The sequence below is a fragment of the Colius striatus genome, chromosome Z (assembly GCF_028858725.1).
Source record: "Colius striatus isolate bColStr4 chromosome Z, bColStr4.1.hap1, whole genome shotgun sequence".
NCBI lineage: Eukaryota > Metazoa > Chordata > Aves > Coliiformes > Coliidae > Colius > Colius striatus.
The window spans coordinates 42,499,032-42,571,120 of NC_084790.1; the positions used below are offsets into that span (position 1 = coordinate 42,499,032).

The 72,089-nt window shown below is 41.1% G+C and overlaps 1 protein-coding gene across 1 annotated transcript; it reads left to right on the forward strand.

Moving 5' to 3' along the window:
- The first annotated feature begins 10,858 nt into the window (after positions 1–10,858).
- SNX18 (sorting nexin 18) lies at positions 10,859–32,785 on the forward strand. Its single transcript, XM_062019273.1, has 2 exons — positions 10,859–12,662; positions 30,335–32,785. The coding sequence occupies exons 1-2, from the start codon at positions 11,096–11,098 to the stop codon at positions 30,586–30,588; spliced, it is 1,821 nt and encodes a 606-aa protein (XP_061875257.1). The 5' UTR covers positions 10,859–11,095; the 3' UTR covers positions 30,589–32,785.
- The last annotated feature ends 39,304 nt before the right edge of the window (positions 32,786–72,089 follow it).

The following is a 72,089-nucleotide window of genomic DNA, read 5'->3' on the forward strand; positions in this document are numbered from 1 at the left end:
ATAAACTGAGTGGTGAAATTGCGAATCTGGTGAAAAAATCTTAAAAAAGGAATTAAAAAAATTTTGGAGATTAACTGTCTGTTGCTGTCTGTGGATAGAACAAAAGAGCTTTATTCAAAATTGCTAAATGAAGAATCAAACATTTTAACTTGGACAGAAGGAGAAGAAAATCTATTCCAGGAATTAAAGCAAAGTTTAATCACCACTCCTGTGTTAGCACTGCCATTCTTAGATAAATGGTTTGGTTTATTTGTCATAGTAGTGAAGGCAAACTGCCTTCAGAGTGTTAACTCAAGAATAGGACAAAAAAAAAAAAAACAAACCAAAAAAGCACAAAGCTCCAAAACAACAACCCATAGCACACTTGTCCAAACTTTTGGAGCCAGTGTCAATGAAGTGGCCAGAATGTGTACAGGTAATAGCTGCCACTGCCCTCTTAGCAAAAGAAAGAAGAAAACTAACATTCAGAGGGGTATTAGTAATAAATAAGTGAAAACCAGTTCAACTCAGAAGACTGAAAGGTGGATAACCAGTTGTGGAATATTGAAATATTAGGCAATTTTAAAAAGAAAGTAAAATAATTTAAAAAATATTAGCTTAAGCTTGACTACCAGCTCATGGCTTAATCCAACTACCTCCCTATGGAAGTGAGACATGGAATATGAGGACCTGGAACACAATTGTTTAGGTATAATAGAGTATCAATGTGACCTGAATGGAAATAAATATCTTTACATACAGGCCTTGAGAGTAATTCGAGGCAAAAGGCATAATGGCTATGCACTTTTTGAAGAAATGAATCAAGAGACAAAGGAAGCAGGGCAATTGCCAAATACCTGCTCAGCACAGACATGTGAATTATATGTTTTATACAGAGCCTTACAACTGTTAGAAGAAAAACAAGATATGCCTTTGAACTCAATAGAAAGGGAAAAATATTAGCACATGGAGAATTAATTAAACAAGTATTACAGAATTTATCACTTCCAAATGAGATTGTGGTGATCTACATGTATGGGCATCAAAAAGGAATTCTTTTAGAGCCAGAGGAAACTGACCGGCCGACGAAAAGGCCTAAGAGGCAGCATTAGGTCATGAAACTATGAGTACATATAATCTTACCCTACAGGTACCTACATCAAAATTAACTGTAGTAGTTACAAAAAAGGAAACATTAAGGGAATTGGGAGCCATTGAGACAGAGGTAACGTGGATTGTCTCAGATGGAAAAGAAATGTTAAATAAAGAAGCTATCAAGAAAATAATAGCTACTTTACATCAAGGAAGTAATTGAGGGATGCAAGAAATGTGATTTAGTTTTAATAAAATATGGATGTATAAGTATTTATACAGTGGTGAAATAAATCTGTGAATAATGTGTGATTTGTAAGAAGATAAAGAAAAAGGTCCTGAAGAAACAGCCCCCAGGAGGAAGAGAACCTGGTTTAAGGCCTTTTAAATCAAAGACTTTTTAAAAATAATTAGATACTGGGGCTGTCTTTTTTTTTTTTGTCAGGAAAAAAGGCTTTTGGCCCATACGCCACCTCTTGAGTTTACAGTCCACACCATCCAGCCTCGAGAGCATGTCCTGATCAAGTCTTGGTGTAGTGATTTTTCCCAGGCCAGGTTTTTTGGTAGTGGAGGTGCTCAAGGGGTGGCTTCTTTAAATAAAGATCTGCCAGAAGCTTCCCCTGTAGCTCATAGGGTTAGAGCCAGTCAGTTCTAAGCTGGATGCCAAACCTGACCCAGGCCTGGCTAGTTAGTGATGGAGGTAACGCCTCTGTGAATAACATATTGGAGAAGTGGAAGAAGTTGTTGTGCCGCTGCTAAACTGCAGCAGCAACAGGGAATGAGAATGTGAAAACAACTCTGCAGACACCGAGGCTGGTGGAGGAGGGGGAGGAGCGAGCTTGGGCCCTGAAAGAAGGTCTCACCTGTGAGCTGTGGTGAGGATCATGATGAAGCAGGTTATCCCCCTGCAGTCCATGGAGGCCACTGGGGAGCAGATATCCACTTGCTGCCCATGGAGGACCTCATGCTGGAATGGGTGGATGCCTGAAGGAGGCTGTAACTCCATGGGAAGCTCACCCTGGAGCAAGTTCCTGTCAGGACCCTGGGAGCCAGTGAGGAGAGAGGAGCCCATGCCAGAGCAGGTTTGCTGTCAGGACTTGTGATCCTGTGAGGGACTCAGGCTGGAGCAGTCGGTACCTGAAGGACTGTTCTCCCCATGCGTGACCTACGTTGGGGCAGGGTGTGAGGAGCTGCCCCTGTGGGAGGCCCCATGCTGGAGCAGTTCATGAGGAGCTGCAGCCCATAAGAAGGACCCACACTGGAGCAGTTTGTGAGGGACTTTCTCCCATGGGAGAGACCCCACACTGTAGCAGTGGAAAGTGTGAGGAGGCCTACCCATGAGAAGAAGCAGCAGCAAAGTCCAATTGTAATGAACTGACCGCAACTCCTATCCCCTGCGTCACTTGGTGGGAGGGAATGAGTCTTGGGAAGAGGTAGGGGTGGGGGGAGGTGGTTTTAAGATTTAGTTTTATTTCTCATCTCCCTGCTCTTATTTTTCCTTTAATAAATCAAATCTTTTTCCCCCTCAGTTCAGTCTGTTTTTCCCATGATGCCAATTGCTGAGTGATCTCTCTGTCCTTAACTCACAAACTGCTTTTTATATTTCTCTCTCTTGTCTAGTTTAGGAAGGGGAATGATTTTATGACTTGGTGGACACCTGGCTAAACCACCACACCTGGAAAGAAACTGAACTGCAACCCAAATGGTGTTACTGATCACTGAGATGGCAGTAAGAGTGGATAAAAGAGACTAGACTCATTACACCACACTCAAAGGACCAGAAGACTCTCAACTCAAGGATGGACAGTGAAATGTATATTCAGACAAAAACCCTTTATGCCTTAAATTCAAGAAAGAATAAGAACATAACAGAAAAATGAATGCTCTTAAATGTTAACTGATGTTGTGGTGGTAGCAAAAATTTTGTTTCTGATTGAATTAATGTTTAATTGTCGTATAAAATAGAATAATATACAAAACCCCCCCGCAACAGGTTTTGTGAGCATGACAGAAAAAGAGAATAATTTGGCAAAAAGGAAGGAGGTTATCATAATAGTGAATTGAAGCCTATTATGAACTTAGGAAATAAATTTAAGATCTAAGGACAAATATGCAATTAATCTATGGATAAACATGACTGAAAGGAAACTGTAATAAATTATTTAAATTGATGCTTGTTAAATATTTTAGTGGAAATTTGAGGAATAAAAAGAGGCTGAATAATAAAGATAAATATATGTGTCTCAAAGGCAACAACAACAAAGGAAAATCTTGTCCCTCTTGGGAGCACACTTGGTGGACTACCCAGTCTAATGTACGAATCAATCAGTGTCAGGTAGTTTCTATTAAAAGGACAAATCCATTTGAATAAAGGCCTGACAAGGCCTAAATGTTAACATTTAAAATATAATCTTTGAATGATTACTGTAACTAAAGCTGATTTAGTACTGAATTAAACTTATGAGTTAAAACCAAACATTACTCGACAAGATCCAGTAAGCAAGTGCAGGATAAAAATATAGAAGTCAGAAAAATGACACAAAAGGGAAAAAAATGAGACTAGTGTCTTTTCCAAAATAAAGCAAAGAAGCCTACCAAATGGCCCAAGAGTAATAAAAATAGTTAATACAAAGATTTGAAATAGACATTTAAAATTAAAACAAAATATGGAGATACAAATGCCTGAATTAATTAAACATATGGTATAGAGCCTGAGTAATTGTTATGTATATGCCTCAGAAAAAAAAACCAAAACAAAACAACCCAAAATCTATAGCACAAGTAATTCTCTTTCCATTGAGAAAGTAAGGTCCTTAAGTCAGGACCCGTAAAGAATTAAATATCCTTATACCAAGAAAGAATTGCGTGGGGAAATGAGACCTGTAAGTCTTTCACTGCTGTTTCCTCCTCTAACGCACAAGGACATCAAAGTACCTCCTGTTTTCTCTGCAGTGGCTTGTAACCACACAGCTTGTCTCTCACCAAAGGGTGAAGATGTTATCAGATATCTCAGAGATGTAGAGATGTGTACTGAGTCATCAAATGTAACTGAGGGTAAGGCAGGAAATAACTTGGCTATGAGCATCTCCAGGGCAGATCTGTGGTGGTATCATGAAGGAAGAATCTGAAGGTCTGTGCTCCCTCAGAATTGGAAAGGCACATGTGCCCTTGTTCAATTTGCTATCCCATTCACCCAGGCATTTGAAAAAGGATCACATATCGTAGAAAAAAGAACGAAAAGTATTCTGAGGGTGTCATTTGATGACAGAATCTGTATTGATTCCACTGGAGTCTCTAGAGGGCTTCCTGATGAACACAAAGCAAGAAACCAAATAACAGCAGGATTTAATATTTTTTTTAGGTTTTTTTGGGTGACAATAAACAAAAATGTGGATTGGATAAATTATATTTATTTCAGTCATCAGTGATTTATAAATAACAAAAAGGAGTAATCAAAAGGAATCACAAAACAACTAGATACCACTAGTCAAATGGCTTTAGATATTTTAAAAGGGAAGGGAGGAGTATGTGTAATGTTAGGAGACAAATATTGTACCTTTATACCAAAACCACAGCACCAAATGAAATCATAGCCAGAGCATTACAAGGACTTACAACATTAGCAGAGGAATTGGCTGAGAAATCAGAAATAGATTGCTCTTTTACAGGATGGTTGCAGTCTTGGTTTGGGAAATGGAAAAAAATGGTAATATCTGTTGTTACATCTCTGATCATAGTTGCGAGAATATTGACAGCAGTTGGATGCCATATAAGTTCATGTATTAGAGTGCTTGTACAATGATTAATAGAAACTGCATGGCCTAAACAAATGCCTTTGCAGCCACCATCTTACTGTGATAAAATGCTCCTTGTCAAGGAACACAAAGAAAATCAAGAAGAGTTATTGTTAAAAGATAATTGTGAATTAATGTTGTCTAATCTGGAAGCTTCATATGAAACAATATCTTAAATTGTGAAAAGCAACAAATGTATAAAAAAGGAAAGGGAGGATCTGGTTTTGCAGTTTGGAGCCAATGAAAACGAAGACAAAAGAATCTCAACTGATGTAATGAATTACTAATCTTGTTCTGGAATAAAATTATCCACAGAAGTTTATATGAAAATATTCCAGAATAGCTATTCTATTTTTTTCCTTGTAAATAACTGCTGAAAATTGTGAAGTACTGAAGGCTGAAGACAAGACAGAAAATTAAATAATAATTATAAAAAAGAGAAAAAAAACTCATTACAAAATCAGTTTCTTTGTACTGCTAACTAACTAGCACAGAATTAAGATAAGAATTGTGCATAGGAACTGGACATCCCCTGAGAGGATTCTAGGTGCCTCAGATAAGCTGTAAACCTTGGAATACTTAATCAATGGGGAAAGATGGGAAAGGCCTTGCAGATAGGATAGGGAATAAAAAGTGGAATGTTGTATCCATTAGGTGTGCCTGCTAGCTGGGACACCTGCTCTTGCAAGAACACTGAATAAAAGTGCTTCACTTCAGAGTCTGACCTGAGGCTTTCATGAGAAAACTTGTCTGTTTCTTACAAGGCTAGAGATACCTGCATCCAGGGAATGAATGAGTGCTGTACCATACTTTATGCAATGAGGTTATTATTGAGATAACTTTATTTTCATGGCACGTTTCACAGAATCACTGTATCATAGAATCTTAAGGGTTGGAAGGGACCTTAAAAGATCATCTAGTCCAACCCCCTGCCAGAGCAAGACCTCCTAGAGTAGGTCACACAGGAACTAGTACAGGTGGGTTTTGAATGTCTGATGAGAAGGAGATTCAACAACTCATCTGGGCAGCCTGTTCCAGTGCCTGGTCACCCTCACAATGAAGAAATTCTTCCTTGTATTTCTTTGGAACCTCTTGTGTTCCAGTTTATATCCATTGCCCCTTGTCCTATCATTGGCCACAATTGAGAAGAGCCTGGTTCCATCCTCCTGACATCCATCTTTTACTTATTTGTAAACATTAATGAGGTCACCCCTCAGTCTCCTCCAAGCTAAAGAGCCCCAGCTCCCTCAGCCTTTCATCAGAAGGGAGATGCTCCACTCCCCTAATCATCTTGGAGGCCCATAATGTATACAGTACATTGACATGTATACAGTACAATGTATACAGTACACTGACATAATGTCAACTGCACTCGGATTTTCTTACCAGTTACCCACTTAGCTCACAGTCTTCCTTTTTGTAAAATGTTTGTTAATATGGCAGGTACTGGATTGTAAGACTGAGCTTATACCTCAAGGGCTTGTGCAGCTTGAGCTAAAGTGCAGCATGCTCACGCATCCTCCTTGGCTGTATCTCATTCTTTACATTTAGGAGGTAAATTCTACTGTTAGGCATGTCAAGGGACCGGCAGTCAACAGAGGTCCATTCATCTGTAACCACAAAAGACTCTCAGCACCCTCAGAATGTCTGTCTAGCACGTACTCCCACTGACACAACATGAAAGAACTGCATACATAACAAATTTATCTTGACAGTATCCTTAGATCGTTATGAAACAGTATCTCTTCAGACAGAGAACAGAGACAGACATGCATTCCAAGCAATATTAAAAAGAGGGCTGAGAACTTCTCAGTAACAGCCATCTATGACACCAACTGGGGCTGAGAAAGCTAATACATATAACAAAGGTCAAACACAAACTTCAGCATTTCTGATCAATTATCCCCTAATATTACACTTTTTTTTTTTTTAAAAAAAAAACAAAACAATCTATACAATTTCTGTTTATGTTCCTGTTTGGAAAATATTTCATTTTCTTCTAAATGCTACTGCATCTTTTCTTAAATTCCACAGTACACTATAAAGTGTGTGATACCTGTTTTATGCCTTCAACTATGATTTTCCAAAATTTTAAAAGCTAACCATATCTAATCTTTTAGAAACTGAAAAAATACCACTAGAAAAACGTATTTGCCACATTTATATTTTTTTTTTTTTTTACTGCTTTGTTATTTCTAAGTCTTTCCCTGTTTTTAGCAGGGGAACTTCAGTGTTTAAAATAATTTCGTGCCCTCTAGTGGCAGCCCTGCCAGGCATTCTGAACTGTGACATTCCCATTATAGATAACGTAAGATGGAAGAAAAAAGATTTATTCCCCTTTTAAATGGAATTTATTATCTAACTCTACAATTAAAAAAAACCAAACTAGTTATTTCTAGTTATGACCTTACCACCATTAAAACAAAATCATCTAGAGATACAAAAGAAAGAGCACAAAAAAAAGCTAGTAACATTCTGAATAAGCATTTGCTCTTGGAAATTATACTGATGAAACTTGGCCTATTTGTAGCCATTTCTTTGCACAAAGCACTATTTAGTGTGTTTTCTACTAGGACGTTGTTCAACATCCAGACACACAGTCTTTCCAGGGTCCACAAACAGATATCATAATGAAAAGGCTAAGTGCCAACAGAGCCCCATTTTCTCTCATGGACAATCACTTTGCTTTTCATAGTAAAGCAGAAAAGTGATGCCATAGAGGAAAGTTAGCAAAATAAAGAGGTAATGATTTGGAGGTATCAATGAAAAATTGCACAGGGGTGATACATAGTTTTATTATTAGTTTCAAAGCCCCTACTGATTCACTTTTTCATAATTCAGGAATACCTAAAATCTTTACCTTTTCTCCAAAATGTTCCCCAGAACATTTTCCTGCAGAAAAATAAATCATGCTGCTTTGGACTTCTCTTTCAGCATATAGTCTTGGGGGTCTTGAGATGTCTAACTCTCAATTAAAACAACAAGATATCCCTTATATAGGCATTGGTAGCCATTTGTCTTTAGTTTGACTTTTGGCTTCACCTCCTCAAATTACAGATCCCTAGGAACTCATTAAATAATAGAAATTTTCAGAAAATTACAGGTTCTCAGACTCAATAGAAGCAGAATAATACTTTGTGTCTGAAGATTCGATTTCTGGTGAAGATGGTAGGAATTCCCAACCAAGCAAAGCATTCAGATACATGCTTTGTGCAGCTAAAGCACTGTAAGTCACCATGTGCTATTCCTATTTTGAAATCTTTGCCTCTACTAGTCTGAAAAAAGAACAAAGCTCAATCAATCTAGCTCTTCTACATGGTACTGTAGATGGCTACCAAGGGCCTAACAAACTAGCCTCTTCAAACCCGTTAAAAATCTTTTTTAGGGTAGCTTCTAATTTTGCAGATTGATTGCCTTGAAAATAACTGTTGAGTGTAAAGGTGTAAATTTTAACATCCACAAGGGAGTGCCTGCACAGACCAGTAATCAGAGTTGGCTCACTGGTGGGAAAACAATGCAAATTGTTTAGAACCTCATTATTCTCCCAAATTCTCCTCCAGTTTTGTCCACAATGGAAATAGTATAACACACTTATTCTTTTCATAATTTTGCTTTGTTGATGGCATTGGTGCCTGGAAAACCACAATCAAATGACATGTAATTTTTGTTAAAATCACAAAATCACAGAATGGTAGGGGTTGGGAGGGACCTTTAGAGATTTTAGAAAATAACTACTTCACCAGTTTACACTTAAATACTATTCTCACTAGGTCTATAAAACTTAGGTCTTCAAATTCTCCTGGTAGCAGTTTTTTCACCCACAAAACTTGATGCCTTTGCTTGTATCCATTTGAGATGCAAACACTGAGCCAGTACTTACTAGAAAACATCAGATCCAAGGCACTAAGAGGGGCAGGGGGAAGCAGGACAGCTGCCACCTCTACCACCAAGCCCAAGCAAATAAGACAGGTACCCACCTCAATGTTTTCCCTTTGTCCTGCCCTAGCCATGGCAGCCGTGGCCTGAAAGGTGGGGAAAGCAGTTTAATCAGGAGCAGTAAAATATATATAGAACAGTAAGTAGCATAGAAAAGGTAGATCAGGAGCTAATTTTTGGTGGGTTTAATATGTGATGATCCATACAGACACATACAAACTGCCCAGATTAATGTTAGGAGTAAATCTGGAAGGAATATAAAACCGCAATCACTTATCTTGATTTGCAGTAGTCAGAATTTGGGATGAAATCTAAGACCAAGGTTAAGCTGATCCACACTTACCTCCTGTTGGGGCCTTAGTCTTTTGTCTAGGTTCACCACATGGGTGAAAGGCAGCACACTGAACCATGTGTCAAGTGCCACGGCATCTCTGCATTTGCCAGAAGCAAACCACATCTGCATTGAAAGCAGGCACTTATGGTGTACCAGCTGCAGTGGCAGTGAATTGGAAAAAGATCAATGCCTTGATGGGAAAAGAATTTTGGCAGTTCAAAGAGCACTCAGAGATCTTAATGCAAGAGGTCCTCAGAGCCTGTTGGCATATGGGGTAGTCTTAACTAGACCAGGTCAGGGTGCTTCCACCAGTGCCAAGTGAGCTGACAGGGAAACACAGAAGCCTTGACACAGGGTAGTCTGAAGTCAAGCTGTTCAACTGCACCGCCCTGGGCCAGTTCCTCTCAGGAGATTGATGCTTCTTGCTGCTGCTGCTGATACTTCGAGTTGCTCTCTGTAAACATGGTGCTGCAAACACAGTGCTTGAGTTTAGAGATAGTGGCATCAGTGACACACCATGAACACATTCCCTTGGGCTGGTCATTGAGGAGCTGCTAAGCCAAGTGTGGTGAGCTAAGTGATTCTTTGAGCACTATTTTATCATCTAATTAAAACAGACTTTGGGAATTAGGCAATAAAGGAAATTGGGGCTAAAATGCCAGGCCGAGGTGAGCTGATATATTAAAAAAATTTTGAGTACACAATCCAAGTTACAATACCAGAAAAGCACTGTGAGAATATGTACACTGAAAATGGAAAAATTAGTCAGAAGACAAAAGTGTTGAAAGAGCAGTAAAAATCAACAAAAGGAAGCAGTAGGTCTTGTAGCCTTCTAGTGAATTGTCCCCAGATGAAGGCAAATTATTTTACACAAAGAGCTTTGAGAAGTCACATACACTTTGAATTACATCAGAGAAACAAGGTGTAACTGTGTAACTGGCACGGTGCTATTGGCAAGCGTGACCAAACTGGCACATCTCCTTCCTAGAACTTCTAATTGATTGTGAACAGGTAGAAATCTTGACAGAAACTTGTATCCAGGGATCCAGAGAGAGCTCAAAGATAAGTAATGACATGGGATCATGCAGTTAGACAACACACGGTGAGATGCCACAGGAGTCAGAAATGCATAAAAGATCAGGGAAGAAAAGCACGGGGATGGGGCTGAGGCTGTTCCACTGAAAACTAAAAACACCAGCGTGACCAGGTTTTCTGAGAAGACACAAGCAGAATGCACACCCTCCGAACTCAGAGGGCCTAGAGCAGCGACAGTGTCAGGTCGCCCGGCTCATCACGCGGGAGCCCTGGAAAGATCGAGCATCCGGCAGGGCGCACAGGCTTCTCGGCCCGGCCTGGGCAAGTGCTGGAACAACCCTGAGCGGGCCGGGGGACAGCCCGCTGCGTCTGAGCACACTCAGGAGATAGCAGTCAGCGGACATAGACAGGCTGGGCGTGCAGGTGTTCGCACCGGTACTGCCCGGTACGAGTCTCGGAGACGCAGACGCCGGGCTGGTGACCGCGGCGCCCTGGGCCCATGGGACCCCGGCGAGCCGCGCCGCCGGACGGACGCCAGGGGGCGGGCGGGGAGGGAAAGGGAGCGAAGGGGCGGTCCGGGCCCATCGATGGGGATGGCCGCTCTGCGCTCGGCTCCTCCGCCCTGCCTCTCGGCTCTGGATTAGCGAAACTGGCGACGTGGGACGGCCGCCGGCTCGGCCCCCGCGCCCTGCCGCGCCCGCCGGGGTGAAGCCGGGACTCGGAGCGGCCGCGTCGCGGCGAAGCAGAGAGGAGCGGAGTGGGGCCCGGGGCATCGGCCGCCAAAGCATCCTCGCCAGCGGGACGCGGAGGGAGGCAGAAAGCAGCGCGGCGCTTTCCTGCCGCAGCCCCACCGGCTCGGCGCAGTGAGAGGCGGTGGCACCGCGGCGGCGGGGAAGACCCCTCCGGGGCAGGGGGCGGCGGGGTCATGGCGCTGCGAGCGCGGGCGCTCTACGACTTCAGGTCGGAGAACCCGGGGGAAATCTCGCTGCGGGAGCACGAGGTGCTGAGCCTATGCAGCGAGCAGGACATCGAGGGCTGGCTGGAGGGCGTCAACAGCCGCGGCGACCGCGGCCTCTTCCCGGCCTCCTATGTGCAGGTGATCCGCGCCCCCGCCGCCGAGCCGCTACCGCCTGCCCGGTACGCCAACGTTCCGGCCGGCGGCTTCGAGCCGCTGCCGCCCCCCACTGCCTTCAAGCCGGCGGCACAACAGCCCCCGCCGGCGGCGGCGCCCGAGCCCTTCCCGCTGCCCTCCGCGGCAGCCGGGTACCCCTTCCCGCCGGCACCCTACGGCGGCGGCTACCAGCCTAGCCAAGGCAGCGATGACGACTGGGACGACGACTGGGACGACAGCTCCACCGTGGCCGACGAGCCGGGCGCCCTGAGCAGTTCCTACCCTGACTACGAGACAGCGGGTGGCGGGGCCTCCAGCCGCTACCGCCTGTCCACCCTCTCCGAGCTGTCCCTGGGCTCACGCGGCGGGGGCCACTCCACCAGCCACCCGCACCCACCCGGAGGCAGTGGCCCCAAGAGCTCGGCCACTGTGAGCCGCAACCTCAACCGCTTCTCCACCTTCGTCAAGTCTGGTGGGGAGGCCTTTGTGCTGGGAGAGGCGTCGGGCTTCGTCAAGGATGGGGATAAGCTGTGCGTGGTGCTGGGCCCTCGGGGCCCTGAGTGGCAAGAGAACCCCTACCCTTTCCAGTGCTCCATCGAGGACCCCACCAAGCAGACCAAGTTCAAGGGCATGAAGAGCTACATTGCCTACAAGCTGGTGCCCAGCCACACTGGCCAGCAGGTGCACCGCCGCTACAAACACTTTGACTGGCTCTATGGGCGCCTGGCTGAGAAGTTCCCTGTCATTTCTGTGCCTCACTTGCCAGAGAAGCAGGCCACCGGCCGCTTTGAGGAGGACTTCATCTCCAAACGTCGCAAAGGCCTGGCCTGGTGGATGGACCACATGTGCAGCCACCCTGTGCTGGCTCAGTGCGATGCCTTCCAGCACTTCCTCACCTGTCCCAGCACGGATGAGAAGGCCTGGAAACAAGGCAAGCGCAAAGCTGAGAAGGATGAGATGGTGGGGGCCAACTTTTTCCTGACTATCAGCGTCCCCACGGGCCCAGGGGCCAGCCTGGACTTGCAGGAGGTGGAAAGCCAGGTGGATGGCTTCAAAGCCTTCACAAAGAAGATGGATGAGAGTGCCCTGCAGCTAAATCACACAGCCAATGAGTTTGCCCGCAAACAGGTCACTGGTTTCAAGAAGGAATATCAGAAGGTGGGGCACTCCTTTAAGTGCCTCAGTCAAGCATTTGAGCTGGACCAGCAGGCCTTTTCGGCAAGCCTCAACCAAGCCATAGCCTTCACTGCAGAAGCCTACGAAGCCATCGGGGACCTCTTTGCAGATCAGCCCCGGCAGGACCTAGATCCTGTGATGGATTTGTTAGCACTATATCAGGGGCATTTGGCCAACTTTCCAGACATTATCCACGTCCAGAAAGGTAACACGCTTACATGTTTTCTGAAATGATGAGACTTTTTTGTGTCAGGGATATGTACACAGATGTAGGGACCAGGGGCTAAATTTACCCTGTGTCTGGCTGCCCGGCCTTGGGCTAATCTTTCAGTGTTTACTCAGGTAAACTGTTGATAAAAATTAAAAAAAAAAACCCACATCATTGACAATTTTTGTTCTGTACCAAAGGTCTAAATGTAGTTTTACTGGTCAGAGGTTGCTGTATTTAAGCTGTTCACCTCTGAAAAAAACCCCATCCACCTATACTGCTGATACATTAAAGATTAATGATCTTGTTTACTAACTCTGGAAATCACATGGTATGAAAACATTGATTAGTCTTTGATGTACATTAGGCATCTTAAATCTCTGATCTTGATGGTAATAAATACAAAGTAATTTGAAGATGCAAGTGCTCCTCCAGTTGACCACTTTGAGGTAGACATGACAGTGTGTGCGTTTTACGGTGTCAGACAGATGAGATGTTCAGAGCTGCTGGGGTTTCTCAGTTTGGCCATGTGTTAAACTCTCTTGGTGTCTTTGGAAGAACAGTGTTTTGCCACAGTGTTCTTGAAGTTGTTTGTCCTTTGTTATCCTTTTGGCATCTTTCTAGCTTCCGAGGTTCAGATTGTTGTTTGTATGGTGCTTTGTGATCCATCAGGGAGAAAGAAGCTCCAAAAAAGAAAGAATTGTCTGCCATGTAACTAGTGACACTTGTTCAGAAAAACAGAAGTTTGTAGCACTAGATATCTGTAGATTATTTCCTTGTTGTGAAAGTAATGATATATATTTTTCACCATTAAGAGAAGATTAGCCGATTATTTGTCCTTTCTGCTGTTTTATTCCTACTTCCAGTTTTCAGCTGGAAGACCAGGGGTGTGTGGGGATCGTAACTATAAAAGAGACCAAGAAAAGTTCATATATGCTCTTCAGAAAAGGGCATCTGTAACAGTTACCCAAGAGCTTTATTGAAAGTTATTTTAGAGATCAGTAAGTGTTTTTCTTTATCCTGGGAGGCAGACTTTGAGTTGTCACCCACTATTTTTTGTGTCCTTAAGTGGCATTCCAGGGTTTTTACATCTGGAACAGTACCTTGAGTTTGACAGTGACAGAGTTGGAGGAGTTTTTTCTACAGATGAAAAAAGCAGGCTTTGAGCAGGTATGGATTATTGCTGGGAAAATGTGAGGAAACAGAGTTGGTACAAAGTGCACAGTTTGTTGTTAATTAAGAAAGTAAGCTTTTCATTAAAAAATGCAAACTTCAAAATCAGGTTTCCATTCTGCTGTTGAATCTTGAAAATTATGAGTGGAAACTTAAACCATCTTAGTATTTTTTTGAGAGAAAAAGGAAGTGTGCAATCTAACCTTTGAGGAGTTGTTCTGCTAGCTGCTAAGGCATTGTGTTCTGGTAATAACTTTCAAGTATTTTCGATTTGGAGAGAAGCTTGGCCTTGGCAATGCCTTGTGTTTGGGAATAAAGCATTTGAAAGTGACTTGTCAGCTAATAATAGAATTGATTATCTGTAAAGTTCTGGAAAAAGATAAAGGGAAAAAAATTTACTGGATTGAAGAACCTAGTAAATTATAGATGCTGTTTAAATAATACATCTTCAAGCCTTAAGGCTATGTTATATAGAGTTTTCCACTCCATTATTTTTGGAGACAGGACTTTGATGAGAGAATTGGGAATAATAAGATATGTGCTTAATTCAACCCTGTTTCTTTTGTAGTTCTGTTTCAGTGTGCATTTACTGGTTAGGCTTACCTTGCTGGGCTGGGGAAAGGAAGTCTAAATGAGCTTTTGCTAGAGCACTGTGTGAACATGATGTATGTAGAGTTGATTTTGTGCCAGAGCGTTGCCCTGGAACTGGTTGGAGAAACACACAGCTAGCCTATGTGGAAATGTTAATGCTCCAGCACTTTGGGGCTAACACTTCAACACAGTGTTATCCCTGATACATACTTGGAATTACAAAATGGCAGGAGCTTGAGATGTTGGTCTCTTGAGTGTCCATGTTGATAGGAACAAGGTTAGAACTGGGTTTTATGTTTGTTGTTTTCATTCCTGTTACAAATGAGGTAAAGCAGAGAAAAACTGAGAGGAAGCTGTTTTTTGCTGTTTTATTACTTGTAAGACTTACTTGTAACAAGGCATAGCTTTTCAATTCCAAATTGTAAACTTCAGATAAAAATATTAACTGTTTGGAGTTCTCTTCATAAGAGCTTTCTTTTAATTCTACTCTCTGGGATAGTTGCCAGTTTTAAGAATTATGATTGTCTGTATAGACTAAACAAGTATCTGTTGGCAATAGTAGATCATCTGTGTCTCTCTTCATGTGTTTTATTTTCTAGTATACAACTTCTTTGTGCAGTAAAATAACCCCAAAGTGCCCTTAGAAGTGATAGAAACAGTGGGGTGATTGATGCATTGCTTATGTGGCCATACCTTTAAAAAGGTGAAGTTTAGTTCTCTGTGATTTTCTATGTAATGCAAATGTAATGTCCACTTGTAAAAACAAGGCCCTTTCTAGACTCCACTTCTGTGTTCCCTTAGACCTGAGAAGGGCTGAAAAATACAGGCAAATGTGCCCAAAACATGCCTGTGTCTGAGGGTACAATATTCAACTTTGTTATCCTGAACTACGGGTTTCCTCTACTGCAGATAGTTGAACATCTGCTGAATGTGACTTTGAAGAGCCTTTTGTGATATAGTCCAAGAAGTCTGCGTGACTGACAGTTTTTAGTAATTTCTGCAACTTCTGAAAAAAGAAGGACAAAGAATTTGTAAGTCAGAGACAAAAATTTCCCTCTGTTTGGGCATTGTCTTTTCTCCTAGAGTTCTGAACCAAAGCCATGTAAGCTTCACTGTGGCTTTATCTGCAAGTCAGCAGGAAAATATGTTAACTGTTGTGCTTTTAATTGCTCTGGGGTCCAGTTCTTTCTACTTTCTGTGCTGAGGACATCATTTGTGAGCTATAGTGTGCAGAAAGGGGTTGTTGTTTTTGTCACTTGTGTAAAACAAGTGAACCAATGCACTGTAGGAATAATTTCAAACTGTTTATTATCTTGTTGATACTATACATATTTTATGAAATTGCAATAATTTCAACAGGAGATATTAAAATATTCTTTTTCTTGTGCCTCCATCATTTTGAGCACTCAGTGTTGAAGGAATATTCTGTGAGGGGAGGAAGAGTTGAAGTTCCTGTTTCGAAAGAGAGAGAGAAGGGTTTGAAATTTTCTGTCTCATATGCCAATTGAGGATCAACTTGTCAGGGCCTTGTGGGAGACTTTAGTTAGTTTTGTGTGCGTTCCAGTCGAGGTCTGCAGATTCATTGGACTGAGCCCTACAGTGAAGAACATACCGAGTTGGAAATCCAACGTTTCTGTCTGAAAGTGTGTGGTTTGAAAGTTCCACAGGCTGTCAACAGAGGGTATCAGCCCCCAAGCATCTGTCCCTTACAAATGACTCCTTATTTCATAGGTTTGGTTTGGAAAACTAAATGATTAGGGGGAAACTGGCAGCTACAGGAGTAGATGGTGGCAGAGCAGTAAGATCAAGCTTCTAAGCAACCAAATACTTGTGCGAATCCAGCCTTTGCTCCCCCATAGGTAAATGCCTCTGTAAGTGCTTACATGAAAGTATTCCTATGCTTATCTGTGTGTTTTTGGAGTGGAAGTCCCAAGTAGATTAGGCAGACAAACTTCTACTCAATTTTCTTTAGCCTCTGGCGAAGCATTTGTAGAAGAGGAATATTAAGTTCAGTAGGCTCAAAACCTAAGCTATGCTTTTGCAATTTTCTTTGCGGTATTGGTGTATCTTTCGAGAAGTACTAGATGCAGTTGCTTTAATTTGAGAAGAAAGTCAGACTTCATTTGTAGTGGATAATGCCTTCTCTTGTGTGTTCTTAAGGTCTACTTGTGGAAATTCCCTAGGCATTCTTGGCAAAATAATTCCTGAATATTAATTGCTAGAGCCTCACTTAACTGAGATCTTCTGACTTCAGTAGCCTTCAATATAAGTGCTTAGTGCAGGCCCATGCAAGTTCAGATTCAGAAAACTTATGCACATGTGAAAATTTCAGATAGTGTATGCAAGTACTCTAGCTCATGCTTGTTTTGCTATCTTGTCTTCATATTTGCTTAGTGAGAGCAGAGAAGTTTGGGGTGTTGAATATGTTTCAACTCTTCCTTAAAGAATTACTATAATTGGCCTCTTATGGTTCCTGAAAGTGGAAGAAATACTATCTTGCTGTTTCATCTCTGCTTTCCAGATTTCTCATTTTCTTAGCATTATGATATTAACACTAGACAAAATTTTGGTTTTGATTTTTGCAAAAAGATTTGAGAATGTGGCGTAAATGTTCCCTAAGACATAGGCAGATTTAAGATAATTGTTATTTAAAAAATCTAAATGATGGATTTGCTTCTTGATCACTGTTTGTGAAAAGTAAAATACGGCAAATGATCTTACTTACCCAAAGCAAACTTAATTCTATACTTTGACTTTAAAGAATATGCTGGGTGTGTTTTTAGAATAGCTTACAAAATTATAGGCCAGAAAAACATTCCAGAGGGAAGTCATCAAAATTTCAAGCATCAAAGAAACCCAGACAGCATTGAAACCTTGAATTCTGGGTAACAGTTTCTGCCATTTTTGCAGATGGAAGGAGAGGTTTCTGTGTTCATGAATAAATCAGACTGGTTAAAATTCACACCTGAAATTTTATATCACATTGTAAAAGCAGTGCTTTTCCCTCTTGCTTACTTTCTAACCTCTTAAATTTGTTGTGCAGACATTTTTTTTTTTTTGCATCCCTGTTTTTCTTCTTATCCACAATTTTTTTTTCCCCCCTCTGTCCCTCAGATACATACAGTTTGAATGAGATTCAGCTCAATATTGGCTAAAAAACCATACTGGCTAAAAGTGAGTCATGTCATCCTAGCCAGAGGACACTTACAACACAGAGAAGAGATGAGTATCTACATTTCATCTGTTTAAGGACTTTAATGAGGAGGGATGAATTGCTTCAGGATGACCCAGCATTTTTGCCCTGTCAACCTGCTGTTAAGAGTGGTGATTGTAGCATTGTCTGCTTGCTGCTTCATCACTCAGTATGCCTCCCAGTATTTGACAGTAAACTGACTGAGACTTTTAGGTGGCTAAAATATTAAAGAATTTACGCAGTTAGAAACTGTGTAAAATTACAGCTTCCTTGGTGTGTCTGAAATCAAAGAACCATAAACAAGACTGAAACTGAGCAATATCCCTACTTGAAGAAGGTGAAATAGAAGGACAAAAAAAAGGTCTGTTTAAAGCTGTATGGGTCATTTTAAAGTATGATTATTTTTTTCTTTTCTACTCCCACTGCAATCTCTTCTTACCCCATAGCTTTCTAAGGGAGCAAGATTCATGCAGTCTTTTTCTTTCCAGTTACTTTTTGCAACCCATTAGCCAGACATCATACACATTTTATGACAAACATTTCATAGCAGACAAAACTCGAGTGCGTTTTTTCTAAAACTGCTAATATCAGAGGAAGAGTGTAATTGTTCCTCCTGTAGGAGACACTGCATGTGTTACTCCACCCCAGAAAGTCTCCTCAGGCACTCACTTAGTCCCAAGAGGCTGGAGAGACCCTATTTTGATCAGAATTTGCACTTACATTTGACCACAGGCAGTGCATTGTCACCTCTTGTGCTCTTACAGGTACTTGCTCACCACAGACAGTAAGGCCCTGTCTGCTGGGAAAACCTTGTGGGCAGCTAGAGAGTAGCAGGACAGTGTTGAGATGGAGAAATTAAAAATTGTACTGTAGAAAGAGAAAATAATTTTATTCAAAAGACTATGTAATATCTTTTCATTTTGAAGCTTGTGAAAAGTCTAGATAGGGACATGATTCTCTTGCAACTGAGCAAGCTCCAAGTCTTTCTAAAAGGACTTCCATCCAAACAAGCAGGACGTGAATTAGTAGACTGAAAATGGAAAGTAGCTCCCAGAGCTCTTCCAAGTCTTTGTAAGCACAGTATCAAAGTCAAAAAAACTGGCCAGGTTTGTTGATTTTTTTTTTATTTTACAAGTCACCTTTGAATCAAGGACACATTTCAGCCTTTCCAGCATCTTTCCATGACTTCATTGTTAGCCTTTGTTTGAACAGTTAAAATGCCAAGTTAATGTGTGCAGACTGTATAAACTAATCCAGCTGGTACCTTGCATATTTTAAATTGCCTGATTTAAATAGCGCAGAAGTGGAAAATTCTAATTAAAAAATTCAATTGCATTTGACTTGGCCCTCAAAACATGAGCCTTGTCAGCAGACTAGAGCAAACAAACAGTAAATGCTTTCTACACAACCTTCATTATATCTTTCATGAAGGCCATGAGAATTTAAATAAAATTTGAGAAAACCATACTCAAAAGCATGTTTTAAATTTTGGAGTCAAATCTCAGGAAGTTGTTGACAGAGTATATACGTTTAAACAATCTATTCAGTTTTTATCAGAGAGTTCAGACAGCAGGAGGAAGTGTGATGGTTTCAGATTTTTTTTCCGGTAGGTACACATCGCAAGTTGACAACTTTTGTAAACATACCTGCTCACTCCTTGCTTTCCTTCAACCTTTACAGAGAACAGCATCCAAATGCAGGTCTTTTATAGTGCCCCAATGAAGAAGGGAGGTAAGAGTTGGTGCAAGCCACATTTATACTAACTTCTCTCTATAATGGTGTATGGATGTTGATACACGTTGTTAGCTGTTTCCTCTCTGCCCACACCCCATCTTAAGAAATCTTAAGAAAATATTTAAGAAGCTATCATTTAAGATTATCACGCTTACATCCATTTTGGCCATGAGTTAGACTCATCTTCTGAAGATCTAGGACAGACATTTCTGCTCATATACTGTTAAGCAGCTTTTCTGAAAAATAATTTATATCACCCATGCACGGCATCAATTTGGATTTAGATGGTTGTCTTGAAGTCAGCATTATGAACAGGGAGTTTACAAAAGCTGTAAGAATCTGTAGCATTGTAACAGAGAAGTGCCTGTTCTTAGCATCCTAACTGGGAGAAACTAGTGTTCAGAACCTACAATGAACAAACTGCAACAGATCAACTTAAATTATGGAAAAATGGAGATTTATCTTAAGAGCCTGTCTGATGCTCTGTTTAGATGTAAGCTAGGATGAAGTACTTAAAATCACTGAAAGATTTAACCTTGTTACTTCCTCAAATCGTGATCACTTTCAAGTTGTGTCCACCCTGAAAAACATGGCTGGCTTTCTAATTGGCGAGTGTTTCTAGTGGCCAGCCTAGTTTAAGATTCAGTTCTTTCTGTTCCTGCAGTCTGCAGTGTCAGCTGAAGCTAGACCAGAGAAAAACTTGTAAAATGGTACCAGTGAGTTACGAGAAGTACAGACTACCTTAAAAACAAGCAAACCCAGCATTACCTAGTGTTTGCCTCTTGGGCTGTGGTGCCAAATGCTACGTTTGTGATAATGGACAGCTTTATACACAATTTTAAGATGAAATTGTTCATGACAGACCTCCTTTCAAATATCACTGTAGGTACTTCCAAAGTAGCAACTGCTGGTGATCACAGTTTAAACGTGCTTTAGTGGCTGAGATAAGGTTGTTTGCTTAAAACATTGTGTATAATACATCTAAATATAGGTTAAAGTCACTGCATTCAGGATTTGAATGGAAAATTTCCGTCCAGTTTTGTGGTTTTTACCTGTGGTTACCTAGCACTATGGGCTTTTTTTGTTTATGTGAGGCAGTAGGTGCTTCTTTCAATTATTTTGCCCCCATCTCCTGTTATCTTTTTCAAGGGTGAACTATGGCTTATTGCTTACATAGGAGTGTAGTGTAGCAGGGCCAGCAAAATGTCTGTAATGGAGGTGCTGCACACCGAAGCTGGTAGATTCCTCTGGGGAACTGGAACAGAAATGCTTGTTGCCAATGTGATAATTTAAATATTTTTTCAGTCGTGTGAGCACTCTGGAGCTTCTAAACTTGTACAGGTATGATCACAGTCCTTGTAGTTTTGGATAAATAAATTGGCTGTGTATGCTGTTTTTAAATGTATGTACACCAACTGGCAGATGTATGCATAATGAGTCTAATCAGGTCTTTATTTCAGGTCTAGATAAGAGGAGACTGCAGGGGGGATTTCATTAATATTTACAAATATCTAAACGATGAATATCAGTAGGTTGGGGCATCTTTTTTTTTTCTATTATATCTGATGACAGGACAAGGGGTAATGAAAAAAGCTGGAGCACAAAAAGTTCCATTTAAACATAAGGAAAAACTATTTCACTGCAAGAGTCTCCTTCTGTGGAGATTTTCAAAATCCACCTGGACATGTTCCTGCATGACCTGATCTACATGATCCAGCTTTAGTAAGGGGGTTGGACTATATGATCTCTAGACGTCTCTTCGGTTGAAGATGACTTATAGGGCTCATATAGAGGTCCCTATTATTCTATGATTCCATGATTACACAGACATTACTTAGACATGTAGAGTATCCACTAACACTGGCAGTTCCTTAAAACTGAGTGACATTTGACACTGCATTCTAACACCATTGTTAATTGGTTATATATTTATTAATTCAATGTATATGTTAAAACCACCAGATCAGATTAAACTAATCAAGTTTCCAAAATCTCTAGCAAGGACTTTATTTGTGCACTATCTCTGAATTGTCTAGATTAGAAGGTGATTTCGTTTTGAACCGAAGAGTGTGTCTCTGGGCGACAGCTTTTGATGAGCTTTGCAACAGTGTAACTGGAATAACAGTTCTGTCTGATGTTAATAATCTTACAGTCAGCCAAGCTAAACTAGAAGTTAGCATAGTACTGTAATTTATGAGCTTAGATGTATAAGACAGGATTATTTTTTTCTTTTTATGGAGCAATGGGCAACAAAATAATAAAAAATAAACCTCACTTTTAAAAGTTATTGTTGCAGTGCAGATTCTAAAAGCTGCTGAATTATTACCTTAATGGTACTTTTACCCTGTAACTTTTCTTTTACACGGTTCAGTCACTACTGGAGAAGTCTGGTTTCAATTTTAGGTAAATCTCTGTTATGCTACTTTCCATTCTACGTCTTGGCCAGAAAATGTAAAGAATTTGCAGAATCTTAATGTAGGTTTCTTTTGTGTGCTCAGAGTATTCTTAAGCAAATAATCTGTCAATCTCTGTTCTACCACACATAATTTTGCCATTTCATTTTGAATTGAGAGACGGAAATTTGGAGGCTTTTTTCATAGTAGGATTTCATGTTGTGTGTAATCTCATGTGGTGCTTCTGTGATTTCCCTTGTGTTGGAGCTAATGAACGTGTAGCCCAGGGCTGAGCTGGATCACATAACAAAGCCATTGATAAAACTAAGCCGCCATCTCAATCCCCTTCAGGCCACATGGAGCTTTTTTGTTGGGTTAGCAATTTGAGTCACTTTGTAACAACATCTTTGCTAGATCTGGTGGAATTGGCATGTTTATTGCACAGGTCATTTTATTTGCACAAGGTTTCTGAGGTACCACTACTAAGAGATTTTCTTTGTCATCTTGGATACTTCTTTGAAGATGGCAGTGTTTTCAGACCCTAGCTGTCCTTGCCCGTGAAGGAGACATCTCTTAGAGAAGCCTCCAGACTTCAACACGCAGTGCTGTTGCACTGAAGCCTGTTGACTTGGAGACTTTGCAAAAGTGGTGGTCAACAATATGGCATTCTGGTTTTGTCACAGTTAATACTGATGACAAGACCAGAACGACCAACACTCCTTGGACTTCTGTTGCATTTTTCTACATCTCTTGTCCTTTCCAGTATCATTTACAAATAGGGTCTACAAATAGAATAAGTGCAGGTTTGTGGTTGGAGGAGTTGGTGGCCAGGTGACCTATTTCTGTCCCTCTGAATGGCTGCTGCTTCTCACCTGCAGCACAACCAGTGTTCCCAGCTGTGTGCTGGCCCATGGTCCCCTCCTTTCAGGCAGTGCCAGAGACACTGTTGGACTGGCACCGAGCTCACTGCTTTGCTCTCCCTCCCCACAGCTGAATTAAAAATGTGGTTTAGAAAGTGATGTTTTTTGTAAGATATTGACTAACTTTTTTGTTGCCCATTGTTTTTTTCATTCCCTTTGCAGTTGTTTTGCAACAATTCTCAATATGGGTATTTGGTAAAAGAAAGAGCGTTGTAGTCATAACTGACATATATGTAGAATGTTATGTTTCCCTCACTAGTAAGGAAAGAAGACTATTTGTTCTGTTTTAGCATAATTTATCAATGAATTACAGAATCTTAAGCATTGGAAGGGACCTTGAAAGATCATCTAGTTCAAGCCCCCTGTCAGAGCAGGGTAACCTAGAGTAGGTCACACAGGTCTGTGACCCTGGATTTCAGGCGAGCTGATTTTGACCTCTTCAAAGATCTACTTGGACAGATCTCATGGGATGATTTTAGAAGGTAGAAGTGCCAATGAGAGCTGGTCAATCTTCAAGCACCACTTCCTCCAAACCCAGGATCAGTGTGTCCCAATACGCAAGAAAGCAGTAAAAAGGAGGTAGGAGGCGTCTCCATGGATGAGCAAGGATCTGCTGGGACAACTCAGACAGAAAGCAGCCATCTATGAGAAGTGGAAACAGGGGCTGGCTTCTTGGGAAGAGTATAGGAACATTGCCAGGGCATGCAGGGGTACAACTAGGAATTAGATTTAGCCAGGGATGTTAAGGACAGCAATAAGGCATTTTTCAAGTACATCAGCAGCAGAAGGATGGTGAGGGGGAATGTGGGCCCGCTGCTAAACGCTGAGGGTGTCCTGGTGTCTGAGGATGCAGAAAAGGCCGAAGTACTGAATGCCTTCTTTGCTTCAGTCTTTATGGCCAAGGCTGACCCTTGGGAAGCCCAGTGCAGCAAGGATAACAGGATGGCCAGGACAGCAGAGGACTTGCCCTGGGTGGAAGAGGTTAAAGACTTGTTGGCCAAGCTTAAGGCTCATAAGTCAATGGGTCCTGATGGGATGCATCCTAGAGTGCTGAGAGAGCGGCTGATGTGGTTGCTAAGCCTCTCTCCGCCATTTTTGAACAATCATGGAAGACAAGCAAGGTGCCTGAGGACTGGAGAAAGACCAATGTCACTCCAGTCTTCAAAAAGGGCAGGAAGGACGACCCAGGAAACTACAGGCCGGTCAGCCTCACCTCCATCCCTGGAAAAGTGAAGGAACAACTCATCCTGAATGTTATCACTGAACATATGAAGGATGAGATGGTTATCAGGGGGAGTCAACATGGCTTCACCAAGGGGAAATCCTGTTTGACTAACCTGATATCCTTCTATGAGTGGATGGCTAGATGAGGGGAGAGCAGTGGATGTCGTCTACCTTGACTTCAGCAAGGCTTTTGACACTGTCTCCCATAACATCCTCATCAGAAAGCTCAGGCAGTATGGCTTGGATGAGTGGACAGTGAGGTGGATCAAGAGCTGGCTGAATGACAGAGCCCAGAGGGTGGTGATCAATGGCACAGAATTGAGTTGGAGGCCTGTGGCCAGTGGAGTTCCACAGGGATGGCTTCTGGGGCCAATCTTGTTCAACATCTTCATCAACGTCCTCGATGAGGTGACAGAGTGTACCCTCAGCAAGTTGTCTGATGACAACAAATTGGGAGGACTGGCTGATTCCCCAGAGTGTGGCCAGCAGGTCAAGGGAGGTTCTTCTCCCCTCCCCTCTGCCCTGGGGAGGCCTCATCTGGAGTCCTGGGCTCCTCAGCTCAAGAGGGACAGAGAACTTCTGAAGAGAGTCCAGTGCAGGGCCACCAAAATGATCAAGGGTATTGAACATCTTCCTTATGAGGAAAGGCTGCAGGAACTGGGGCTGTTTAGTCTGGAGAAGAGGAGATTGAGGGGTGATCTTATTAACATTTATAAATATCTAAAGGGTGGGTGTCAGGAGTTTGGGACATCCCTCTTTTCTATAGTAGACAGTAACAGGACAAGGGGTAATGGGATGAAGCTGGAACACAAAAAGTTCCACCTAAACATAGGAAAAAACTATTTCACTGTGAGGGTGAGGGAGCACTGGGACAGGCTGCCCAGAGGGGTTGTGGAGTCTCCTTCCTTGGAGGTCTTCCAGACCTGCCTGGACATGTTCCTATGTGACCTGATCTAGGTGAACCTGCTTCTGCAGGGGGGTTGGACTAGATGATCTCTAAAGATCCCTTCCAACTCTACCATTCTATGATTCTATCAGGTCACACAGGTGGATTTTGAATGTCACCAGAGAAAGAGACTCAACAACCCATCTGGGCAGCCTGTCCCAGTGCTACATCATCCTCACAGTGAAGAAATTCTTCCCTGTATTTATTTGGAACCTCTTATGTTCCAATTTGTAGCCATTGCCCCTTGTCCTATCATTGGACATCACTCCTTTTCCTATTTTTTACTTGTGGGTACACACTTGGAGGAAGAGACACTTGAAGATAACCAGCTCTCTTGGGCACTTTTACCTTCTAGGATCCTATCCCTCCAAGCAGGTCTTTTAAAAGGCAAAAGTCAACTTGCCTGAAATCCAGGGTCGCAATCCTGCTTTGTGTCCTGCTTCATAGGAGAAACCTGCAAGTTTCTTTTAAGCCTTTAGCAGCATTCAGTTAGCACTGCTGTCTGTTTAACATCAGACTTTGGGCAGTGAAAAGCAGTATTCACATCTGCCTTTCTCCACCTTTAGGACAGAAATAGATGTAGCACAGTGTTTTTTTTGCAATGTCTTTGATCCAAGCCCTCTTTGCTGTTTGAAAGGTAGTCCTGATTGCTGGAACATGATCTCATGACACGAGGTCTGTTGATTGGACCAGGGGCTTTAAATGCATGTGCAAGACTTTACAGAATCTGTAGAGCTGGAGCAAATAAAACCCCAAGAATTTATTTTTATGTATTGCATCCCTCTGGGAACAGTGCATTGGCAAATATTTATCCCAGACATGTATTCAGCAAGAACATTTCCTTGAGATAATATGCATTAGGAGTTGGCTCCTTCCGTTTCTTTTCCGTAAAAATATGTGTTACCCTTTTCTAGGACTGCTAGAATTCTGCTTTTTTTTTTTTTTAATATATCTTGGTTTAAAGATTGTCCAAATCAATACTAAATGTTCACATCCTTACATTCAGAAACCAGGAAATATTTCTGCAGACGTACTTAGACTAGAGGGGATTTGCTTAGCTCGACAGCCCATGAGGGCACCTAGGAGGTGCTGGATGAGGTGCCGAATGATAGATTAGTGAAGATGGAGTTAAATGAGTTCACAGACCACAGCCTGGTGTGAGATAGGTTAGCAGTTGTAGGCCAGGAGGTATTAGACATTACAACAGGGCCTGTCACCTACTTGGGCATCTCCGAGCAAAACCCTTGCTTTCAGGCAGAAATGCATGCAAGGGGCTGCTCTCTGCTCCCCAGTTCCCTCACCCTGTCCCTCTCCTCTCACTGAGCCCTCAACGTCTGTGAATCTCTGCTCTGGGTCAGACTTTTGCTCACATAGGTTAAAATAAAAGAGCTGTAGGGTATGGAGAACCATTTGGAGAAAATTTGGGATGAAATATGGTATGTTACTGTTAGTAAAGCTCCTTGCAAAGCCATACAAACTAACAACACCTTTTTCTGAGATTTATTAAGCCCATTCTTGCAAACTTCAGCAGATGCTGAAAAAATTTTAAATGATATTTTAGAATAAATTATCATTTGCTTCTTAAAATAAAGCATGTGGGTTTTTCTTCTGTGTGGTTGGGGAAGGTTCTTTGACTGTCCTAAAATAAGCTAAAATTTTCTATTAAGTTATTTTTAAGAGTAATTTTATTTACTAATACTTCAACCCCTTGTTTAAAGGCACAAAAAGAAACTAAGCAAGTTTGTACTGAAGCATATTTATGGGTGTTTTTGTCATACGTTGCTGATGTCTGATTGTAGTCTATCAAGGTTTTAAAATAAATTCCATTATAAGACCAGTATGAACCCATACGCATTAAGACAGCAGTGTTGATGGATACACACTTGGGATTCCTTTCCCAAACTAGAAACCTTTCTTTTTTTTTTTTAATGTCAAAAAATGCATAATATGTCTAGTCTAGAGGGCTTTAGTGTTTGGTAGTGTATGAGCTTTATTTAGGTAAAATCATTTGAAAGTTATACAGGCCTCAGAACTTAGTGATGCTTTCAGCTGCTGATACTGTGAATTTCAGTATTTTTCTTCCAGTTTGGTCAGTCTAGAAATAACATCTAAAGCTGTTTCCCACATCACAACTGAGGAGTTGTTGTGTTTATTTAACCAGATCCATCTGGCTTCCATTAAGTCCCAAATTTCAGTTTTTCACAGCCGTGCATGGATTCTTGTTATGCCCACTAAAAGTAGAGAAAATTGTTTCTAAGCCTGGTTTTATTTCTTGAAAGAAGCATCCTTCTGGCAGAAGACTGCATGAAATATTTACCAGATCTTGGTCTACCTCTCAGATTCCTCACACCTTAAAGAAAAAAATACAAGTCTTCTGGCATGGTCCTACTGCTGGCACCACTGCATGTGGAAATGTTTTTCAGTGGTGTTTTTTTGGGCCGGGCTGGAGATGATGAGGTCAATCTGAAGCAGCCAATGCCAAGCTTTTAGCCACCTTGCCAGCATGCTGTGGGTGCTAGGAAGGTGTGGAGTCCTGCCACCACCTCACAGCGCCTGGGAAGCACTGCTGCCCTTCACCTTTGGACAGCATTTTAGCAGATTAGGTTCAGAGCCTGGCTTCTGCCGCTCAAATACCAATGTCCTCAGCTGTGCAGCCCACAGTCTGTGCTCACCATATTAATAACCTCTTTATGGTTGGCTCTAAAAAAGAAAAGGAAATATTTCCTGTGATCTTTCACAAGTACATCGCGCTGGAGGGGAATTTCTTATGCTAGTGACTGATAGCTCACAACAGGGCTGTAGACAGGAGATGCCACATACAGCACAGCCTAAAATCAAAGAAAGCAGAAAGATGTTTCTACAAGTAGAGAAGTACTGATCAAAATGTGAGGTATTGTCTGAGTGTTTGCAATTAAAAACATGCCCTGCAACAGTTAACAAGTTGTTAGAGGTAGAACAAATAAAAGTGTGCTTCTCAGATTTTAGGAATTGCAGATTGTATTTATCATGCAAGACACAACTCAATTTCCTTTCAAAAATGTAACCAATCCTTTTTTCCCTGAGTCTGCCAAATCATCTGATATTTTATCCTGCTTCTAATAAGACCGTACTTTGATCCTTCGTTTACCTGACTGCCAATGAGGTGTCAGAGATGGACAGGGGGATGGGTCATGCAGGGAGGCGAACTTGAGAAGTACCTGAAAGAGGTGCAGTGAGCAGTGTCTGTGCTTCTGACCTGTGCACATCAAACCCAGATGCATCCTTGTGCAAGGTCATACTCCAGATCTGAATTGCAGATGTATGTCAGGAGGGTGTGGGGAGGCAGATTCAAAATGCCTTGTTTAAAAAGGTGCAGGAAGGAAAGAAGGGAAGATAGTGTTACTGCTGATGGAGTGCACTTTTACTGCTTAATGGTGTTTACTGCATGTGGGGAGTCAGGCTGACTAGAAGACAAGCCCTGTCCTCCAGCAGATAAAAGTGAAGGTTGTCCCTCTGGAATGTATAGGCAGAGAAGTTTCTCTGTTAGCTTCCTGGCTAGTGTCACTTTGGAAAAGCATTGTGAAGAGGTCAGTGAACTGTAGTCATATGTGTGGTAAGAAGCATAATCTTAAAGGAAAGAGAGTTAAGATGTTTCAGATAGTTGAAAGAACAAGGAACTTAAGCATGATCATAAAGGATGTGAAAAATATCCTACCACTTACATCTTTTGAGAAGATGTCGTGGTTTAGGCCCATCAGGGAACAAAGGCCACGATTAGCCTCGAGTACCGAAGAGGCTGAGGATTGCTCGAGGGCAGGGAGGGCTTAATTGCCGCTTAAGGTTCAGGACAAAACAGACCAGGCTACTCGGTTTTGGGGAAGAAAACAGAAAATAATTTAATGCAAAATCAACCAAAACATAACCAAAATGAAACAACCCAGAGTAATACATCAATGGAGAGTCCAACCAGCCTTTTTAAGAACACCTTCTTGCCACCCCTCCCCTCTTCCCGGGTTCAGAGCCCTGATCCCGGTGTTTTTACCTTGCCCCCCCCTGAACGGTTCGGGGGGGCAGGCAGTGGGGGGTTCAGTCAGTCGGTTTCCGAGAGCTTCTGCCGTTTGTCCCTCCTCAGGACGGGTGAACTCCACACCAGTCCTCCCTGCAAGTCCGTGGGGTAACTCACAAGCATGGCAGACTTGCACGGGCTGCTCCGATGCCCACTTATTCCAAAGGCTGCAGCTCCTCTCTGCCTCTCGTGTGGGGCTGCTCTGCGGCGCGCAGGCTCTCCAGCACGGCCTGGGCCATGGCCATCTCCCCACACAGTCCCCCGCCCGTCCGGGCTCACCCACACGGAGCTGTTGGTGGCTCTCAGTCTTGCCACGAATCTCCATAGGTTTCAGGGGCACAGCTTGTATTCTCGCCACGGCTTGCAGAGGGGTCTCCGGTCTACTGCTTCTCGTTCCTTCCTCCCTCTCTGGCTGAAGGGCCCGCGTGGTGGCCTCCATCTTGTATCACTCTCCACCTCCCGACTCGCATTTCAAATTCCTGTCCCCTAAATAGTGATCGCAGAGGCGCCAGATTGGCCCAGCCGGGCCGGAGGTGGGTCTGAACCTAGGAGCCGGGGGAGGGTCTTCACTGCAACCCGCTCCCCCTGTTACCAAGCCAAAAGCTGCTCCTGGCTAAACCAGGACAGAAGATAAAAGTTGTATTGCTGTGATTGGTTTTAGTTACATGAATAAAATATATGCATAATACTGAAGGCAAACGAGTAGCTTTATCGGAAATTGACTCCAAGGAAATTAGCACCTTAAGACATATTTGTGTACTCTGATTTTATATGAGTCTGCCTTGGGTAGATGTGGTTTGGATGGTATTTCACTTTTGTAGTAACTGTGTGTTTTAATTAGCTTTTTGGAGGACTGTCAATTCCTTTACTCTTTTTTCTTTAGCTCTTACAAGACTGTGTTAGGTCTAGATGGCTATCTGCAACTCTGAAATAAACTTTTAGGTTCCTTAGTACTCAATTTTAAGGTATCTAGTGTAAAAGCAGAATGGTATGTTGGCAAGATTTAATGTACTCAGATCTCCTTTTGACATTTCACAGAGATTGGGATATTTCACAAAGTCCAGTTTCTTAATGAGATTCTTTTCCTGGTGTTTGTGTGTGCTTAAATTGATCTGACTAATTTTTTAGCTCTTTCACCTTTTCCCACTACTAGTGCGTTTAACAGCTATTTTCTGAAGGACACCATCTGATTTTTAAGAAGCAGTCACGCTCTACTAACTTTTGCAAGCTAGAGCCTTAAAAAAGTGCTGATTTTTTTAACAAGATTCAATGTTCTGTGAGGTTTTTTTTTTAAATATGAAAAAGCTTCTTTTTCCATTCATATATTTACAGGAGCACATAAATAAATAACACATAAATACATTTAGAATGAGCCTTATACAAATCCTTGTCCTTGTTAAAGTTTACGTTGTCCTCATGGTTCGACTGTTTTGTTTTGTTCTTTACACAGGAGCCCTTACCAAAGTAAAGGAGAGTAAGCGACATGTGGAAGAGGGGAAGATGGAGCTCCAAAAAGCTGAAGGCATTCAAGAACGCTGTAACATTATTTCTTTCGCGACCCTAGCAGAAATTAATCATTTCCACAAAATTCGTGTGAGGGACTTTAAATCACAGATGCAGCATTTCTTGCAACAGCAAATACTCTTTTTTCAAAAAGTGACGCAAAAGCTAGAAGAGGCTCTTCACAAGTATGACAGCGTTTAATCTCTCAGCTTTGATTTGTGGACTTCCCTCAGCATGAACATGACCTGGGGGGCAGAGCAAATGCTACTGCTGAAGAATTGTTGCCAGTGGTAGAAGGGTGGTACAAGGAGGATTTTGTGTTCACCTGGAACCTTGGTGTAATCTCCGATTATGTAGAAGGGAAACAGTTATAGGGCTATGTAGTAGAAACAGTACCACACGTTGTGACTAAGTTATACTGTGTATGCCTACCACTACCATTGTAACTTTTTTGAAATAATGAGTATACTATTTGCCTTATTGCTTTTTGAAAGACGGTATTTTAGTGCATACTTCGTAGACCTCAAAACCCTTTGGGTCTTTAAGGAAGCTGGCTAGATAAAAGCCTGCTTCAGATGCCTTTTTACTTTCCTAGATTTGGATTTCCTAAATTCAAACAGTTCTCTGTTTACAGACTCCTACTAGAGCAGCTATGTGATTCTGTGCCTTTAGAATCTATTTTTCCTTTTCTAGTAAGTCACATTTTTATGATTGAATGAATGAAGGGTTGATACGTATGACAGGAAATTATAATGAAACCTCAAATTAACTGGAAAAAAATCAGCTGCCATCCAGTTTGCACAGCAAGTATTGTCTTACAACAAATGTTGGCTCAAAAAGGAGTGTGTGAATCTATTCACACTTTCCCTGAAAATGGAGACTACTTGTTACATGTACTAAGGTGTTAAGCACATATACAAAAATACACCACTTAATTCCCTTTCTGAAATAAATAATACAGTGAGGGGTTGTTTGGGGTTTTTTTTAGTATACAGCATTACTGTGAGTGGAAATTTGAAGAGCTAGACTAATAAAAATTATGTATATCAAGGGGATATGATTGCAACCTATGTGGCTGCAACACTGTTTTTTTGTTGTTGTTTGAAATATTACGCTCATTGTTTAGTTGCCCATTCAGTTTAACTTCAGGCTTGCATCTACATTGCCAGTTTTCTGCATTGGAGCTCCACTGTGATTCATTAATTTACCAAGTTACAAATTTTTGGGGATGTTCAGTGACGTAAATGATCTGAAGTAAGTCTTGGCTGAGCTGACTTGGAAAACAAGTGGAATTTTTATGTTTGTAACACTCGAATTAACAATTGTCTTATTTTTTGTATAAATATTTTTGACAAGCAGGGTGCGTTTATATATATGTAAACACTATCATTTGAAGAGTTTTCTGGCTTATTTCCCTTGAATTAAGTCTGAAGTCTATGTTTCTTACCTATTGGTTTCTTTCTTATAGGTCAGTATGAAAGACGACTTTTCTTTATCCTGTCTTTTTTCTCCTAAACAAAAGTAACGAAACCTTTCTAGGAAGCAAAATGTTTACTTTTTTTGTTTTTAATTAAATTAATCAAAGGTAGCTTAAACAAATGGAAGCATGGAAAAGGAAGTCAAGCAACAGTGACATTTAAGTACAAATCATTCCTTACCTATGCAGCAGAAATGTGCGGTTCCTTTGCTTGATCATATGCATTTCTGAAGCTTAACTCCATACCTTTGTTTTAGAGAAATAAATGCAAGAATTCAGTTTCAGTCCTAAGATTCATCTCCAAATCTTTGGAGGTTGCTGTTTTGCGCAAGTGCTGTTTGGCAGTGCTTCTAATATATACTCAAAGAAGTAAATTACAGAATAATGAAGGGGAAGAAAACAGTATTTAGGAAAGAAAGGACAATCAATCAGTGAGGGAAGACTTCATTCCAGGATGTTAAAAGAGTGCTGCAAACCACGAGGTTGACCATAGAGTAGAGGACCATAGTCATAGGGCTGACTTGTTTTTTATCTTCCTCATGATGTCTTGTTCCAGATTCAAAACTTATGCACCTCTTCCCAGCAGTACTTCAGCTTCTCCAGCTTCCCATATGTCATTTAATTATGTGAGATAGTGGTGAGATATTGATAGGTTTGAGCTGAGTTCCATGGCTGACATTTGCTTAAACCAGATACTATTGTACTAAATGTCTTTGCAGTAATTGGATCAGGCTACAATGAAATTAATTCTTTGTGGACATATTAAGACCTGTTCAGAAGTTGATCTTAGTCCAGTTGAAGTATTCTAGAAGATTAGTATTAATGACATGTATATGTCCAGGAGGAAATTAAGCTATGGTGTGTATACAGACAATGTTACCAGACAGGTACAGTTTTCCCAAATAAACTGTCATAAACATTGCTTACTCATTTGTGAATTTTTGGAACAAAGGGGAAATGGGAATGTTAATTGCTTAAACTTGATGTACTAAAAAAGTTTGACTCGAATACTGGATCTGAATTGTTGCAGAGTTCAGAAAAGTTCAGATCAGCGTCCATATTAACATCTTCCGTCTTTCCTCACTCATTATAGAATGAGACTTAAATTAAAGAGCCTGAACTCCATTAATGCTTACTGCACTCACTATATAAGACCTGCAGTTCTAATTTTGTTTTGGAGTAGGTATGACATGGACCACTCATTACTGATGAACTACTGGATGGTATGGTCTCAAATCCAAATGTACTCTGCAGTAAAGTGGGTGTATATTGTGTGAGACTTTGGAAGCATCAAAGGAATTCTGACAAAATCCTTTTAAATAAATAAATGTGGAGGAAAGCAAATTCTCTCTGTACCATAATGTTAAATGCCTTTGTCTTTTTTCATTCCTGTAATTTGTTTTTGATGCACTACAATTTTTGCATTAACAAATAATAAGTATCAAATGTACTTGCTGAGGGTTAGGGAGGTTGAATTGAAAGCGGCAGGATGATTCACTATGGTATTGGTTTTTTTTTATTAAAAGCACTGAATCCAATGAAAACCATGGAATGAACCCATTAGGGGAGTGTGTCTACTTAAAATCACCAGTATGGAGTCTGAATGATGCTTCTATTAAAATTGTAGGGTTCATGTTCAGAAATTATCAACTTGCTAAAATGATTAGATATTTCGTTTCCTAGCCCTTTTGTTGCCTGTGAGGCTCAGGTATCTTTTTATGACTTTCAAAACCCCCTTTGCAGTACTGTATTACTTTGCCAGACCTTCAGTATTCCAGCTAACAACTTGCATTCTGATTCTCAGCTCCAGCCTGAATCCTTCTGGGAAACTTCAGTGAAAAGTTGTTCAGCAATTTCTCAGATGGAGATCATAAAAATAAAGAAAGTGTTGGGGTTTGGTTTTTTTTTCCCTCTTAAATTCTCTAAATAGTGTTCTTTCATACTTTGGAACAGAGACCTGAAGTTTGGCAATCTCATTTCCTTTTGAATCCTTGGATATGCATGCTGTACTGCCTATGCAAATTTGTCCAAATATTACAAAGGTAAACTAAGGTTTCTCTAGGCCTTAGTGTGCTCAAATTTGACAGATACATTTTCTGTATCTCTCCTTTGGTCTGAGCAGTCTTGGTTCTAACCCCAGTCAGCAGCAGCTAAGTGAGACTTTCTTTGTAATTGGTTCTCTCTTGAACGGGAAAGGACTGAAGGTCCAAGATCAGAAGCTGTGCAAAGTACCCGCTGATAGTTCCTGGCTCATCTGCTCATTTAGCCTGGCCATGGGAGAAGAGAAGCAGCAGCTGGCAACACAAGTGTGAAGTTGGTCCTGGCAGCAAGGTGGAGGTCAGAAGTGGTTGGGGGGTACATATGGGGACAAAGATGACAAAAGTGAGTACAGAACGCGCTGTGGCTACAAAAATCTGTACCTTCAGTCTCTGATTACACTTTGGGCTTGCAAAGTATCTGTGTTGTTTTGCTGTTGCTAAATAGCTATAACAAGCAGGCAGAAAATGGGTAACAAGTTCTGGTGGTGAAGACAGCAGCATTTTCTCTCTTTCATTAGAAATTACTTTCTTTGCTCAATGGTCAAAGGTCTGACACAGCAAAGGAAAGGTTTTAGCTCTGTTGATGAACTGTATTATTTTGGGGCTGAAGGAGATGCTGTAATGCAGGCTCTGTCAGGCGGCACTGTGGGTGTTGGTAGGGCCCTATATGTTCTAGTACCTGTTTTTTTCTTGGGTATGGAAGAGTGAATCAGCTTAGGAAGTTGCACACAACAACAACAAACTACATTAAAGAATGCTAAGATTGATTATTCAGTTTAAAAAAGACTGAGGAAATTTCAGAATTAAAGTTCCCTACATAACTAATACGTTAAGGTGCATTGTGATATGCGGTGACATGACTGTTTTTCCACCATTTTCCTGCCTGATTCAGTGCACAGTATGTACAACAATCTTCCAGTCAACTAAGGTCTTTCAGGAAAGGTATTTATATAATCCTTCCTTCATTTGCAGCATCAACTGTACTCTGCACAGTGAGAAATAAAGGTGGTGTGAAGATCAAGTAACAATTTCCCTCACCCTGCAGAATAATGATCAGAGAACTCCATTCTGTCCCTGCCTGCACTCAAGTACTTCTATGCAGTATAAGCCATACAAAATAATTTCTAAGAAGGAAATGCTCTTTATTTTGTGTAGTCTTGAGTTGAAACCCAGGACTTACTCTGCTAAAAGTGCAGGGCATTCACAGTTTTTACTGAATGTTATGGACATTCTGCTTTGCATGGAGAAAATGCTGCAAAATTCATTGTTCTCTGAAGAACAACAATAAAAAAGGAATTAACTTTTTTAAGTAGGCTACTACAAATTAGAGGACACTTGCAATCTGTCACCCCACCCCTACTGTCTTAGGGAATGTGACTATCATTTGAAATAAAGAATCAGGAGGAATGTGGTTTTTATTGACAAAATCATGATGCACATGAGGAGTATAACACAAATACACAAGAAATTAAAGAGATAGGTGAGATAGTAGAATGCTTTATTTGTGGTGGTTGTATTTCTCTCAGTACTTTTTCACTCCATCCTATTTTTTAAGATTTTTTTAAAGATTTTTTAAGATTTTCCTTCTGGGAAAATCCCCCACCCTTCCCACTTAATCACTCCTGGGTAAGGCTTGTAGGAGACATTCAGTGCCTCCTCCAACCCTGAGATGCACTTGTCGTCTGCTGGGCTGTCTTTCAGAAAGATACCATCGCCATTGCCTCCACCCTAGCACTTCTTTATGGGATGAAAGGGAAGAGCCACAAGTGCTAGTTTCAGTTTCTCAGGCAGTTATTGGTTTAGCTGCAAACACACACGCAATGTTGCAAAACATCATTTGCAAAATAAGTGTCAAGGTCCTCCAGTGCCATCCTGGCAGGGTTCTGCCACATTTGATAGCTTTCGTTTTGTTTTGCTCAGAGAAATATTGCACACAAGAACACTATCCTAATTGTTAAATTGAAAAAATTGAGAACCATGCTACTGATTCAATTGCTGTCTCAATTGTGTTACAGTTTTTATCTGTCATGAGTGGAATTCATACAATCATAACAAAAATGGAAAGATTTTTTTCAGTGCTTACTTACTGTTGAGAATGTAAGTGAACACGTTGTTTATATCGTTGTTCAGACTCTGTGAAGCAAGCTGTGTCAGAGGGACAGCCAGTGCTGTCCAAGTGTTGTACAGCTGGGGGTTGGGCCCATGTGTAGCTACAGTGTAGAAACTGTGTCAGTCCACAAGATTCGTGCAAGCAAGACTGAACATGCTAACGAAGGATTACTAGACAGCAAGGAAAGTTTGTCTACTCAAGGTCAGTTACCTTTTTCAGCAGTCTTTACTTTCAAAAGTTTAGCCTATGCATTTTCTCCTTTCCTTTCCTTTCCTTTCCTTTCCTTTCCTTTCCTTTCCTTTCCTTTCCTTTCCTTTCCTTTCCTTTCCTTTCCTTTCCTTTCCTTTCCTTTCCTTTCCTTTCCTTTCCTTTCCTTTCCTTTCCTTTCCTTTCCTTTCCTTTCCTTTCCTTTCCTTTCCTTCCCCTTCCCCTTCCCCTTCCCCTTCCCCTTCCCCTTCCCCTTCCCCTTCTCCTTCTCCTCCTTTTTTTTCCCCTTCCCACTGTCTCCTTGGAATATACTTGTGAATAAGTTACTCTCAGTCAGGTTGACCTGTTCCATAAGCAACATCTGCTAACAAGCTCTATGCCAAAAGGCAACTGGATATCTGCTTTAATTAAGGTAAACAATGTGTCAGGATGCCTTTATGCTGAATTTCAAGTGGTGTGGAAGTCAGAGAGAAAGCTGAAGTTGTGTTAATACATGTTAAACTTTGAATAAAAATGTGGGTAATGCCTCATGCTGCAGAGATGAGCAGCTGGAGCTGTAGACCTGCTCTGCCTATCTTTTCCTCCAGGTAGTTGTAAGCAATAACACTTTAGTCTCAAAGTCTTTCAAGTAGGTAATTTTCCAGGCTCTGCTATCCATACCCCCACAACACACACAATGATGAAGAAACATGCTGTAATTCAAGAACTGATTGCTCACAGTTTGAACCATAGTTAAAGAATATGTTTGGCCAAAGAGTTGAGCAACGTGCATCCCCACACCTGAGGGCTGCGAGTAAAGAAATTTAGCTACTCATAGTAGTGACTGGATAAAGAGCAGAGTCTGCACCTTGGAGCATTGCTCAGTGCCCAGTGTGGTGAAAAAAGCCTGTCTGTAACCTGTTAGGGCAGGAGGATGGGAAGGGGAGGGGAGGGGAGGGGAGGGGAGGGGAGGGGAGGGGAGGGGAGGGGAGAGAAAGCAATTGTCTTGGTGAGCACAGGCTGAGGATTTGTGTGTTGACAGACAGGGAAGGGAGCTGGAAGATGATGCAGGTTTTTTTCCTGGGTCACTGAGATCACGAGTGCCTATTAAAGAGTTAAGTATACCATGAAAGGTGACTGTGAACACTTTAAAGTCCATTATTGCATGGTGTAAAATACAGGAGCGGACTTGGGAGGAGGAAACACTATCAGGAAGTGCTCAAAGCAATGGGCATCAAGGTCATCTCACAACCTCCCTTGTCATTCTCCTGTATTTGAGGCAATGAGGGAAGTAGGAGCCCTGCCTCACACTGGTCACGGACAGCTGCTCCTGGATCATGTACATCTGAATCTCTGAGGCCAAAGAAGCTGGGATTCCTCTCCATATGGCTGAAGCTCAGTCACAGCTAACCTGCAGAGTGTGCAGGAACAGTGGTGGTCCCACCAGCATCTGTCAGGGCTGAGCTTTCCTCTGTTCTTCAGCTGGATGCACTGAAGGTGCCCACTCACTAAAGAGGACTGTGGGCTGTAGGTCCCCAGGTTATAATAACACTCATTTGAAGCTATGTAGGAGGGATATAGGCTCCCAAAGGGGCTGTGCTGCCCATGACTCCAGAGTTCATTCTTCTAGATATCTTTTTGTTTGTCTCTGGGAAATGTGTATGCAACCCATGCAGGTAGCCAAGTCATCCAATGCAGAGGTCCCCTCTACAAGTAAAGCACCTTAAGCTAGACTTTCAGCATTTGCATTCCTTATAGGGTCTAGAGTGGAACAGTTGTCTGCTTGGAGAGTCAGGAAAATGTGTTCAAATAAGAACTAAAGTAGATTAACTAAACCATGTTAGAGCCGCGTGCTCATGTACTCGTTCAGGATTTATGTTGTTTCCATTTAGCTTAATTTACTTAGATAATGAGTTAATGCAAATCAAATCAAGTTTACTTTAGTTTGGAAGAAGAACGCCCAATTGGTAACACAGAAAGTTATACAGCTCTAGTAACCTAAATTCCTCTATCTAGCTGACACATGAAAACCAGATATTCTGGGATTTATGCAAAATCTGGACACGTTTTCTCACTCTTAATGTCACTCTTCATAGCTGTGTAACTACAGGAACCGCAGAAAGGGCAAGGGTAGGAAAAAAATATAGCTGTTGCTCAGCACCTTCTCTTCAAGCCTTCATGATCCTCAGCATTGCTGCAATACATTACCTTGTGTATGAGGCATCATATGCCTTCTGCCCTTCAAACATACCATGCCATACTTCTGCTAACAACTCTCTGCTGAACCACATTCCTTCAGAGCAGTTGCTGTTGCCACTGCCTGCAGGAGTGCAGTGGTTTAGCCCTGGCTGGGTGCCAGGTGCACACCAAGTCATTCTATCAATCTACCTCCTCAACTGGAAAGAGGAGGCTCACAAGGTGAGATGAGGAAAGAGAGGTCAGCAGTTGCTGACATAGGCGAAACAAACTTAACTTGGAGAGAAATGGTTTGATTTTGATTTGTCAATGAACAATGAAAACAGAGTAGGGAAATGACAAAAAACCTTCTTGTCACTCTATAACACACAGAATCTTCTAACACCACCCCCCAAATCTCATTGATCTTGGTGTTTGCAGAGATGTTCTCACATTCTCACTCCTTTCTGCTGCTGCTGCAGTTCAGCATCTGTGCCACAAATTCTTCCCTTTCTCAAATACATTATTCACAGAGTGTAGTGGTTTAGGCCCATCAGGGAACAAAGACCAGATTAGCCTCGAGTACAGAAGAGGCTGAGGATTGCTCAAGGGCAGGGAGGGCTTAATTGCCACTTAAGGTCCAGGACAAAACAGACCAGGCCACGCGGCTTGGGGAAGAAAACAGAAAATAATTTAATGCAACATCAACTAAAACATACCCCCAAAAACCCAAAACATAACCAAAATGAAACAACACAGAGTAATACATCAATGAAGAGTCTAACCAGCCCTTTTAAGAACACCTTCTTGCCACCCCTCCCCTCTTCCCGGGCTCAGAGCCCTGATCCCGGGGTTTTTACCCTGTCCACCATGAACGGTTCGGGGGGCAGGCAGTGGGGGTTTCAGTCAGTCTGTTCCCGATAGCTTCTGCCGTTTGTCCCTCCTCAGGACGGGTGGACTCTGCACCCATCCTCCCTGCAAGTCCGTGGGGTAACTCACACACACGGCAGCCCTGCATGGGCTGCTCCGACGCGCACTTATTCCACAGGCTGCAGCTCCTCTCTGCCTCTCGTGTGGGGCTGCTCTGCGGCCTGCAGGCTCTCCAGCACGGCCTGGGCCATGGCCGTCCCCCCACACAGTCCCTCGCCCGTCCGGGCTCACTCACATGGAGCTGCTGGTGGCTCTCAGTCCTGCCACAGGAGAAATTTTTCCAGGAGAAATTAGCCCAACAAAGGAAAAGAAGTAAAAATGGGTCAGTAGAATTACACTGGCATGTAGAGTCTGTGATCTGTAGCAGCTGGAAAAGTTAGGTATGTGTTTGTGGGTAGGAGTGACAATTATTTCCTTCTAATTGGTGCTAACGGACATGTTCTGTCTGAAGCAACTCTATTTTGTATAGATTTACCATACATACATCTTTTCTACACTCACTTTTTTTTACTCCAGTTTGGCAGGTTACATTCATAGTACTTGCATTTAACATTCATGAAACTTTTTTTCAAGGTTTTAACTGACTGATACTTTTCTGTCTCTTGTGAATAACTGTCACCGAGATATTGTTTCAGTGGTGAATTTGAACCCTTTCTTGGCTCATTTTTAATTCCTCCTCGAAGGTAAGCAATTTGAGAGTAGTCTGACAATGAGCAGAACCTAACTTCTATCAGTAAGAAGGGAAACAAACTGGTTGGTTTTTTTCCCTGTGTCAGATCTCTGATGAACACCAAGCAGCCTAGAGAAAAGATGTGTGGCAGATTGCTGTAAAGCCAACAATGCAGACTGCTGCAGTGAGCTTCAGTGAGCTGTGGAACAAAAATGTTTAGGACTCCATTCAAACAGGCACTTAGACATCTAATTCCCCGATTACATACTTAAAATATGTTTCATCAGCCGTGCTTAATCCTGGAAGAGTCTAATTCCTTAACTACCTAGTCTTTCAGGTTTACATTCTGTGGAGCTGTTTCAGGTGCACTTTGCACCTCCCTCAGGGTTGCCCAGGTCTTTGTAGGGTCAAGTAGGTCATTGCTTAATGTACATCTAAAGCTCACCAGCACAGATTAACTGGTCATTTCTTTGCCTCAGTTTCTTAGAGGTATGATGCTTCTGCTGGAGGCCACCTAAAGGAAAACAAGGTCCAGATTAAAGACCTTAAAGGCACTTACGTGCTTGCAAAGTGAACTATAACACACCCTTCTTTAAGCATCTGGTACGTGAGTGCAGTGCCCGGAAACTGAGACTCTAAACTAGGTCCAGTTTCCTACAATTGACTCTGCAGGCTTTCCTCTGGGAAGAGAGTTTATTGCTCCAGAGGGATGAATCCCAATACCAACTTGCCACAGTTAAGCCTAGAGCCTCCCTTTAGGAAATTCAAAACACAAGGTGCGTCTGCACTCATGCTCAACTGGAAATGCTGGTTATTTGTTCTGGTTTATACTGGTTTTGAATTCTTGGCAGAAATAACCTGAAAAAATCATAAATAGATGGCAAGACTTCATTCTTCTCAGGAAACAACCCGATTAACAGAGAAAATGTGAATGATGACACATTGGGGTGTGCGAGCTGTGCAGCCCCAGGAGAGCATATGCTACTTCATGGATACCTGGTGGATTTAAAGAGGGTCTGTGAGCCTGCAGGCTGAAGGGGGACTGGTTTTCCACACTGTTGAAGTTGAGTAGCCACTGAGCATAAAGAGATTCAAAATACTTTTTCAGGCTACCCATCTCATCTGCCCAAGTTGTGTTTTGTTTCTAAAACACAGGCATCACAGAGAGCTGCTGAGGGAAGAAATAACCCATTGCTTTTTAGGTCCCTGCTTTGAGACACATTTTGTTCCTGTGTAATTTTGTGTGATGTTGAGGTGAACCTGGGGTATTGCCAGTGGGGCACTTGCAGTTGCTGCCTGAGCATGCAGAGGTGGATGGGCTGTGCTGGGCCCACTGCAGTGTGGCACAGAACCCTGCCATGCCTGAACCACCACATTTCCATGGTGACTGATTTTTTACAAGTGCTTGTGTTCAGCCAGCAGATAAAAGCAAACAAGCAAGCAACCCAAAAACTTCTTTTTTCCCCCCATATTTGGCACTTAAAATAAATAAAATCTCCTGTTATATGAACTTTTATACTACCAGGTTAGCTCCTACTTTTTTGGTCCTGAGAGAGCAAACACTCATATCAATTTTTCACTCCCTTCCCAATTAACCTTCAAGATAAATCTTGGGCTAAGACATTTTGAAACAATCTCTTGGACTATATAATGAAGTCATTAGTATCAAACTTGTAATCAAGTAATTTTTAGAATGGCCAACTACAGTAAGATAACAACAAAACACCTAATATTTCACATATAAAATGTGATGGTCTTGCATTGTGCCAGCTCACATGGTAAGTACTTCTGAAACCAGTGACTAAAGTTTCAAGCATTTACAATAGAGAATTTCCTCTAGAGAAAAAGTTCCAGTCTGCATAAGGCTTAGTCTAGATGTTTGAAATGCTGTTGCCAAAGCAACAAATTAAGATGTGCCACTTCTCTGTTTGGTCACTGATGTTGGGAACAACAAACAATTGGCATGCAGCAGAACATGAGGAACTGTACTCCATTTTCTTTTTGCCACCACCACTCACAGGGATGCAAATGAACTTCATAGACCAAACAAATCTCTAGGACATTAGATGGCTTGTAGACCAGCAGGTCACAAGCATCAGGAAATCAGTCTGTATTGCAGCACAGTCTACAACAACAGTCTGCTTTCTCACTTTCTTCTAGATCCGTAATTTTTTAAGATAGTAGAGGATTGGTTATCAGCACATTTTGATTTTGACTCCACACCTATGCCAGTGCTTGCTGGGTGTCACTGAGAAACTTGCTAAGCCTGCTTTGTGAAGGAGGTTTGTTTTCCTCTCAGCGGCAGGCAACATCTCTGTTTTAAGGTTGGAAGCAAACAAATGACAGCAACACGTTTGCTCAGCTCTTGAGCACATTTATTTAGCAACATATGTTAGGAAAGTGGCATCCTTTGATACAATGAAAATATGCAATTTATAATGACAGCAGGATCTACCAACTATGGTTTGTTGGATATTTATTACCCACACTGCCAGTAGGCAGTAGATGCCTACATTTCTGTTGCTGACATCTCACTGGAACAAAAAAGAAAAAAAAGGCTTAAATGGGATGACAATGTGCTGAAGCATCTCTTCACTCAGGTGGTAATTTCTTGTTTTAACTAGAATTCTAAACATCAGGCAAAAAGTCAGTATACCTATATGCCCAGCTCAGTGCTGAATTTTTAGATCCTTTTATTATTCTTTTCTGATAATTGGTTTGTGGCTGGTTGACTTTGAAGTAGTATATTTTTTCTCTTATCATACAAACTGGAAAAGTGCCCAAAGCATGTTATCTCATCAGCCAGCCATTTGTACCTGCTGCTCACTGTCTGCTACTGCTAAATATATGCTAATGATGCTCTCTGAATCTTGGGAGGATTGGGATGAATTTGTAAATTCTGCTCATGCCAGGAAAATGACTGCTCCTTACAGAGATGACAAAGATGAGATGAATCACCACATTACATATTCCTCTGGGGTAATAAATTATATTTTCCCTCTTAAATTCATTTTTTGGAAATGTGGTTATATGGCAACCATAGTACATGAGAAACCTTTCAAAGCCTTATCAGATGGAATAAAAAGACAGTATCAGATTTATTGTTTTTTAAAAGACATATGGTTAAATGCATATAGTTCTATTACAATGTGGGGGTTTAGAGGTGTTTCATGTATAGTGTCCTAATAAGAGAACAGCAGCCTATAAATACTTTATAAGAGTTTCTTACTTTCTTTTAGTTATTAATTACAAAGGTCTTTTCAGCAACAGTGAGCAATGTTTGGCATGTCTGAATGTATAAAATATGTCCAAAGCAATGGAATAATATGAGAGCAAATCAAGCCAATTTGAAATTCCAATGTGATGTAAAATAACACATCTTCTGTTAAATATGGCATAAAAGAACAATTTTAGGTAATTGCAAGTACAGCAGGAGTTTGAATTTGTTTTAACATTGTTGCAAGATGATTAGGACATAGAAACTACTCTCTGAAAACTTAGGCACTGCATTTGACAAAGATGCAGATATGAGCTGGGCTGAGGAGTAGAGGTAGGTATTATTTTGGAAAGCACCACAGTTCCCCTTTTCTTTGGTATTTCTGTGGTGACAAGGCATGCAATGCCCTTCCAAAGTGCTTTTTCATGCATTATCCTATACCCTCAAACTAAAACTGGAACAGAAGAGATGAAGAGACTTATTCAGAGCCACAGAGTGGGTGTTTTGGCCATCCCCCAGTGCAGTCGGTGATGGGCATCCCACGGCATGAGCACTGTTCTCTTCTTGCCTGTGCACCTGACTCAGCAACTTCAGGTGCCTGGCAGTGTCATAGGCTGGGCTGGGAGGCAGAGTGCAGGATGGGGAGGCTCCTGAGGGGATCTGCAAATGAACCAGGATGTAGTCCAGATTCAGCACTGCTGAACCACTGGGAGCTGGATTTGCACCAGGAACAGGGCTGCTGGTGCATGGGGAGGCCAGTTTTCAAACCCTGTTCCCATGAAATGTCCAAAGCATTATGGGCCAGGCAATCTGATCAATCTGTTAAATCCTCTTCTCCACAATCTTAATATTTTCTGAATAAGTCATACAATTTTCTTGCATATGATAAACCACTGGAATTAGAAAGTTTTTAAAATTTGTGCCTGCCAGGGATGAAACAACATAAGAGGACCTTGAAATATTTATATTTAGCCTCAAAAAATAATACTTATCCAAAAGCAATGACCTAAAATATGTGCAGGAGTTGTGACTAAGAAATGCAAATATCTAAAGAAGTAAACTTAGGACACCAGATTCTTCAGGGGCTATTGCAGCCCACAAACAGTCCCAACCCACAAGAGCATGACAACAGCTTGCAGTCTCTTAGTCCACATCATTCTGGCTGTAAGAGCTGTGCTTAACCTCTTAGATACAGAAGTGACATTCGTTGCACAGGTTTTAGTACAATTCAGGAGCTTAAAAAGAAAAATTGAGCTTTACCAGTCCTTGCACACACATCACCACTGGAAGAGGACACTGTGAAAAGTTTGCAGTGCTAGATGAGTGTATTGCTATGAGAAAGTGCTTATGAAAGCACAAGTATCTCCAAAGATAACTTTTTGATGTGTAACCCTGTAGCTCTGCCACACAGTATCGTCTGCTAGCAGGAGGCCATGAGCTCTGTGGTGAATTTGCAAGGCCTCAGGACTGAGGCTTGTCAGGGGTGATGTGTCTGAACATCTCCTTGTCTTGCTCACAGCTCTGTTCTACTTTGATTAGCTGTAACAGTGATTTCTCTAATTGACCAGGTGTCTATGGCTAATTTTTTTCTACTTTTCTCTATACTTGCAAGTATATATTGGCAGTAGCAAGAGGTGATGCTGTATAAAATGAGGTGCTTAAGAGTCTGACACAATAATGTAGGGAACAGAAATAGAGGTCTGGTATGGCAGCAAAGGATTTCAGAAGCAGAGACACAGGTTGCATCACAGAGGTGTATAGGGATGGTATGATAAAAGATGGGTCACAGTCCTGGCACTGGAGGCAAGTCATTGGGGCTCAGTTTTAGGAGTATGAAACCAGAGCTGGACAAAACTGATTTTAGGGGTAACAAAGAGTGCTATATACAGTGAATATGTTTGTAACATGAATCTGTAGAGCAGAGAAGAACAAAAGCGTAAAACTATGTTGGCAAACATAAAAAAAAGATCCTAAGTGAGTCTAAGGGAAGGAAGAAGTATCCAGCAGCATGAACACCATCTTCCTCGCAGTGAGGATCTCCAGGAGCCAATCGTCCACACTGTTGTCCTCTCCAGCAATCCAAATCTTCTGAAGATCCAGAGGAGCAGTGGAAAGATGAGCAAGGAAAGGGATAGAAACTGATAAATATATGCATTACAAGTTTATTATTGCTCTTATTGAGACTTTTTCTGTGCAGAAGCGCTCTAACTGCATTATGTGTCCCTTTTGCTGCAATAACATCTAGAGTAATGAACTAGCTTTCAGATTTACATTATAGTAGCAATACATTCATGGCTTTTTCTTTGATGAGAAAGAAGATACTGAGCATAATGGTGGATTATTTCCAGCACAGAAGGAAAGGAGGTGTTTATTGACATCCTGGGAGTGCCTAAGCCAAGGCAGAGAAGCCCTGTAAGCTCACTGCCTCAGTACTAACACTGCATGGCTGCACTAGAGCTAGCATCCTTTAAAAGCCAGTTGCCAAGCCACATTTTTAATTTTGTAAATTTATTTGCAGACATTGTTTCCTGAAGGAACAAGATGTTTCTGATCATGAGCCACCCTGGAAGTCACAGTTATTGTCCAGTCTAGAGGCTGTGCATTGAGCTCTTGCCTCTTGTCAGATCTTACCAGTACCACTCCTGGCCTGGGGCTGTCTCTGCTCTCTCTGGGCTATTCTCTCCACCGGCCATAGACTCCAGTCTATATCAGAATAAAAGTCACAGGTGAAAGAAGACATTTGAATTCAATCATGTGGGCTGGGGGAGAGTGGGAGGTGAGCACACATGATAATAACCACAACAATCCCTGTTTAAGAGAAAGGGAAGAGAGGGATTTAACAGTCATGGGAGCCACCTGCCCTTGACCTCAGGACGAGTTTTGTCTCTTCCCTATTTCTATTCCCAAGTGCTGTTACCCACAACAACATCTCAAGGCAAAACTTTCTTACTAATAAATACATAATGCTGAAGTCATGCCATTGTCACCAAAAGGAAATTTTGGCCATATCTGAGAGACTTGCACTTCCATTTAAGAAATTATTTGTTTACATATTAAATTGAGTTCAGTTGTGAAAAATACTACTGTACATCTGTAAACATTAGAGCACTGCTTGAAATGTCAGGGAACAGTGGAAAAATCCTTACAGCTTTAGCAGGAAATGGATGTGGGAAGAGAGATTTTCATTACAGATACAATCTGATGGTAGTTTTACCAGTAAATAATTCTCAATATATATTTTTAAAGGCAGGTTTCCAATCTAATCACAGAATCTTAAGGGTTGGAAGGGACCTTGAAAGATCATGTAGTCCAACCCCTCTACTAGAGCAGGATAACCTAGAGTAGGTCACACAGGAACTCATCCAGGTGGGTTTTGAATGTTCCCAGAGAAGGGGATTCAACAACCCATCTGGGCAGCCTGTTTCAAATAAAGCTCCTGCTGTTCCTGTATCACATGTTGAGTGACTTTCCATAAAGGAAGAACTGTGCTAACATACAAATTAAGGACTTTGCTCAGAGCAATCAAATTGTCTTGCTGTAGGTACATAGACATGAGCATACACATATCTAATGGATACAGAACAAGATTGCAGTGAAATGAGCCCTTATTGACTTTTCTGTGTCCTGAAGGACCACAACAGCAAGTTATGAATGCCTATATAGTTAGTTACATACACATTCATCCATTTACATCCATTCTCTGTGGTTTGAAAATAGCTGTTTATGAAAAATAAATTTCTGCGTGGTAGTCAGTAGCAGATGTGCCCCATTCTGACTACTAACTGCTCACTAACTGAAACACTCTACTGCATACTCACTGTACAAGTCAAAGTTTCTTTCCTTTTTTCCTCCAAATGTGCTCATAGTTTAAATTTTATACTGATTTGCAGTTTCCTAGATTCAGAAGTTAATTACGGTATCCTATACACTTGCTGTATGTTCCATACGCAGTGCTTTGACAACGTACCAGAAGTAACTGTAGTAGTTTCAGAATCTGCATTGAGTGTAGTGGATTTTGATGCAGTTCTCAAAAAAATTCACTTGCATTAGGATTTGATGCAAAGGACCACAACATATGTCTTACAGTCTCAAATGTGTGATTTGCATCTCTACTAAATTTAGAAAGGTTTACTCTGTGAAACGTTTTTCTCTGAGACAAAGGAGAATTCAAGTCCAGCTTGCTGAATTCACAGTAATTAGATTAAAAAATGTAATATTAAATGCAATGTTAGAGTTTAAATGAGAAAAGTAAGAAAAAAATAAGAGACTTTTTCCAACGTTAGTCCTAATTACCACAAATACTTTTAAAATTTTTGACATAATTAACATATTTTAACTTTTTTTTTTTTATTTTTTTTTCCTTACTAAAGCAACCCTTCAAACTCACCTTTATTTAGGTCCTATTAGTGATTTCCCAGTCTAAATAGGTGGGTAAAGTTATAACTGAGTTGAAATTTATGTTTTAACTAAGAGATACTTATCAGGAATAAAAATGCTATCCTCTGTCCTCGCAAATCTAATTCAAGGCAACTGGTGTGAATGGCTTCCATATACTTCCATTGGACTTGAAAGACTTCATCCCACACTCTAAGTTTTAAATCCCTAGTGTGGTTACTGTCATGATAGTCTAAGTCTGTAACAGAAGTAATATTCATAAATATTGCAACTAATGAAGGAAAGAAATTGAGCAACAAAACCAAAATCTCTCTCAGCTGCCTGTTCAGGACACAACGCAGGGAGTTGCATTCACAAAAGTGAATGTGTTTTTCTCTAGTGACGTTACTTACGCTGTTAAAAGGCTTTACCTCTTCCTTCTTTGTATTTCAAAGGTGATTGCACACCTGGTGAATTTTTCAAAGATGATTGCTTAAAAGGTATCCATCAATGAGAAAATTCTGTATTTCTGTTAGGTGAAAAGGTAAGTACTTAAATTTAATCTAGAAAAGAATATAATTTGTTCTGAAATAAATGTGGGCCAGGGAACTGACACCAAGTGTCAACACCAACATGATGACACCAAGTAAATCTTATGTAGAATAGGATACTGGATTGTGATATTGATACATCAATCCATAAAGCCACAACTGAGCTGTATGGAGGTATGATGAGTAGTGCAATGAAAGTAGATTACAATTTACCATTCAACTTCATTACATTGTTGAGTTAGCGCGACGTTAAATTTCTAAAAGCCTCTAATAGCCAGATTTCCAGGTGGATATCAAGGAGATGAGGCTTCAATAGTGACCTATTGCACATAAACATACACAAAGTTTCTTTAAAATCAGGAGATTTCCAGGGCCAAGTAGACAGCTGCAGTGTATTTTCTTGGGATGAAAGCAGTCAAAAAAATGCAGAAATCTCAGGCTCCACTCAATGAGCCTTGATTTCATGCTGCCTTTGAGCTGTAAGAAAGGAGCAAGTCTATCTCTGGTAAGGGAATCAAGTTTAGGGTCAGATTCATATGATCTCCAGTGGAGTAGCTGTGAATGCAGCACAGCATTATTCTTGATGGAAAAATACAAATAACAAGTTGTGATTTGTAATGAATGATTATATCTGCTTCACATTTCACATCATTGTAAAAATTAATAGATATCTTAATAGACAAAGTGGAGGCTGACACAAGAGAAAGAGGTCCCACCAGAGGCTGAGATGACCTTGCTGCACTGCCTTGCTCTCCACTTCCTCACCTAAGCTAGTGTAAGAAAGCTGACAGATACAATAAGTTGATAATTTACTAAATTAAATATTTTATTATTAACATTTCCATCAAGAATATGCACTTATATTTATTCCTCTCCAAATAACTGTCTCTTGGAAACGTCTGTGGTTGCTGTAATTCAAACAAATGCACCAAGACAACTAGATATATCAGACTAAAGTAGAACCAGAGGTATGTGATGCTTTTAGCGTAAACAGTGCTGACAACCAAAATGACCTCTGTTTCTGGACTAACAAAAATGACAAAAAAAGGTGAGATCTTCTCTAGTGTTGCGATTAATGTACTGTGAGTGTTTTAGTGGAGGTTTAATCTTGCAGGGACTCACAAATACTTTGTACAAGCTCATCTGTTTTCTGCAGTAATAGACTCTCTGCTGTCCAAAGTGAGCCTCCTCTATGAACACAGACACAGTTTTAAAGTGATTAGCCAGGATTTTTTTTTCCTTTTAACAATGAAATAAACACTACAGTCAAGCAGCACCTTCCCAAATCTTTGCAATGTTCAAATTACAATAGCAGAAAAGAATGCATGAGGACAAATGATATTCAGATGCTGGGAATAACTTAGCTGGGTTCCTGAAAAAACGTACCATTATTTCAGAGGAATTAATATTCTGTGTGTTAGATACTAACAGTGCCTTAAGTTCTATCCCCAAATGAAGGGGAAAGTGTGAAGAGTTGTGTTGTTTAAAGAACTCTGATTTGACTTTATATCCCAGGCTAAGAGTGTGCACAATTTGGAAAGGGACTGCAGGGGCAAAGTAGGAAAGTGAGGAAAGAAACACAACAAAAAAAAGATTCAGAGCAAGGCATTGTTCAAAATCACATTCAAGGACACAGCCATAGCACATGGCTAGCAGCTCATTTATAAGTTCTTTGCTCCACAGTACTTATTAAGAAATCACATTTTATTCCTGACAGAAGTTACTTCCTAGAGAGATATTTTTCCTTAAAGTTTTTCCTCATTTTATAATCACAGAAACAAGACGAGATTAAAACAAAGAAGTAGGAATTTTCCCTTGTTGAGATGGCTGACAATAGCTCTAAAACAAAAAAAAATTAAATGTCCACTACCTTTGGAGAAGCTGAGAATCCAAACCTGAATTTTTTACAGGTAAGTTCCTTAATCAAAACCCAAGTCTGAATGCTTCTCAAATTTTACACAATTGAAAACCTTCTTTGAATATTTAATAGCACATTTGAGGATCACTCCAAGTTAGATGTGTAGAAATATCATAGTACTCAGCTGTGTTATGCATTAAACAAAGTGCTGGAGGGAATAATTTTCTATAAGGGCAGGTAATTTTCTGTATGCCTTACATTAGGCATTTTTTGGTTTGTTTTCTCCCTCACTAGCAAAGCCTAATTTTACTTCACAGAGCAAATTAATGTCTATCTAACACACAGTTGCATCATTTTAGGTAATTAGTGCTCTTAGATTTGAAAGCTAAAAATGATAGAAGAGACCAAGTATTTACAGCTAATTGCAAACACACTTGTCAGACATTTTAAGACCTGATATTTGCTCTGCAGAGTCTTAGTGCTGAAGTTATTACTGGAAAACTAGATACTTTGGCTTGTATTCATAAGAGACATGACTAAATCAAAACAGTTCTGGCCAAACTTGGACTCTGCACTAAACAGCATTCTGATGTGCTCAAGTTGGCATAAGAAGAAATTCTTTTTGCCTTTTCAAGTGTTAGCTGGGGGAAATGAAAACTATATGCTAAATGCAAAAATGGTCTCTTAACTCTTCTTGCCTAACTCTTTTACCCATATGAAGCAGCCACATGTCAGAAGGAACGCAAGATGCTCCCCCATTGTGTGTCAGTGATCTTTCCACAAAGGAAATGAGCTAGTAACCTTATTATGAGCTGAAATTTGTTGTGTCTCAGGATAGGGTGCATGCTGGGCAGGTGGAAGGGCCTCGGAGGCAGCCACAAGTTGCCAGGATATGCAGGAGGAAAAGAGAACAACTGTTCCCCTGGGCTGGTCCATAGGCATGAAAAGAATTAGGCCAGTCTGACCTACCAATGACAATCTGGTTTTAAACAGGTAAGTTGGAGTCAAGCAGTTTTGCAGGTCAGAACAGAGTCTGCCAGGCTTATGGGAACCGCTGTTCAAAATGGTGCCAGACAGGCAATTCCCCCACTAACAGCAGCATTCCTCTCTTCACAGGGAGTGGCAGCTGGAACAGGGATGCTGGAGGGGGCAGCCAATGCTCAGAGGCAGAACTAGCCTGCAGAGTTGTCTGGCGAGTGCCTGTGGCAGATGCTTACCCACAACTCAGCTTCCAGATGCCAGAGTGCTCCTGAGCTGTTTACCCAGTTGGTCCAAGCCCTTTGAAGAGAAGCAGGGTGAGGCTGCACTGCCTGAGCAAACAAGAACTAGCACAGTTGCCCATTTTACACAGACCTAGTAAACACAAAGAACAAATAATCTCTTTCCTTAGGAACAGGTTCAGAGTTTTAACAATTGATAAGGTGAATGGACCAGCAGTAAAAGATGGGCCATGATTTTCTATCTCTGAAACACTCATGCTCCAATAAGCTGCCAAAGCATGACACACAGGGTGGATTTGTACCTCAGATTAAAAAAAAAAAAAAAAGCTACAGAAGTTTTTATGAATTTTCCATCAAATATAAAATACACTTTTAGGTGTAACTGAAGTGAAACAAATTAGTATGCAATAGCTACAGGACCTTGGATTTAGACTGACGATGGTGCTATAGGGAAGAGTTAATACTTATACTTTGTTTGTTGGGTTACTGTTTAATCAACAGTACAAATGACAGGAATTTTAATCTATTTCCTTACATCTTATTTATATTTTGGAATATGAAGGGTGAAATTGACTATCTGGAAAATTATATTGCATATAACTTGAGGTACAGTTAGATTTCCAAGTGTACATGACAGCAATTTCAATCTTAAGGTTAAATAAATGAAGAGGAAAAAACAAAGGCCAAGCCAACCAATTGCACATTAAATTGCTCCTTTTATGGGAGCACAAGAGTAGAGCATCACTTTTAATGTGGACCTAGGCAAGGAGATGAGTAGAAACAGGCTCTAACTGCAAGACAGATCAGTTGATTTAGGACCCAGAGCAATTCTTCTCGGTCCTTTTGCTCCTTATGCATAGGTACTTGTTTCATGGCAATTACCACATGCCTCACAATTTGAACTGTGCCCGGTTAATATGTTTAGAGAATGCAGGTTTATACAGTAAAGCACTGCAAAACGAGCATGTGTGCTTTGGACCTTAACATCTCTACTTCTTTTTGTGGTTTCCTTTTGACTGTGTATCTCCTACAGCATCCACAGTAAGGAAGCTTCTCTGCTCAGAGCAGCATCTCCACAATGCCAGAGAAGGAGCAGGAAGCAAACAACAGAACTTATCTTTTGTCTTTTCCTTTCTGTGTCACCATGACTAAGTCAAGCAACCTCAGCCTTTGAAGATGCAGTTTGTTATCCTCTACCCAGAACTTGTCATCTGGCAGAAGTAGAGGAAACAGTTGCAGGCTGAGTTAGTGAGCTGAGTCAGCTCTCTGATGGATTAGAGGAGTCTCCTCACTGGCCTGAGAACGTGGCACACAGACAGAAAGGCCTCTTAGGAGCACCTCTCCTTAGCAAACTACAACTTCTTTGCAGCCCAAGCAGCCAGAAATTTTTTGTCCTTGCTTTTCAAATTACTTCTTCAATCTCTTACTGCTGCATGTCAACACTCTGCCAAGCACCTGAAATTTCTGCCATAATCACTTGTCTTGAAGATCACCATTTTTTCCCAAATTATGGTTTTTATGTCTGTGTCTTATCCCCAGAGCCCTGTACAACATTTGTAGTAAACTATGACACGCCGAGTGCTAAACTTGGCCAAGAGATAAGTTTACTGAAAGTTGACTCAATATAGATCAGGTACCATCAGGACTTTCCTGTCTGTCCTTTCTGAATGTCAAAAGTAGTATGTACTTGCCTCGATTAGGAATATACAGAACTCCTTTAGAATATTAGAAGATCCCAACCATCTAGAATCACTTGCTTCCAGAAAATATAAATACAGAGCAAAGAGTATGCTGGAAATAAATATTTTTTGAGATGTTTATGGCAAGGACAAAAGTAAATGCTTAGGGATATGGTGTACTGGTGGACTTGGCACTATAAGGTTAATGGTTGGACTCAATGATCTTAAACCTAAGATTATCCAACCTAAATGATTCTATTATATTCTATTCCATTCCAAATATATTCACCACAACTACCTCAAAACAGCTTTAATGTGATGAGGACATTTGTGTCCAGAGATATGAAAAGTGTCAAGAGAGTCTTGACACTAACACTTCTACCAGAGATCAGTGATGGAAGAAACGAGGAAGCTCAGTGTATATTGGAGGGAGACACTTATTTCCAGACTTGGAATAAACTGGAGCTTAACATCTTTATGAGAACTGGCTGTTGGCAACCAGTATATAATACTGACATATCATGTGCCCTAGGATCAAATCTCACATACAAACACCATCTCATTAAAGCAGCTCAGCAGACCTGATGAATATTGGGTTGTACCTACAGAGCAAGAATGCAGGTAGTATTTCCTTGGCTCTTCTTTAGTGCGTTCGACACTAAATCCTGCCTATGGTAGGCAAACAGACCTAGCTGAGCAAAGAGTTGACATGGTCACTCTGAAACCACTAAAATTTTTACAGTTGGCCAGTCTAGCTAAGAAAAATCTGTCATGAGAAAGCATCTGACATATAAGCAAAGATCAGGTGTGTTGCTGCTCATAGACAAATGGGATGCCCCCACTGCAGGCCATGGAAGTCCTGTTTGACAATAATTGGTCAAGATGAGATCACTTAGCTGACAGTGCCTCAGATCAGATGAACAGTGAACTAACAGCAGCTTCCTGCAATACCACTGCTGCCAGCTCAGCAGGTGCAGATGCAACAGGATCACCCTAAGGAGAGGTGGTTTCATCTGGAGACCATGGTCCAGCTGCAAGGATGTGGAGCAACACATCTGTAGCTGCAGTGTTTCTCACTCTCCCTACATCCAGTCAGGGAGCAGGATGCTGCTGACTCAGGGATCCACATGCAGCTCTGACCGGCTTAGCTGGGGTTTGTAATCTAAATCTCATCGCATTTGCTTTGCCCACATATAAGGGCAGCAGTAACCAACTGTAGTAAAAATGCTGATCCATGAACCCACACTATTTCTGTATCCTCTCTCACAAGGTGAGGGAAGAGAAAGAATGTGTAGGGAGGACATGGTCACAGATGTGCAACAGGCTTAGCAAGTGCATGGAGAGCAAACACAGTCACTAGTGTGCACTGAGGCTGTCCCTCATGGGATGGGGAGGGCCAGCAGGTAAAACACTGCTCCCAAAGTATACTGAGTTAGTCAAGATTCAAACATACCAAGCTAGGCAAAGATCAAACAGTACCCCAATGTCCCGTCTGATTCATACTCATTTAATGAATCTTTCACTGTGATTTTGGGAATGGGTGCAAGAAGCAGAGTTTTGAGGAAGGACACTGTAAAACAACTCTTTTAAAGGACTTTATTGGTCAGACTTTTATAATAACACCCAGAAGAGATATTAAATACAGATTATTCAAAAGAAGTTTGGCCAATGATCAATAAAGACTATTAGTTAACATTAAACAAAGGCTGATTTGTGTAATCATTAGCAAGGCTTGTGCAATGCTCCAAATAAATGACTAGAAGTCAGAATACAGCTGCCTTTTAAATCCATGCCCTAGATGGGAGACAGACACAGAGGATTTTGTGATTTGATCATGCAGAAGAATAGTCAGCCTTTGGCAATCAGATGATATGTTGTTGATTATGAACACGATTTGTGGAGTGTTTGAGGTGTCCAGGAAGGGGATTGTTTCCAAGTAATTTAGTGTGTATATTGAACTGGTGTTAGAGAAAACACACAGGAGAAGCGAGATCAGCAAAAAGAGCACAAACAAGAAGACATCCTAAAGAGGAATTTGGACTTCCAGAGCAGACTAAAAACACTTGTACTCTATCAAATGAGAGTCTATAGAGAGAAATTTTTAACAGATGTGGGACACTTTAGTCGTAGGGTTGGACTAGAGCGTCTTTAGAGATCCTTTCCAACCTCTACCATTCTGTCATTCTGTGATACAGATTTGTTCCAATGGAGACACCTCTAGCACAAAAAAGCCCTGTAGACATACTTAGGATGCAACTTCACTCTTACACAATCAGAGACACTATGTCATCACATAAACTCAGATATGCAGTGCAGCAGTACCCTTCCCATTCCCAAAGCAACCCTGTTCATCTTGGATAATCCATGCCTGTACATCTGAGTATCTCTGAAGATTAATCTACTCTTTGGGGGCACTATAAGCTGCCAAAAGTGCACAAGAAGGCTACTGCAACAGAAGATCCTACAGCATCTGTACTCCCAGCCATTGTTCCCTCTGCAAAGGGGATGGTGTGTGAGGAGGGGGAATGGGAAAGGAGAGTGCTCCTTATGTAAGTTACAGCATTGCCACCACAGCAGCTCTGTAGCAGCAGTGAGGCTGTGCACAGCTGCCTGAAAATAAGGTTGGAAACCTCAGAAAAATACAAGAAAATACCTGGGCACTAAATGAATGACACAAGGAGTTGGAGCCTCTCCAAGGAGTTTTCTTTAATTAGTATGAGGAATTAAATCATACCTTCAGTCTATATTTTGTGTTGATTGGAATGGCCACTTCACACAGTGATAGGCTGACAGGTGAGATCAATAAAGCAGATGCGTAAACAAGTGTGCTTTGAATTATATCTATCATGCAGTGCATTCTGATAACAAAGGCAGAGAAATCTTTGTTTCCAGTAATTTCAGGTGCAAATGATTTGAGCAGTGATCCTTCACAAGGAATATTTCAGAAGGGGAGAAAATTAGAGTGGGGGTCTATGACATTTCCATACCTTTCAAAATGTAATTGAGATCATATCACAAGGCTGGGACTGTACAAGGGACGAACTCGAAGGATTTCATGCAGAAGTAAGATTAGTCAAACTTAGGTTGTCTTTTCTAAGCCTGCATGGAAGCCCTCGAAATTTTAGAAGAACAGAGCTTGACACATTGTTTCTGCTAGAGCTGCTGCTTATAAAAAAAAGTGTTCCCTGCCACATGTGTAATTCTGACAGGACACTTTGTCCTTAATCTGGCATTGGCTTCCTGTTCTGACTTTCCTTCTTTCCACATTTAAGTAGAGTTTCCCTTCCAATAGGAAATCAGTAGAAAAATCTCTGAGCAGCTGGAAAAAATTAATAAAAGAGGATTAGAAATTTTGAATGTATGGAAGAATAAACTCTGCTGGAATCTGACTTAGCTTGTGACTGCCTTCACAGCCTGTTCTTGCAACGTAAGTAGGACACGGACTATACAACCATGTCCATATGAAGAATGGAAATTCCAGTTCAGAAAAGCATTTCACATTTTGAAGTTTGACTTTATTTCAAGGTGGCTAAAAGGCAAAAAATTCAGATTTCTTCCTAGTAATGTTCCAAAGCATTTTCCAAGCTATTTGGCTCCAATATTTTTTTTTTTAATATAATTCCAAAGGACAGTAAACACTTTACATTTTTTCCATTTTTAAGCAGTTTTTGTGTGTTGTGTTCCCTTATAAACCATTTTGTTGCAATTGCACATTTCAGAGGAATATGTTCCATGAAATCTGTCCAGTGAGCTATAAGCAGATCCACCTCTAAATTACCCCATACTGTATCTCTCTATGTCATGGTTTAGATCTATCCAGGGACAAAAGACCACAATTAGACTTAAGTATCACAGACCCTGGAACTCCTGAAGGACAGGGAGAGCTCAACTGCCATTTATGGTCCCAGTCAAAATAGACAAGGCTAGAAAAGGGGGAAGAAAATGAAACAATATAGTCCACCTCCAACCAAAACAAAACAGAAATATCCAATGGAAAAACAAGACAGAGTAGGAGAAATGATGGAAGTGCAACCAGCTCTTTAAGATAACATTTTCCCCATCCCTTCTCTCTTCCCAGGCTCAGGGCCCTGTCATTACCTCCTCCTCTCATAAGCAGTGCTGGGGGCAGGGAATGGGGGGTGCAGACAGTCCTCTCCTGATGTCTCTTGCTGCTTAATGCCACTCCTGAGGAGAAGTGCTCCTCACCAGCCCTCCCTTGCACTAGCTTTGCATCTCCCACACACCGGACAGCCCTACACGGGCCACTCTGCCAGGGCACTGCAACCCCAGTTCATCGCCTCTGGACTGGGGTCTAAACTGCTCGCTCCCTCTGACCTGGAGTCTCCAACTCTCACCCCTTATGTCACGGGATCTCTGCTTCTCATCATGGGCTGTAAGGATGTCTCTGGTCCAGCATCACTCCTTTTGTCTTTTCCTGACTGTGGGATATGCGTGGTCACCTCCATCTTGCCCTTCACATCCATCTTGTATGCATTTCAAATTCCCATCCTTAGATAGTGATGGTTGAGGTGTCAGATGGGTCCAGCCAAGCTGTAGGTGGATCCAAACCTCAGAGCCAGGGAAAAAGTCTGAGAACTCTTTACTGGGCCTACACTGCAACCCCTCCCCCTGTTACCAAGCAAAAGTGGCTCCTCACAAAACCATAACACTCTGCAATTAAGAAAAGATGAGAAGGGGTGGGAGATTAATTCTTACACTGACTTTTAAATGCAATTAGGAAGTGATTTTTTTTTTTCCTAGTAGGTCTCAGTACAGTATTTTGAATATTCAGGATGGCTTAAACATAAACACATAATTCATGTTCCCACCATATAAAAAAGTTGCTGCCAGGTATCCCCAGAGGCAGAAAAATGAGAATGAGAGCCATCACTGAATGCTGCCAGTTGGGCTGCAGCACGTCCATTTCCCAGCCAGGAACAAAAGAGCAAATCACTGTCGCAACCGTGAGGGCCCCGTGTGGTGCAAAGGCTTTTGGACCCCCTTCGTGGCACAGCAGACACGGGCTCCATAGATACTAAAGTGTGGTGCTGAGCAATGTGCAGCTGGTAGAAATTATTTATGGACAATTTAGCAAATTAGGCTAACAATTTACATGAATTCGCTCACAGAGGTTGTTGGGGCAGGAGGGCCAGGACAAGGCTTTCCCACTGAGGAGGAGATTCTGGGCCAGCAGCCAGCTGAGTGGGATGGTGCCTTGCGAGGGTCTTCAGTGACCTCAGAAGGCTCATAGGAGCAAGCACAGAAATACCTGAAGACCAGTTCTGGCAGGACCAGCACTCGTGATGTTAATACTCTTTGTTAACACAGTGTTCACAGCTCTCCATTTGCCAGTGGAGTTGGATTCACAGGTGTTCTATCATGTACACTTTTGAGATTTGGCTTGTGTTCATGAAGGAATAGGAAAGAGATCATCCCTTAAAGTATTTAAAAATAATAAATCATGTCCATAAAAACAAAGAGGGAATATCCCGTTTCTATTTAAAATATTCAGTGTGGCGTGCTATAGATGCATGTCCTCCCAGGCAGGGGCAGGGGCAGGGGCAGGGGCATGGTAGCTTGGCTGGCTGAGGTGAGAATGCCTGACTGCTGCAAGCAAGTCTTTGTTCCTGACACACTTCCTCATGTTACAATAGTAATCATGTAGTCTATTTAGATATTTCAGTGATCTCATGGAGGATTTTAAATGGGCTGGGTTGTAAGAAGACTATGACCCAACTAAGTGTTTACTTTAGCCTGTGATGGATTGCACATCCCTGTGAGGTAATCCAGCTTGAGTAAAATCCAGGCGGATCAAACCTCTGCTCCACTAACGAGTTCAGTTAATATGTAAAATGAATAGAGGTGAGATGGAGTAATGCTAGTAAAAAAAAAAAAAAATACAGAAAAACAAACGAAAAAGAAATTCACACCAGCAGTAATAGAATTGGCTAAATAACACTGGCCCAGTAACAGTATAATGTTTGTAGAACTCATTAAATAAAGCATTTGTTTTCATCACTTGCTTTTACAAAGTTGTCTAAGTGGTTAACATATTTTTCCTGAGGACTTGGGCTTTGGCAGGAAAGGACACCTACTTGTCACTTGTCACAGCCTCCTCCCCACATCTTGGGAAACAGGTTAAAATTGGGCAGTTTGCAATGTTCATTCCCTAGAGAGCAACCAAGCTGTGTGCTGGCTGGCAGTACTGAGGAGTCACAGAAGAAAGCCCAAGTTGCCAGTCTGGCTTTGCTCTGCACAGTTGCATTTACTCACCTGTCCTAGAAAGTCATATGGGAACATTATCCCGTGTACCAGACCATTAAACTTCTCTTTGATGATTTGGTATTTCCCACATTAGTCTGAAAGTGCAAGAATCATTTTGTATCATTATTTGCTCTGAAGAAATGGCTTTGCTGGGAATAAACTAATTTTCACAAATATAAGATCTGAAGCATTGGTTGGTATGCCCACCTCTTTTGAAACCTAAGCTCACTGCCTCAGATCAAAAATTCCACAGTGTGGCATGCTGAGCTGAGTGCTGCCTGGAAGTACTGCACTGAGATCACTGAGGAGAAAAATGTACCTGAACTTTCATTCCCTTTCCAGGACTTCGGTGTTCAATCCAGGATTCATTTTTATTGTTGCTATTCCTAAAGAAATGAGAACATTTCTAAGATAATGCATCTAATGTAAAACTAATTTTTTAGAAATGGAAGATTTGCTCCTAAGCAGAATATGAGGTTAAATTGTAGAATGCACCTTTCAACGCCAAGGCAGTACATAAATTAAACTCTCACCCTAAATCAAGCCATTTCAAGAAGAAGAGATACCTATGGGAGTTCAGGCACACATTATTCACCAGCAAAGCAGGAGCTTGTTCCCAGGATCTAGTAGCACAGGTCAGATGTCTGATACAATTAGTACCTCTCATAGTCTTTAAACAACTTCTTTTGCCCTTTTAAATTAAGACCTGCTGTTTTCTGTGACACAGATTCACTGAATATTGAAATCACTGCAACCTACTGGTTTGACTACCTGCCCTTTTTGTTACTGGTCTGGTTCCTCTGTGAATCCACTGCCCCTCCATCACAGCATGGTCCTGCTGCTCTGTGCAGGATGAACAATACAGCTGCAACAGCATTGCCAACTGAGCACTCCAGCTTTACCCTTCTGAATACACCTGGCAGCAAAGGGAAAATAGCACTGCTCTTCACATCCTGTCTCACTTTCTTCCCTGAATTGTCTCTGCACCAAAGCTGATAAAATATATACACGTACTGCACAGCTGGCATGCAAAGTCCTGACAATGTATTGTATAGTCTCACAATGCAATTCTGTAGGTCTATATGACAAAAATGAAGATAAAATAATATATGCTGAAACTGCTACTTCCATCTAGCCACAGTAGAGTCGCAGTGACATGTGGTTTATCTCCTGATAGCAGCTTGTGCACCTGAGGCTGATGAGATATTTTTACTCTGGGCTCTACTGTGGGTCAAAATGTGTCACCATATCTCTATTTCCTTGGTTACCCACAAGAATGGGCTCAAACTTGAACAGGCCTAATGCCTACTTGAACGTCTAATGCACTACTATGTCTTGTACCACTTCCAACTGGCAGAGCTATTCACATCATATAATTTGAGAGGAGGAGGAAGATCTTCAACTATTTATTACATATTTGTTCAGTGCCATGTATGAGGCTAGAACATCTAGGCACAGCTGCAATTAAGAGGCTCACAACATGGTCAAGAACAAAACAGCAGACAGTGGAAACACTGTCAATAAGCAAAACACATAAAATCAAAACCTTTTCCTGTTGTGAGGTGCCTATTGTGTTTTATTTGCAACTCTCAAAAATACTAGGGTCTTGGATTTGCTCTGCAGGATGCTTCCCCTTCATAGCCAAGCTGAAAAGGTTGTGCTTTATTGATTGTGAGAGTGAAGATAGTGGAGGTCTTCAGTTGTCCACTCACTCTCCCTTATGGTTTGTGTTGTAAGGAGAGATCGATGGAGATCAAAGTACAACGGGATTGCTCTACTAGTAGCAGAGACTAGGCAAGAAAGACTGCAACAACACAGCCACCATCCATGCCATGAAAGTCTACATATCAGTATGCTTTTTTTGCTTTCTGAGTTCCCATGTAGTACTCTTAAGTTCCACACAGAGAAATTTACCAAGGGGATACAGGATGTTGTAACAGTAGAAAATAAATTTGTAAGATGTATGTGAATGCAATCCAAAACACAGATCATACTTTTACTACAATATAGGTAAAATAGGATTGAAATTAAAATTTTACAGCCCTAAAACCTTGTCTTTTTTATAATAGTAGCACAGAAATAAGTACCTGTGAAGACTGACCTGGAAACAGTTCTTACAATAATTCCTTTTAATTGGACGTAGGTTTTCTAGTAAAACTATGAAATGCCAAAAAGAATAATGAACAGAGATCCAAAAAGCCTGACATGAATAAACCACCACTACACAGAAACTAAATCCATGAGATATCTTTGCCAAGATGCAGCCTACCGTAAAATTTTGCTGCTTTGCCCAGTGCAAAGTTTTTAATACCTTAGGAGTGAGAATCTCTCTAGTTACCCAGAAGGTTATTTATTATGCAGCAGAAAAAATCTTAGTGTTCTGGAAAAGGTTTTTGTTGTAAGACTTTAATTTATTGTAATACTTGATAAGCCTTTTCAAGATACAACATAACTCAGCTACTTCAATACAAATATGAGAAAAGCTTCTCTGTAGAGCTTCACAGATTTGAAAGACTTCAGAGAAAAACCTGGAGGTTGAGAAGTTAACATAAATAAAAGAAAAATAAACAGAAGCAGTGTGTATCATCAAGGATTCTATAATTTAACAAAATAACATTACAAAAAGATGAAAAGACTTATCAGAAATTCAATGAAACTGATATGAAGTAATGAAGTTCATTAATTTGAAAACAACTGGATTTCCAGTAGATTCATATTCATCCAGGCAATACCAACATTCTGGGACACCTCCCTCTAGTAACAGGCTTACTACTCTCTTTACTAGTTAACTACATAGGGAAGTCCTTCCCTTCATTAAAAAAATCCCTCATTTTCCATAACATTTCTGCAGAGAAAGACATGTCTTTCATATCCAGAGATAGACATTTCGTTTGTAAAAGCACTATTTTCTGTCCCAGTTCTGGGTAAGTTTTGACCTACCACATCAAATACATGACCATTTTTTATTATAAAAGAAATATTAACTCTTTGCTTACTTCCTGAACCATATTTGTTTCATGACCTTCATGAATACTAGACCGTTTAGTAAAAAATGTCTGTTTGTGTATGTGAATAGTTTGACTGAAAGCATTTGTGCGGTACAGTTACTAAAAATACTGAAAGGTTTAGCTAATTGTAGATTTGGCTTGTGATCCAGAACTCAAGAATTAGTCATAGATTTATGAAAATACTACCCCTGGCAAAAACACAGAAAAAGCACATGATCATCATTAAAAAGATTTTCTATCCCTGCTTTTTTCCTACAGCAGACTAACCTTGTTATTTTTCCCTAAATATCATTCCTCACTTTCCTTTTGACTGTCTCTCTAGGTCTGACAGCTCCTGACCTTCACTGAGCACCACTTCTGTATTTCCCCATCATGTTTTTCATCTACATTGACAAAATCTTTCTTGAGTCTTCTCTCAATTAAACAGCTCCAGCTCTGTCAGCTTTGCTTGGTACATCAGACACTCTAATTCCTTAATCATCTTGATGGCTCTTTGCTGGATTCACTACCTCAGGTGTATGCCTTGCTTGTGCTCGGAAGCCCTGAGCTGCACACATCACTCCAGATGTGACCTCTTATCATAATCTGGCCTACAACACCATTTTACATGCAATTCCAAGTCTCATGGAGAGGCCAGTCTGAATGGAAGGATACATATTTTGTTTTGTTAAACTGATTTTAAGTAACAGAGCTGCAGAAACAAACCACATAACTCCTAAGGCATCATCAGAAGATGAGTCAAAGGCTATGCCTGTCTGCCAAATGCAGGAGACCAGAAATGAGACTGAGTGCTGGCGGTACGATTTTCGATGCTGATTAACTGCTGGCTCACAGGCTGGCTCTGCTCAGGGCTTCTCCAGTCAGCTCCCTCCAAAGCAGTACTTGTACATGAGTAGGGAGATGGCCGACTGCAAAGGCCACTCCCAAAACACAAATCAAGAAATACTGTACTTAAGAGACACCAACAATTGTGTTAGCTCTTCAGCAGGGGACTCTCAGGTTCAAGTAACATTGTCAAGCCCAGTTCATAGTGCTGCTGGGATATTTGTTCACATCCAGTCCCAACTTGGAAGCATATGGGGACAGCCAAAAACAATCAAAATCACACTAAAAAATCTGTTTTAGGCTGTCAAACACACCTGACAGGGAAGGAGTGAAGAATGTTGCTCTGACGTTAGCCTAGACTTGATTAATACGACTCACAATTTCTTACCACCTACTCAAGGAGATAAAATTTCTATCACTTACTGATTACTAATTACTATTTTATAGCTGATTATGTTTGTACTCAAGGGAAATTATAAACAGTCAGACTCATCATTATTCATTTTTATATATCTTTGCATTTACCCAAGGAACCAGGGTAAAAAGAGCTAGATACTAACCGGTATTTTTAGAACCATGTGTCTTAAGAGTATAAAATAGACATGATATAAGTTTTAAAAGGTCTTCCACCCATCTCTTGATTTTTCATGGTTTTGTTTAGTACTGAGAGGCTGGAATCAAAATAATGCTGCTTTAACTTGAACCATAAGGGACAGAATTCACAAATTCCAATCTCTAAACATGTTTTCAGATAATAGCTCCGTTCTGGTTATCACATGCCACACCCCAAAGAAAACCATTCTTTTTTAACTAACTAGAAAGGCTGAAAGAAGTGTTAACAATGTCAAGACTCTGTCAAAGTTGCAGGTGTGAACTAAGTTAAACAGGTTACATTCTGGTGAACATGAATTTTAGTGGAAAAAGGAAGAGAGAAAGGGAGAGAAAACCTTTTCCTGATCCCTGCAGGGAAGGAGGTGATCAGAGGTTTTTTGGTTTCATAACCAGAAAACACAACATTCAAAGAACTACCATTTGTTTTAAGCCAACAGCTGTATGAATCAGTAATTGAAGGATCAAGTTTCAAACCATGAGTTTGGGATCTCACTGTGGTTTAAATGCATCTTCCATGTACCCAAAACAGAATGAGCAGTGCTGCAGAATCAAAAGATGATGGATCACAAGATAACAAATATATTCTAAGCATTCTTTAGTAATAAACTTTGTTTCTACATCTATAGATGCAATTATTTACCACACCAGGAGACAGTTTATTTATTGACTCAATCTTTCTTTCTGTATTTTACCTCTTCCCTTTCACAGTAGACAACAGGACACCATTTGGGCCTGCTGTATTTCTCTTTCCTTTTTCCCTTGTTTGCATTCCCGAACATAATTTCAAGCTCCTACTTCAAATATGTTCAACTCAAGGAACAGTCATTAAGGACATGTCATTATCATGCTGCAGACTGGCAGTCAAAGCAATTCACACATCAAATAATCCTCTTCAAAACACAGTGCATTAATCATCTCCAAAGAAAGATAAAGAGGAGGCTTGGGCATCCTTCCAGTGAAGCAAAAGGTCACTCATTCAGACCATGACTGTTGAACCACTTGAACATCAGGGGCAAAAACTGTGCATGGGTCAAAGTACGAGTGCAGTTTGCATTCAGTAGGCAAATGCTCTGAGTTGTTTATCCACAAGCAACTGTATTTTAGAAATTATCTGAAACAATCAGGACAGGATATGAAGATGGACACTGCATGTTGTTACAGAGGAACTGTCAGACAGCTCAGGGAGCTAAGCAAACATTCATTTTTCTTGTGAGACTTTGCACTAAATTTACCTAGACATCAAAAACACTCTGGTACCAATTTCTGTTTGAAACAGGACACAGACACTCCCAGCCAGCACATTTGTAAAACTGAAGAACTGGAGCCTCTGAAGAGCAGCACATGCCAAGGAAATTGAGAATTTGAGGCAAATTTCTATCAGCCAGCAATGAAGAACAAGATTTAAGAAACAGCAATAGGAAATGAAAAATAAAAATGAAGGGGTACAGTGAAAATGAGGAAAGATTGTAAGAATGAGAGTTGAAATTCTGCCTTTCCTGAAGGCCAGAGAACTTAGGTCATTGTATTCAGCTGAGCCAAGTTGTTCATTGAAAGAATACTAGAGCTGTCAAGATTCCAGGCAAGATTACTTGGTAGAACAAAAGATTTGAGGTAAAACTGAAAGACTTAGTGTGTTAAAAGTCCTGAGGAGCACAAAAGCACCTTAAGCCAGAGTAAATGTCAGCTGTGCTGAGGCTTTTAGAACTTAGAATAAAAAAACCTTATTACTGGTTTCATCTGTATAATTTGCTCTCCTGTTGACACACTAGAGGAAGCTGAGGAAGAAGATCCCTGGAGCCTTTTGTTTTCTTAGGAGTTACATGCAACCAGTGCATGCTAACATATTTCTACATAGAATGAATACTTGTGAAAAGCTTGTGATTTGAGAATACTTCTGAAGAGCATGTTAGCAGTTGTGTCAGTAAGAAACAGCCTGGGAAATGTCATAACTTGGGGAAACAGAGCAGTTGGACCTGAGCTAGCTTATGCATTGCTTTGGCACATTTAGACAAACAGTTCTGCAGAGGTGTTTGCAAGGACTAGACCAAGCATAAGTCTGATGTAAGCCATCACAAATATCACCACTGATACTGCTGAAGGTCCTGGCACCATCAACAGGAGTGGCTAGTGCACTTGATTCCTGGTGGATGAAGAGAACAGGCTCATTTTTTGATAGTCATTAATCTGTAGAGGAAAGAGAGAAACTTCAGCAGAATTTTAGACCATCTTTGTAGATCTATGAACATAACCAAAAAATGAAATAAAATCACTGCAAAGCCTGGGTGACTTGGCAGCCTTGAATAGTTTCTCATGTGAGCATTTTAGATCTTTTCTTTCAGCATGAAACATGCTTTCTGCTGAATCTTTGGCTATTTCTTTCCTAAGCCAATTTCCCCATAAAAGTGTAGGGGAGTTAGATTTACTGTGCAAATCAGTCACCACAGACTTTAAAAATATTTCCTTTCTTTTTTCTTCTATTTTCTTTCTCCTCCCTGTTATGGAAGAGGAAATGCAAATATAACAATCTATGTGGAGTGAGTAGGATAACACCAGAAGAAAGAACTTGATTGTTCATCATATTTCTACACTCCTGAAAAGCCTCAAAACAATAAAAAAGGTCAATAATTTGTAACAAGATGCCAGTGACAAATGTAAGCTTGAGCTGAGCAGTAGAAAGATCTGACCAGAAAAAGCTGGATGTCCAAAGTCTTACACTGATATAATAAGAACATAATAATAGTAACAACAAAAGAAAAAACTCCTTGTGATAACATAAATTATTTTCTATGGGTTTTTTTTACTGGATTAATTTGTTGTACTCATAATCTCAGTTTCTGCTTCAGAGACTTTATGACATAGTGTAGGTATGCACCAACTCTTGCACTAATTATCAGACATAGATTATTGTCGTTCCTTCTGTGATTCTTAAGTCAGAAATTTACAAGAGATTGTTTTCCACTGCTTTATTGATGGATGTATCTCTGACATATTGTGGAAAACTATTTTACTAAGTTACTGTGGTTTGGCTAAGAGAGAGAAAGTGTTTTTTATAGCATCTATAAAACATTTTCCTGGAATTTTATACCAATGGAAATTGGAGTTAGAAGATAGATGCTTGTCATGTTGGTCTATACATTGATGCAGGAAGATAGTTCCTTTTGTGAAGGGTGTAGCTCAAATAACAGAAAAAGAAAGGAGGAAAGTATCCTTTGAGGAAATCTCAGAGATTTAACTGAAGAGAGTCTGCTGTAAACCTTTCCATGTTCGACATGACTAAAAATAACATTTTTCTTTTTGTCTGCCTGTACCTTACCTTTTTTTCCCAGAGCCTTCTCTGGGCAGATTTTGTCAGAACAACCAGCATAGCAGTAGCCACATGTGTGCCTCACTTGGCAGCAGCCAGGCTAGGATTTGAGGCAGATTGAGTTGGGATAGGGTCTGGAAGCAGGCTTGGGACAGCAGGGAAATGAGTGTTGCAGCTTCTTGTTACTTCTGAGAGGGGAAGGGGCTGTAAAATGGGACTCTAGGATCTGGAGACTAAGGATCTGGGTCAAGTGAGAGAGTTAATTAAATGTCCTGAACAACACATGCTGGACCTGGTTTGGGGATAGAGATAGGCACATTGGAATACTGATCTACGACTCTTCCTGAGCTTCTCCATACCTCTTGTAAGCACATCATCCTCAAAAAAGAAAATGTCTTTTTCCTCTCTGACTTGTGTTACTAATTTTAAAAAACCATTGGAAGATTCAATGTAACACAAAATTATTTCAATTCTAGTGCCAAAATAACAGTAACACCATCAACGTAGAGATATCCTGAGTCCAAAAGCACTAAAAACTGTGTATTAAAGTAAGACAGATCCTTAAAACCAGCATGAATAGCCAAAACCAAGTATCCAGGTCATTATCACCTTTCCTCGCACCTGTGGTGACCTTGCAATGTCCATCTATTTTCTCTCCTGTTCATGCTCTAACAACTTCCAGTAGCTTGCTGGCTTTCTAATAAACTAAGCAGAGTCTCTCCTAGTGCTTGAAGTGGTCTACTCATTCAAAAGGCATCTCTGAGGCTTGGCTCTAGGTTGCTCTTCGACATAAACGGGCCTCTGAAAATGCTGCAGTGCATCCTGGCCTCCCTCAGATCTCCATCCCCAGCAGCTGAGCATGCTCAGATCTCAAAGCAGGCACTGCTTCCTTCCCATGGTTTCATCTAACTTCATTAAGTGGAGTCAAAAAAGAGACAAATAGTGCAGCCAAATGCTCTGCTGCTCAGCTGCACCTTTTTGATGAAAGATACCATACATAAATGAAATTCATTATTTTAATGAAAGATATCACACAAAAAGCTGTGAACACACAAAACCAGTTACAGTACCAATTAATTTATTGTGTTTTCCCAAGGATATTATATGGCTGAATTTAAGCAACCACTACAGCAAACTTTGACCAGTAAAAAGCAAGAGACACCTGCTTGCCTGATTATATTTCTTTTAAAAATAGCCATGCCATATCCGATTTCTTGGTCAAAACCCTCAAAGAAGCATGTTTAAAAAAGCACCTGGGAATTAAAGTCTATATTGAAAATTAAAGACTTGAAATAGGCATTAGACATGTTATGACCTTTCTGTGGTCCTCTCCCTGCTGTACATGGGTTAACAAGTCTTTCCTCCCTGTGTATGCAACTGCATATTTATCTTCTCAGTTAATGTAATTAAATATAAGTGAAAACAGCCCTGTAGAGGCTGCATTCAGCCTGGATTCACATAGAGCTCAAAGGCATCCCCTTGTCCCTCCTGGAAGTTTAAAGCTATGGGTATGTGAGCAGCAGAACCAGTCTAACAGATTAGTGCTGTTGAGTGAAGAGCTTGCTGCACCGTACCTGCCCCTAGCAAAGGGCTCTGGAACTTCTCAGACCCTTCCATAAGCAGATTGAACCAAGCTGAGGGTTTAGTTTTTTAATTGTAGAATTTAATTCCTTGGGGAGAAGTTGGTACAAGGTAATGATACAGATAGAGCAATGTTTTATCTGTGAGATGTTGGGTTGCCTTATTCCACTTCCATTAGATACCATTGCTAGCTATCAGCCTCTTGGTCAGATGAAGGACATTGTTCCTCTGCATACACTTCAGAGAAGAGGTGTGGGTAATCAACAAGGCTTACAAGGTAAGAGGTGGTCTGAAGTACTTAGATCAAGAGCAAAGTACCCAGAAGATGCCCCTTGAGCAAACATGTCCTTAACACAAAAAAGTTCTGTGGTATGCAAGACGTCAAACTACAAGAGACAATGGTCCCTTCCGGCCGTTTTAAAAATGTAAGAAAACAGCATAAAAAAGTAACTTGAAAATAACCCATTGCTACAACTCAGGAAACTATGTTTCAGTCAGCATTTGCAGCACTAGCACTGCTTTTTCCTTCCCCTCCATCCTAAAAAGCTATAAGAAACCTTTTGAGTTTAGATACTGTATCAACATTGGGTAAACAGAGTAGCTCTTTGGTCCAGGCTTGGTACCAGAATGAGGTCAGATTTGCAACAATAACAAAAACTGACAGAATTTAGAAAATTATTTAACAGTGGCAACTGTATTAACTGCTGATGCTAGCTGACTGCAGTCAAAGGCAGCTGTACTGTAAGTCAGGGCATTTATTTTCTTTTTCTTTGTCATTCTCTTTCTTAAACTCTTTACATGCCACCATTTCTATGGGAGATTATTTCAGAACAAACACTCTGGATTGAAATGAACCATGTGACTGAATATGCTTCATTCACAACTTAACTGAAAAATACTTTCTACTGTAAGAGGTGATGTGAAATCAGACTTCAAATTGTATTCTACACAGATACACACTGTCAAAAGAATTCTTCAGTGTTAAGCTCTTGCCTTCATTTTTCTTTGAGCAGTACTGCTTTAGCTGCTTCCTGGGGTCCAGATCTAAATACACTATTCACAATTTCAGTAAAAACTGACTGTGGCTGGGAAAGAAGACCCCTGCATTCCCTCACCTCCACTGGCCCAATAGGCAAACACAGTGCTGACATTGCACTTTGAACTTCCTCACAGCCTTGTGATTTCAGTTTTACTTTCTTCCCCCTCCCCCTCCTTTTTCTGTTTGCTTTAAAATTGTTTGGGATACTTCAGTCTCTCCCAAGCCACAATTTCTGTAAGACTCAAAACGAACATGTCATCAGTAGACATGTATGAGCCTCCAGATGTTTTCAATCCATGTCCTAGCACAGAATTGAGACTTCAAGTTGAGAGGGGTTAGAACAGTGTTAGTCACTGTGAAAAAACAGGAGCACGAGGACAGTTTAAAATAGTTTCTTTCTCCCAAGAGTGGTTCTTTCCCAAGGCCAGCTGCTGTTTCAACCTGAACAAGGCTGATAGCAGTTGTCTTTCAGTCTAGGCTCTGTGTCTTCATATTCAATATTTATTTACTGCTTCTCTCTCTCCTCATCTCTGTATTTTGCTATCATTTTTCCTGGATTTTCCCTTTTCCTCAATTTTTTGTTATAGGCCTGGGCTGTGGCAGTGAGAGTGCTAGGATGCCTGGAGATGTGTCCCAGCTGCATCCCAAGTCTATATCTGGGAGACGCAGGTGTGCTCTCCCTCCTCCCTCAGAAGGGACCTATCCCGTGCTCTCTCAGGTGAACCTGTGTGGACTCCATTAAGGACAAATACTACAAGGCATTTCATATGGACCTAAGGTCCTCGCTGCCCAGAATGTTTGCTGATTGCAGAAGGAAAAAGCTTCCATATGAATCATTGTGACTCTTTGTTCTGCAGTAATTTTCTATACAGACAGTGTTTGGTAATCCAGCTGTGCTTGAGTTAAATTTACCTATTTAATTAATTAGACATTTCTAACTGAAAAAAAAAAAAAATCCTACTGTAAACAAGGTTGAGAAACAGCACGTTAGAGATTGCTACTGTATTTATGGAGATCAGTCAAGCACACAGTGGCAAAACAATAACCAAGTTCTCTCTGTACGTTGTTTCCTTATTCTGTATTACATTAGCTCTGGCCCACATTCACACAGCACAACTAACGTTCTACCAAAAACAGAAAATACCCAGACTCAGACACCTGTGCTATATCCAGGCCACTCCCAACTTTTGTGCACATTGCTTTTCGTGCTGGTTTGATTTAAAAACACTCAATCAAGATGAGCACTTCCCACACTGGCTGGGGTGAAATCAGCTTCATCTGTGGCACACTGTGGTTGACTGCATGAAAGTTTTTAGGATTCATACTGTAAACGATGACATACAGGCCAGCTTTCAGCAAAGAGCATGGCTGCAGCAAGGTGAATGTCTTCAGAGAAGCAAAGGCTATTAACCCACAGGTAGCACCTTGCCACTTAAAGCGGATTCTGTCTGATAGGTAACTGAAGCCTAGGCAGAGCAGAGAATCGAGATGGAAAGAGGAGATAGTACCTGAGGGGATATTTTATTATGATTACACAGAGGTATCAAACCCAAAACCGTGGCTGCCTGTGGGGCTAGAGAGGTGTGAAGCCTGTCTGCATGTGTCACTGTCATTTGGCTGAGCTTGCAAAGGCTGGACACGCTTCTGCCAGACCTCCTACCTGGAGCATGTCCCACCAGCCTCCCAGGAATGGGGCAGGCAACAGAGCCTGGGACACCTCAGTCTTCCCAGAAATTAAGAATGCTAAAGGCAGAAACAGGAGACATGTTTTCTCATGTGCCATCTGTTTCACAGCACTGAGTACCCCTGCAATTTTAGACCAAGCAACTGATTATGGCTCCTAATGATGTGCTGTAGTATGCCAGTGCTCTCTTTGGTCTTCCCAAAGTCTGGCCTTAATGTCTGGCATGCTAATAACATCTTGCCACCTCCACTCACCCCTGCCCCTCAGGAAGGTGAAGCCACATAGTCCTGGGCATGGGAGAGCCTGAGAATCTCCAGGGGAGACTCGCCTGTGACATAGATCATGTGGGACCCCAGTATGGGGAACGAAAGAATGAGGTGTAGACTGGGCCTTGACATGGGGAAAATGTACTACAGGTGATCTGGTGAGCCTCCTGCCAGCAGGAAGCACAAGGAAAAGAGGAGAGCTCAACACAGGAAAGAGAGCTAGGGACTATGTTGCCTACACAACTCTGTGTGTAAAATGGATCACAGAGATAGGACTGCCCATGCTAGGTGAGTGGAAATGAGAAAGGTTTAGAGATGTAGGGCTGGAAGACATTTACCTGCAGATATCAGGGAAATTGAATGATTGTCTGGGGCTTGCACAGCCCCCTGTGAGAGTATATCCTGGGAAAACATAGAAAAAGCTCTGGCATAATGGGAAACTGGAACAGACCATGGCAAGAGCACTTGACAGAGCACTGGACTAGATGTGACTTTGACAAAGCACTGGCACAGGCTGCCCAGAGATGTTGTGGAGCCTCCTTCTCTGTAGGTTTTCAAAGCTCACCTGGACATGTTCCTGTGCAACTTGTCAAGGTGAACCTGCATGGGGTTAGACTGGATATTCTTTTACAA

Coding starts and splice junctions, on each gene's coding strand:
- SNX18 (XM_062019273.1), top strand. CDS start 11,096: ATGGCGCTGCGAGCGCGGGCGCTCTACGACTTCAGGTCGGAGAACCCG. Junction 12,663..30,334: donor CATTATCCACGTCCAGAAAG/GTAACACGCTTA, acceptor TTCTTTACACAG/GAGCCCTTACCAAAGTAAAG.